Source organism: Chanodichthys erythropterus, chromosome 22 (genome assembly GCF_024489055.1).
Source record: "Chanodichthys erythropterus isolate Z2021 chromosome 22, ASM2448905v1, whole genome shotgun sequence".
Classification (NCBI taxonomy): domain Eukaryota; kingdom Metazoa; phylum Chordata; class Actinopteri; order Cypriniformes; family Xenocyprididae; genus Chanodichthys; species Chanodichthys erythropterus.
In genome coordinates this window covers 11756242-11828330 of record NC_090242.1, presented here as the reverse complement: position 1 = coordinate 11828330, position 72089 = coordinate 11756242, and the positions used below count along the sequence as shown (strand labels likewise).

At 38.9% G+C, this 72089-nt stretch overlaps 1 protein-coding gene and 2 long non-coding RNA genes across 4 annotated transcripts; 2 read left to right on the top strand and 1 right to left on the bottom strand.

The window, feature by feature from the left end:
* The first annotated feature begins 22102 nt into the window (after positions 1–22102).
* LOC137012822 (uncharacterized) lies at positions 22103–50006 on the top strand. The gene is made up of 3 exons (XR_010893616.1): positions 22103–22222; positions 33926–34038; positions 49903–50006. It is a non-coding gene; the product is annotated as an uncharacterized lncRNA (long non-coding RNA).
* Positions 36742–70566, bottom strand: olfm1b (olfactomedin 1b). Of its 2 annotated transcripts, none has more exons than XM_067376287.1 (6): positions 70160–70566; positions 55458–55607; positions 54081–54236; positions 51291–51510; positions 47792–47898; positions 36742–39880 (listed from the first exon to the last, which is right to left on the bottom strand). In XM_067376287.1, the coding sequence occupies exons 1-6, from the start codon at positions 70223–70225 to the stop codon at positions 39206–39208; spliced, it is 1374 nt and encodes a 457-aa protein (XP_067232388.1). In that variant the 5' UTR covers positions 70226–70566; the 3' UTR covers positions 36742–39205. The 2 variants fall into 2 exon arrangements, with proteins under 2 accessions (XP_067232388.1, XP_067232387.1); XM_067376286.1 differs by lacking the exon at positions 70160–70566 and adding an exon at positions 56751–57252.
* LOC137012823 (uncharacterized) lies at positions 57334–60458 on the top strand. Its single transcript, XR_010893617.1, has 3 exons — positions 57334–57414; positions 59224–59343; positions 60379–60458. It is a non-coding gene; the product is annotated as an uncharacterized lncRNA (long non-coding RNA).
* Positions 70567–72089: the final 1523 nt, after the last annotated feature.

The window sequence follows — 72089 nt, the reverse complement described above, 5'->3', positions numbered from 1 at the left end:
ACTTCCGATGGCTGTTTGAGCACATTGAACAAGCGGGATCGTGCAATGCAAGACCTGACCTTGCAAAACAAAGCTTTGAATTAAGAGTGCAGCGCTGATGTACGACCCACATTATCCACCTGCACCGTAGAGCACAGATTATCTACAAATTACTCTGACGAGACTGCAAATTACCTCAGTATCATGCAATGTCAGAACCATCAACAAAGATTTAATATTTCATAAGCAACACAAACACATGGCACTGTGGGACACAACGGTGATCGCTAACAATACCGACTATGCCATTCGAAGTGCTTCATCATGAATGAGCGCGAAAGAAAAATCTGAGGAAGGAGAACAGAGAGGGCTGGGGAGAGTTTGCATCAAATATTGATGCTCTTTTTTATGGTACCATCTGCTGTATGGCATGTGCATTAAATATTAAAGTGTAGCTAGAGAGAAAGCCTGGAAGGAGCAAAAGAGAGGGAGACAAGCAGGCAGACACCTCCTCACTGTCCAAGATGACATCAAACAGGCCTGTCTAAATGAGAACGACCAGACTCTTGGAGGTAGAGGTCTCGATATAGTTCTGAGTGAGAGTTGAAGAGCTCGGGTCAGGAGAGTTTTAGAGGTCTGGTCTTGCTGCTTGAGATTAAACACAGTAACACACTGTTCGACAAATAGACTTGACGCTGTGGGAGAACTAGTTTCGCATCATTATCTCTGACCCCTGTTACGCATGCAGCTGTGTTTTGTCTTCAAGGTAGCTGTATCTGTATATGTGTGTTAGCAATCCATGATTCACCCCAAGGACTTAAAGGGATAGTTCACCTAAAAATTAAAATTACTCCATGATTTACTCACCCTCAAGCCATCCTGGGTGTATATGACATTCTTCTTTCAGACGAACACAATCTGAGTTATATTAAATAATGTCCTGGCTGATCCAAGCTTTATGGCAGTGAATATAGAATTTTGAACCCCAAAAAAGTGCATCCATCCATCATAAAAGATAGCCACTGCTCCAGGGGGTTAATAAGGGCCTTCTGTAGAGAAGCGTTGCATTTGTGTAAGAAAAATATCCATATTTAAAAATCTAAAAACTTAAATAAATAGCTTCTGTCAGACAGCAGTACGCATGTCGACTTACACCAAAAGAGTTATTCTGACACGATGTAGGAGTAGCGTAAGCTTCTCCTGTTCAAACAAATAGGGCTGGGCAACAAGCTCAAGCTCTTATATTCTCTTATATCGAAATTCTCAGACATTTCTCTTTAAAGGGGCTCTATGTAAGATTTTTACTTTAATAAAGCATAAAAATACCCCAATATGTTTACAGATATTTAAGAAACATGCTAAGTTCACCTACTTGTTTCTCAGAAAAACAATGCTACAGCCAGATATTCTACTTTGAAAATGTGCGTTCCGTGTCGGAATGTCTGTTTTTGTTTTGGTCTGTGCAAAATCTCGTGCTGCAGTTTATCCAATAGTATTTCGACATCACAGGTTGCCAGTTGGCGGAAAACACTGTGTATTGCAACCATGGAAACCAGCAAACAAACTGGGTCAGAGAATTAGGCAATAACGTCAGCTGCGCGTTCCCGCTCTCTTCTCTGTCACGGTGAAGCAGGTTGGCACGGGGGGTCAGGACCCCCGCAGTTTTGAAAAGACAGAAATCGACCCCCGCTCTTTTGATAAGGGTTGCTTCAATCAGTCACAATATATCACCTTTTTAGCTTATTTTCTTTCAAATGAGACAATTTTCACGTTTCTGTGAGGTTTTGTTCATAAATAATCAACTGTTTTTTCACAGATGTGAACAGGAAATGCGCTCTTGAACGGAGAAACACGAAACGATCTCCAAGCAATCGATCACAGCGTGCTAATGTTTTAGGACAGGTCGATGGTGTATACAGTAAATCGTGGCCAAACGTAAGCGTTTGTCAATAAAGCCAAACCGTCCATTTAGAAACCGAGAAATTTGACACTTTAAGGTAATCTCTCAGGTTGACTCGCGAGCTGGCTTGTTTTGATTTCGGTAATTACATCTAGAAAGTTAAAATCATTGATGGCATCTATAAAAGAGATATTTTGCTTAATTTCCTGCATTCCGCTCAGTCTCGCGTGCGAGCCTTTCAAATAAACTCCTTTGCCCAGGAGCGCGGAAAGGCGCATTTGGTATGCACACATGCACCGTCCGTGGTCATAACAATAACAATAACACCGCTCATTTTAGACTTCTAATTTGTTTTGCTTTCTCCTCTGTGCTTCCGCATTTGTCTGTATTTTAATGCGTCAGGTCAGAGTTTACTCTTTAGTCGTTAATTCATGCGTACGGCCGTCTGTGGGAAGATGGTTTAGTTTTTAAAGTTGTAAGGGTGGAACTCCTACAGGGGTTCAGGCTGTAGGGTTTGCCGAGCGACTAAAGAAACTTCATCAGTAAGATGTTAGAATACTGTACATTTCTTGTCTATTACCACCCACTGCAACTTATACCAACGACGGAAATAAGCGCAGTTATAATAGCAAAATATGTGGGAGAGCGTTGCTATAGTGTGACAATATTGTATTGCAATAGGGAGCACATTAATGTTACTAAATCACATTATTAGTTAGCACATCATTTGTAATAGAAAGGGTTTAATGACAATATCTGATTATGTTTACACTTAAAATAATTATAAAATAGATGTATGAGATGATAAAATCATATACCATTAATCGTACACAACATGTATGAAAATAGTTACCTGAGAGAGAGAAAGAAAAATAGAGAGAGAGAGGGAGAGAGGGAGGGCAAAAGAGTGCCCGAGATCCAAGGAAGAAGAGCATAGAAAAGAGACCAGAACAACCGTTAAAATCTTTTTTTATCCCTTCCTTGACCATGTGACTGAAACTCAAATGTGAGACATTCAAACTGACCAATCAGAAGATAAAACTTCCCCCCACTGTACTAAAGGTGTGACCATTTGTAGACCCCTGATGTACACACATCTTGGCCTACAGGCGTTGATCACTATCACCTTTGTGCCTCCCAAATGGCCCTCGGCAAGAGAGAGGGGTGTGAAACAGTAAAGCAAATGTCTTTGTTCATTTTAAAATATCTTTGGATATTTTCAATTCTCACAACGTTTTAAATATGGCTATTTTTTTTTTTTTTTACATAAATGCATCGTTTCACTTCAGAAGGCCTTTATTAACCCCCTGGAGCCCTGTGGTTATCTTTTATGATTAATGGATGCACTTTTTTTGGGCCTCAATCTCATTCTTTATTCACTTCAATTATAAAGCTTGAAAGAGCCAGATTATTTAATAATATAACTCTGATTATATTCATCTGAAAGAAGAAAGTCATATACACCTAGGATGGCTTGAGGGTGAGTAAATCATGGGGTAATTTTTTATTTTTGGGTGAACTATCCCTTTAAGGAGGACAGGCGTCCCGTGTGTGTTACAGTACATTCAAGCTCAGAGCAAAGAGGAGGAGGGTGATTTGGTACAACTACTGTACAGAAACTACTACAAACAATTCTTACACTGGGATATGACCTAGATTTCCACCAAATGCTCACATTAAATATAAAATGAAGGTTCTTTTATCACTTTGACAGAGTGTGCCCACACATATAGAGTTTATTCCTTGTCATAAAATGCTTTGAATCAATTTAGTTCAGTGCTGTATTACAGCTCAATTTCAACCTGGCTCTTTCTGTGCTCAAAATGGATTTCATCCCAATAAAGCCTATCATGTTTGGTACACAACATTCTAAGGGGCCATTCACACAGAACACATTTTTCCATTCCACTTCACTACTTTTCTGTTTTTTTTTCTGTGTAAATGCGCTAGACACATGTTTGACTGTTGCTCTCACATCTTGTGTCTTTTGCAGCGTCTCGCTCATGACACTGTGTTCTAAAAACATGACGCTCACGTTAAAATAAATTTAATAAATCTTGAGGCCTTGCGCATTTTCCCCATTGCCCATTTGTGTATTTTCACACTTGTTATTTTTATGTCATAGATCAAACAAATCTTCATCTTTTAAATTTTCATCAGACCTTTTCTTTTCCTTTGTGTCTTTTCTAAGCTGCAGATGTTGATTGGCATGAACACAGGACTTCTGGACCATTGATGGTAAAGTTATCGGGACAAAACACATCTACTCTGGGTCAAATAGGTTAGATGTCATTAACCAAATTCCCCCATGGACCAGCGTGTGGTTAAGTGCTTCATTCAAGGGCACAATAGTAGTGGTCTTGTCGGGCAGGGCAATAATTCTCTAGACCCACATGGGATCAAACCTAAAGCCTTTATGCGATCACTCTGGATCTTTGCTGGTGTGCCAAGTACAGATTTGTGAGGTTTTACATAGCCTGTGAAAGGCTTATAATGGAAAAGGATTGTGATAAGTGGTGTTTAAGTGTGTTAAGCATCACTATTACAGTTGCTCATACTTTTTTTCAAAACCTCTAAGCGTAAGTATTAAATTTAAGTGCTCTACTCATTTTCAGTGGTCCGTCTAGTTCACCCGAAGATTCTGTCACTATTACTCACCCCATGTCGTTCCATCAGGAAAGATTTTTTGAAAAACTGTTTTTGCCTATACAATGAAAGTCAACAACTTGGTTTTCACTGCATGCGTATATGGACAAAAATACAGAGACCTTTTACCTGGTTGATGATAAAATGCTGATAGGATTCCAGAGAAATACATTAAATTATGCCTAGAGACCAGAAAGCCACTTGCACATATGCTGTGTTCACTCCATGTCACAATTACAGTGATTCCAAGATGACAGTACTTGACATTGTACTCACTTTTCACGTCGTCAGGCTTGGAATTATGCTTTGTATGGCAACACTATCAAAGCCTAAGGCCCCATTTATACTAGTGCATTTTTGTTTTAAAATGAAAATGATCCTCCTCTACACTGGCATTTCTACAGCGCTTCAGAAACTATCTCTGTCTACACTACACGGCCGAAAACGCATGTCACATTCATGAATGACCGTTCATGCTCACTGGGCATGTGCATACAAGTGTAATCAGTTGCCTCTTCACATGTAGGCAGCTGCAGTATTAAAAAATGCAGAGTTTAACTGCACAATGGCTGCTAAAAATTACAACAAAGCCAGCAAAGATTGCCAGATTCAATGTTGTGGACACATCTGGGGGCCGGTTCATTTTGTATTTTATTTATATATATATATATATATATATCTGCAAGTTTATGACAAAAATAGTATGTAATTTGGCCTTTACTCATTTAATACATGTCTACATTAAAAATGGAATAAAAAGAGATATTAACCTACATTTCTGACAAAATACCACGGTTACACTTTGTGTTAACACAGTAAATCCATTATTAATGTTGTTGAATTGTTGATAGAAAAATATTCTAACTGGATCGGCTCAATGTTTCTCCTGATTTGCATGTTAGTGTTGTTGATTAAGTCAGCGCTGTTTCAACTAGCTTTAAACTGAATTAAATCACAGAGAGATTTGCAGCTTGTACTGGAGACCTCTATGCCGAACTCGAACACTTCTTGCTGGCCGTTTAGTGGTCATGTGATCGAGACATTCAGCAAGTCGCGCAGTGCGCACAAGCAGCGCTGTTTCGTTTCGCTTTTGACGCGTTAATGTTTCCCTGGCCTGAAATCTAGTAAATCTAGCTACCTTGTGTTGACTTTGTGAAACTGCATGATTTGTAAATTATGCATGGCGGGCCATGTATAATAGATTTTAATAGACAAGCTGCGGGCCGTTTGAAATTCATCCCCGGGCCGCAGTTTGGACACCCCTGGTTTACATGGTTGTCAAGGATACACAGAGCAAATGTGGGCAGCCATGCCATCGTTTTCTAAAGTCTCCGTTTTGGTCCGTTTGTACTGAAACGCAACCCCGGCATTTTCAGACTGAAATGAGGTCTACTGCGTTTTTGAAAGTCTCCATTTTCGAGGTTCGAAAACACTGGCGTAGTGTAAACAACAGGCATAACCGTAGCAAAACTTATGTTTTTAAAGGTGCCCTCGAATGAAAAATTTAATTTATCTTGGCATAGTCAAATAACAAGAGTTCAGTATATGGAAATGACATACAGTGAGTCTCAAACTCCATTGTTTCCGCCTTCTTATATAAATCTCATTTGTTTAAAGACCTCCGAAGAACAGGTGAATCTCAACATAACACCGACTGTTACATAACAGTCGCGGTGTACGCCCCAATATTTGCATATGCCAGCCTATGTTCCCAACATTATGAAAGGCATTAGACAAGGGCAGCCTGTATTAACGTCTGGATCTGTGCAGAGCTGAACCAACAGACTAGGTAAGCAAGCAAGAACAATAGCGAAAAATGGCAGATGGAGCAATAATAACTGACATGATCCATGATATCATGATATTTTTAGTGATATTTGTAAACTGTCTTTCTAAATGTTTCGAGCGCGAGCTCCGTGGGCATGGAGCAGGAGAATTAAAGGGCCAGTAGCCCTGAATCGGCTCATTTATAATAAATAGGCAGTTAAAAAAATTAATTAAAAATAATTTTGAGCTGAAACTTCACAGACACATTCAGGGGACACCTTAGACTTATATTACATCTTTTTTAAAAAAAAGTTCTAGGGCACCTTTAAACGAAAAACGCACTAGTGTATTCTGCAGCAGTCAGATGGAACAATAGTCATGTGATACAAGTAGGAGCTTTCTAAAATTTCCCAGCTTGCAAGTTGTAATTACGAGCTCTTCAAGGACGTAAATGCTTTTTACAAGTTGAAATCTCATAATTTCAATGAACATCAACTAGTTAACCAAAAATTAATCTTACTTACTTTTAAACCTTTTATGTAACTGAATTAAAAAAAGTTATGACCCGTCTTAAAGGGAAAAAACAGAACACTGTTATGCATGGGAAAGCACTTATGAATTTATAAAAAACATTTTTATATATATTTTAAGAAAGAACAGTTTTGGCTGAAGCTTTTGCTATGAACAGTGAAACCAAGATCTCATACTCCATACTTGGCTCATACTCCAAACAATCGAATCTGAATTTCTGAGAAGTTTAACACTGTGAATAGAGTACTAATTAATCCCAACACAACCTCTGGAGGAGGACAGACAAATCAGAATTAATCATGTGAAATTTATCTCCGCTTCATTAATGCAGACGTTCAAGCCCTCTGATCGCGTGCTCGCACTATTCCCCTCAGACGCGGCAGTGGTTCAAAGAGGACAATGAAAACTTCTTCTAAAGCTGGAAGATTTCTCTTCATCTTCCAGCTTCTTTCTCACTCTCTCTCTCTGCCTCCAAGAAAGATCCTCCACTCCATTACACCCACTTTTCCTGCTTCCCGTATCTTCACAATCTCCTCGTGCTCCCCCTCCCGCCTTGCTTCCCTCTGTTCCGTCTCTCTAATGATCAGTGGAGCGGTGTCTCTAAATTATTTAATGATCATGGGAGGAATTTCAGATTCTCTCTCACCTCTCTTTTAGCATAACCTCTCCTCAAGCGCTCGACAAGGGGAGGAAATTCGAGAGTGAATAAACCATTTGCTCCTTTCGCTTCTGTGCATGTGAATAGTTTGTGTTTTCGTTCTGAGAAGGGGCCGACTGCGTGAGCGTTAATGTGTGTCCGTGAGCAAAAGGGGAAGGATAGATGAATCCATCATTCCCCTGTGATCTGGTTTGATCGGATTTGGAGATGCACAGGGATAGAGATTGCTCGATGGAGAGTGTGTGTTTGTGTGTGCGTGCTGGTCTGTTCATATGACTGCGATTTGTTGGAATTCAGTTCTTATCATTTTGTAAGAAAATACAAACAGGCAAATCATGCAAATGTACCAACAGACACACATACACACACTTATTAACCACATAAACAACATGATGTTTCTGAAATTAATCTTTTATTTCTGTCAGAGAATCATTTGAGATGACTTCATTCTCTCATATGCAGCAGAATGAATATAAATGCTGTGTTACGATCTCTGGCCCTGCATCTCTGAGGGCGTTTAACACCAACACAATCTTTCTCCAACGCTCTCTTTCTTTTAGGACAAAATCATCCGCATTGTCAGATATTACATAGATTTTTAAATTATGTAAGTCCTATAAAAACTGTTCAGCCCTTATAAGACTCTTTAAACATTTTATTGTGTTGTAGCATTGACTCATCAAGGATTTGGGTCATACTTTAACTTGCTATAGTGTGGCATATACACCGATCAGGCATAAAATTATGAGCACTGACAGGTGAAGTGAATAACACTGATTATCTCTTCGTCACGACACCTGTTAGTGGGTGGGATATATTAGGCAGCAAGTGAACATTTTGTCCTCAAAAGTTGATGTGTTAGAAGCAGGAAAAATGGGCAAGCAATTTTGAGTGAGTTTGACAGGGGCCAAATTGTGATGGCTAGACGACTGGCTCAGAGCATCTCCAAAACTGCAGCTCTTGTGGGGTGTTCACGGTCTGCAGTGGTCAGTATCTATCAAAAGTGATCCAAGGAAGGAGCAGTGGTGAACTGGCAAGGCTCAATGATGAACGTGGGGAGTGAAGGCTGGCCCGTGTGGTCCGATCCAACAGTCGAGCTACTGAACCTCAAATTGCGCAAGAAGTTACTGCTGGTTCTGATAGAAAGGTGTCAGAATACACAGTGCATCGCAGTTTGTTGTGTATGGGGCTGCACAGCTGCAGATCATTCAGGGTGCCCATGCTGACCCCTGTCCACCACCGAAAGTGCCAACAGTGGGCATGTGAGCATCAGAACTGGAGAATAACGGTATTCTCTGGTGGCTGTGACCTCTTTCAGCAGGATAATGCGTCCTTCCACAAAGCAAAAATTGTTCAGGAATGCTTTTGAGGAGCACAACAAAGAGTTTGAGGTGTTGACGTGGGGATGTGCATCTGTGGGATGTGCTGAACAAACAACATCCATGGAGGCTCCACCTTGCAACTTACAGGACTTACAGGATCTGCTGCTAACATCTTGGTGCAGATTCCACAGCACACCTTCAGGGGTCTAGTGGAGTCCATGCCTCGACGGGTCAGGGCTGTTTTGGCAGCAAAAGTGGGACCAACACAATATTAGGAAGGTAGTCATAATGATTTGCAGGATCGGGGTGTGTGTGTGTGTGTGTGTGTGTGTGTGTTATATATATATATATATATATATATATATATATATAATATATATATATATATATATAAAAAATATGAGCAATATCACACGAGTAGCCGTGCGATATGGCTGTATATCAGCACGCTGTATATACAACAGTTCAACGGCACAAGTGTGTAAATAAATAAGAACAACAACGGAGTGTCTTTAAAACCCTCTTTTGTGCAGCACTACTTCCTTCCGCCACGGATTCAAATCTCAGGTTGTCAGTTGGACCAAGCCTCCGTTACTAATTCTAAAACGTCACTTCAGAAGTAGTAAGGAAGGAACGTTGAGTCGCTTCATTGAAACACATTGAATTTTGTACAGTATTAGAGTAGGCTATTACCTGTGTCTGGTATATTGCATTACATTTATTCTTCAAGTCGATGTCCATAATATTATATCCTTTATACAAGTCCGTTTGAATGTCCGCTGAGGAAAGCGATCTTTCTCTTTTTTACAGCTTTGGAAATTTTCCATAGCATCCATTACACCACAGCGTTAAAACAACTTCCTTTTGCAAAAGTTCCTTTCAATTTAAAAGTCTCTTGTGCTTCACTGACTCATTCTCCTGTAAAGTGTTGCCGCCATCTAATGGCGTATTAATGCAATATTCACTCAATCCATATTACTTAATGGACATATTTATATAAAATAATATTTATTGAACAACAAATAAGCACAATTGTACAGTTCAGTCAAACATAAAGCAATAGTCACCATTTACGCTTGTATGTGGGTTTTACAAATATTTAACGAATGAAAAGGATTTTAAATAGCTTGTGACAAAACCTCCTAACTCCATTGGATCCTCAAACTGTCAATCAAACCTCATTAATCTGCCTCACCTCCTGAATGAAGTGCGCACGCAGTTTGGACATCTCTGTGCAATGCAAAGGTAAATAAAGATCTGATGTTTGAAAAAAAAAAAAGTGTAAAGCATTTTCTTTACTCAAAAAACTATATGTTTATAAAGTTTAATGTTTTATGTATTTAAAGAGCGGAGAAGAGTCTGATATGTCCCGTCTAGTTGTAGCCAATATGCTATATAAGGATGTAATGTAATGTTTATTATTATCAAATTTAATATAGCACAATTCGACTTGCTCTGGAACAAATAATAGATTAATAAGACCAAAGATTGCCCGTTCTATGTACTCAAATTGAATTATGTCTTGTGTTTAACCACTATAAGAGCCAGCGGCAAATCCCCAAGGCACTGGCCGAGATGAAGCTGTTCTCGGCGGTTACAGAAGCACTGAACGGCCGGTGACGCACTCGAGATCGCATCTCCGAAAACGTCAAAACAAATTGTAAAATAGGCGCTATTATTAAATATGAGTCACATATTTCAGGTCTAAACAACTACATTCTCGCCTAAAAAACTATTAAAACTACAGTTCGTGGTACAAGTATTTGTAAAAATTACGGTTGATTTGATCGCCCGCCATGACGGTCACTTCAAGCGGAGTGATACAAACGGTGAAAAGGCAGTAGGAGTGCTGCTATCACTGAAATATCGCATGGCTATCAGCCAATCAGATTCGAGAACCAGACAGAACTGTTGTATGAATTGTATAAAACTGTTGTGTATATATATGTATATATGTATATATATATGTATATGTATATACACGTATGCATGTTTAAAAAAAAAAAAGTGTAATCATTAGAAATATTAGTACATCAGGGACATTGACATCTTGCCATCTGAAAATGAGTATGATCTTCTTTATTCTCAAATTCAAATTCAAATTGCTTTATTGGCATGACATATTTAGGTACATATTGCCAAAGCATTGCATAAAGCAAAACAAAATCAAACAAACATACAATCAAGAACATATATAAAATGCATTCATATATATACAGATATATATATACATATATATCTATACACATATTGATAGTAGTATAATATGGATGTGTTCACTCAGTACCTCTTAGTTTGTGGCAATTATAAATATATTGTGCTATTAAAGTGGAAGAAGGTCCTTCACCAAGTAATATTTTCAGTTTGTCAGTTTCATGGAGTGACTGGAACTCCGGGATGATATGCTGTATTTGACAGTACAGCGACTCTCTTAAGGTTGTGTATTTATCACAGTGGAGGAGGAAGTGTGCCTCTGTCTCAACTGCCCGTGATCTGCATTCATTACAGACTCGATCTTCTTTGGGTAACCATGTCTTCTTGTGTCGCCCTCTTTCTATGGCCAGCTGGTGGTCACTAAGTCTGTACTTGGTTAATAAATTCCTGTGTGTTGTATTTCTGACAGAGGTGAGATATTCGGCCAAACTGTATTCTCTGTTTAAACTGAGATAACACTGGAGACGACTTTGCTCTTTCGTTTGCTCTTTCCAGTGCTGCATGTATGCTCTTTTCTCTTTACTCATAATTTCTTTAATTCTTGCATGATTTTCAGGGACAGTGATTTTGAACGCTTTGTTTGTCATTTCTGACACCATTGCACAAAGATGACTTTTCTGAGCACTCAGTTCTTGTGTTTTTAGTGCTTTAAAATGAAGTGTGTCTTCAGGACTAGATTTTAAGTGTATCCAGAACTTTAAAGCTCTTTTTTTAATCATTAAATTGAGGGGAAGACGGCCTAGTTCCACCCTACAGGCGTTATTAGGTGTGTTTCTGTGGACATGAAGGATGCTTCTACAGAACTCTACATGTAGACCTTCTAAAGGATGTTTGTCCCAATCCTTATGGCTGTAGTTACTCGCTGGACCCCAACCCTCACTTCCATATGAGGCAATGGGCAGTATCACACTATCAAAGATCTTTGTCCAAATTCTGATTGGAATGTTTATTTTGAATAATTTAGTTCGTATGGCATGCATTGCTCTGCGGGCTTTTATAAGTAATGTTTTAATAGCCAAATTGAAATTTCCAGTGGGTGTTAAAACCAAACCAAGATAATTATATTTTAAAGAGTGCTGAAGAGTGGTGTTGTTTACAGTAAATGCATGTTTATGTTCCAGATTTCTGTTTTTTTTTTCTGAAATATCATAATCTTAGTTTTCTGGATGTTGACTTCTAAGGCCCAGTCATGGCAGTATTTAGTTACAATGTCTAGGTGGTTCTGGAGACCTTCCGCCGTTTTAGATAGAATTAGTAAGTCGTCTGCATACAGTAAATATTTGACTTCTGTGTCAAATAGTTGTAGTCCTGGACTCTCTGATTAATATAAATGTTAAATAAAGTTGGGCTGAGGCAGCAGCCTTGTCTGACCCCTCGCTCTTGGGAAAAATATTCTGTTCTCTGTTGACCTATTTTTACTGCACATTTATTTTGGTTATACATGTTTTTAATTAAGTCGTATATTTTGCCCCCAATACCACTTTGAATGATTTTTTGAATTGATCTTTCTTCTCTCTCTCTTTCTTTTCTCACAGACACATTTTACATAAGCTGAATATTATTAGATGTGAAACATCTGCGCTGCATTTGGAAACATGAGCCTTATGAAGCTCTACACACATGCAGACGTCGGGAGAATCATTACTAGAGAAAATGAGTTATGGATTTAACAGGATTATCGCATGGAACGGTCTTTATCAATCCTTCCATTTAAATCCGCCTTTATCTTTTCTAGTCCGGGCACAGAGTCTCGTGTTAACGGATCTGAGAGAATGTAATTACCCGCGGCTAATTTGGAAACTTTTCAGAAAATGAACATACAGTGAGAGAGTGAGATAATGACTTGTGTAAAGCATGCACACATACACACTAATTACACTATCAGCTCATTTCTCACCATCCTTCCCATCAGATTCTCTCATCTGGGCTTTTCTTGCTTATAACAGTAGCATATCCTAAATAAACCACATCCAGAAACATCAAGGATCTTCGAAATGGAAGAAAGAGAGTCAAAATTCTTGTTCCACAGTATAATGAGCTCTTGAACTAGACAGCATGTGAAGACAACATCATAGGATCATTTTAGATATTGTTGGTAATTTAAAGGGGATAAATTAAGAGAGACAACATGTCTGAAATGGTTTGAGCATGTGTTGTCCTTCAAGGTTAGTTAGTTAAAAGGATAGTTCACCCAAAAATGTAAATTCTGTCATCAGTTACTCACCCTCATGACGTTCCAACCCATAAAAATTTTGTTTATCTTTTAAACATTAATGAAGATATTTTTAATGAAATCTGACAGATTTCTGTTCCTCCATTGACGGTCCACACAACTACCACTTTGATGCTTCAAAAACTTCATAAAGAGATCTTAAAAAACTATTCCATATGAATTAACCGGTTTAGTCTAAATTTTCTGAAGAGCACAATTGCTTTATGATGAAAAAATTGCTAAGTAGCATGTTTGAGCTTCCTCAAGAACCAATGAGGTTCATTATCGTGTTACGCAGAACGTTTGAGCTTCCTCAAAAACCAATAAGGTTTATTCTTGTATGTTACACAGCACATTTGAGCTTCCGCAAGAACCAATGAGTTTCATTCTCGTGTTACGCATCACGTTTGAGCTTCCTCAAGAACTAATGAGATTCATTGTTGTGTTACGCATCACATTTGAGCTTCCTCGAGAACCAATGAGGTTCATTCTTGCGTTACACAGCACATTTGAGCTTCCGCAAGAACCAATGAGGTTCATTCTTGTTACGCATCATGTTTGAGCTTCCTCAAGAACCAATGAGGTTCATTCTTGTGTTACACATCACGTTTGAGCTTCAAGAACAAATGAGGTTCATTCTCGTGTTACGCAGAACGTTTGAGCTTCCTTAAGAACCAATGAGGTTCATTCTTGTGTGTTACACAGCACATTTGAGCTTCAGCAAGAACCAGTGAGGTTCATTCTTGTGTTACGCATCACGTTTGAGCTTCCTCAAGAACCAATGAGGTTCATTCTCGTGTTACGCATCACGTTTGAGCTTCCTCAAGAACCAATGAGGTTCATTCTCGTGTTACGCAGCACGTTTGAGCTTCCGCAAGAACCAATGAGGTTCGTTCTCGTGTTACGCAGCGCGTTTGAGCTTCCGCAAGAACCAATGAGGTTCATTCTCGTGTTACGCATCACGTTTGAGCTTCCTCAAGAACCAGTGAGGTTCATTCTCGTGTTATGCATCACGTTTGAGCTTCCTCAAGAACCAATGAGGTTCGATCTTGTTACGCATCACGTTTGAGCTTCTTCAAGAACCAATGAGGTTCATTCTCGTGTTACGCAGAACGTTTGAGCTTCCTTAAGAACCAATGAGGTTCATTCTAGCGTTACACAGCACTTTTGAGCTTCCGCAAGAACCAATGAGGTTCATTCTCGTGTTACGCATCACGTTTGAGCTTCCTCAAGAACTAATGAGGTTCATTCTCGTGTTATGCATCACATTTGAGCTTCCGCAAGAACCAATGAGGTTCATTCTTGTTATGCATCACGTTTGAGCTTCCTCAAGAACCAATGAGGTTCATTCTTGCATTACACAGCACATTTGAGCTTCCGCAAGAACCAATGAGGTTCATTCTTGTGTTACACAGCACATTTGAGCTTCCTCAAGAACCAATGAGGTTCATTCTCGTGTTACACAGCACATTTGAGCTTCCACAAGAACCAATGAGGTTCATTCTCGTGTTACACAGCACATTTGAGTTTCTGCAAGAACCAAGAACAGAGTCATATAAAGATTATATATATTGTTGTATTGTTTTTGAGATCAGTGGAATTTTTTTTAAAGATGGTAGTGTAAATATAGACTTAGCAAATTTAAAATTTAAAATTCATGAAACTGTTTAAATATAATTAAAATCCACATTGTCTGTTTCTCATGTTTTCCAGTACAAATATCGTCTCGGTTACAAAGGTAACCCTCGTTCCCTGAAAGAGGGAACGGAGACGTACGTCGGACAGACCGACGAATAGGAATCTCGCTAGAGAGGCCAATCTACTTCGAGTGTAACTAAAACGAGCCAATGCAAATTGGCATGCAATCATATGCATCAGCTGCTCGCCTCGCAGCGCGGGTATATAATGAGCAGCAGGTGCGTTGCATCTTCAGGTTTTCGCTGAGGAGCCGAACCGGATAGGCGGCAGCATCAGCGGGGTACAGCGACTGTGGCGACGGGACGTACGTCTCCGTTCCCTCCTTCAGGGAACGAGGGTTACCTTTGTAACCGAGACGTTCCCATTCAGTCGGTCACGTTCGACGTACGTCGGACAGACCGACGAATAGGAATCCCTACCAAAGCGCCACAGGAGCTGCCCCCTTCCAGCGCTCTGTTGTAAGCCACCTGAACCCCTTTGCCTGAGGATGGTGGGACAGGGCTAACACAGAGAGAGTCGATCACTGCTGTTCCCCAAAACCCATTCAGTGAGACTATTGGATAACGCTGGGAAAGCGTACCCTTCGCTGGGAAAGGAACGCTGCGGAAGCCACATCCTTCCCCGAAGGAGTTATGTGGAGAAGTACATATGGACTAACCCTGTAGGGCTGTGCTACATATGGAAGAGCTGGGGTGACTCCAACCCGATGAAGGGTAGGTTCTCCCAGAGGGAAAGACACGGGCTTCGTTTAGGAGCAACCGTGGAACCAACCATATGGGATCCCCGTAGGGTCACACATATGGAACCCAGCCTAAACCCGGTTCTCAAGGATACAACGGAGTATAGGCCTGGTGCCAGACGCTCCGCCACGTCGGCTGCTGAAGGGATATCGGAGGACTCGACAGGGTCTGCCTTGTAGGGACTCTCTGGAGAAAAGAAGCGCATGTAGCGCAGCAAGCCGACACTAAGCCGGGGCCTCTCTGTGCCTCTGACCTGTGGCGAGAACATGGGAGGAGACCGGCTCGACACGAAGGCTATAGTATCTAGCGAACGTGTTAGGTGTCGCCCAGCCCGCAGCTCTACAAATGTCTGTCAGCGAGGCGCCACGAGCCAGCGCCCAGGAGGATGCGACACCTCTCGTGGAGTGAGCATGCAACCTGAGCGGGCAGGGCACGCCCTGAGCTTGGTAAGCCAGGGCGATGGCATCCACTATCCAGTGGGCCATCCTCTGCTTGGAGACAGCCTTTCCCTTCTGCTGGCCTCCATAACAGACAAGAGCTGGTCTGAGGTCCTGAGGCTTTAGGTTCTGTCTATGTACAGTCGCAAAGCGCGGACTGGACAGAGTAAAGCCAGGGCTGGGTCTGCCTCCTCCAAGGGGAGGGCTTGCAGGCTCACCACCTGGTCCCTGAAGGGAGTGGTAGGAACCTTGGGCACATAGCCAGGCCGGGGTCTTAGTACCACGTGGCTATCACCCAGCCCGAACTCCAGGCACGATTCGTCGACCGAAAATGACTGCAGGTCCCCTACCCTCTTGATGGAGGCCAATGCCACCAGCAGCAAAGTCTTCATAGACAGAATCTTTAAGTCTGCTGACAGCAAAGGCTCAAAGGGAGCAATCTGAAGTGCTCTCAGCACCAGAGTGAGGTCCCAAGAGGGTATGGAGAGGGCACGAGAAGGATTTAACCGTCTCGCCCCCCTAAGGAACCTGATGACCAGGTCGTGCTGACCAACAGATTTGCCATCTAAGTGGTCGTGGTAAGCTGATATAGCAGCAGTATGGACTTTGAGGGTGGAGGGGGGACAGCCTATGCTCCAACCCTACTGCAAGAAGGAAAGCACGACTCTGATCGAGCATCTTCGGGGGTCTTCCCGGCGAGAAGAGCACCACTCGACGAACAGGTTCCACTTTGAGGCGTAAGCACGTCTCGTAGACAGTGCACGTGCCGAAGTGATGGTGTTAAGTACCTCAGGGGGTAAGTCACCTAGAACCTCCGCATCCCATCCAAGGGACCAGACATGGAGTTTCCAGAGGTCTGGACGCGGGTGCCGGAGAGTGCCCCGTCTCTGAGAAAGAAGGTCTTTCCTCAGAGGGATGGGCCAGGGAGGGGCTGTCGCGAGGAGTGAGAGTTCTGGGAACCAGGTCCGGTTGGGCCAGTAAGGCGCAACTAACAAGACCTGCTCCTCGTCCTCCCTGACTTAGCACAGGGTCTGTGCAAGTAGGCTCACTGGGGGAAACGCATATTTGCGCAGGCCCCGGGGCCAGCTGTGAGCCAGTGCATCTGTCCCGAGTGTCCCCTCGGTCAGAGAGTAAAACAACTGGCAGTGGGAGGTTTCTGGTGAGGCAAACAGGTCTACCTGAGCCTCTCCGAATTCTCTCCAGATCAGCTGAACCACCTGGGGGGTGGAGTCGCCACTCTCCTGGCAGCGCAGCTCGTGATAGCTCGTCGGCCACACGGTTGAGCACACCGGGAACATGAATGGCGCAAAGCGACCTCAGATGCTTCCAACTCCACAGGAGGAGATGGCGGGCGAGTTGCGACATGCGACGGGAGTGTAGACCACCTTGACGGTTGATGTACGCAACGGTCGCAGTGTTGTCCATACGGACCAGTACATGCTTGCCCTGAAGCAGGCCTTTGAGGCGGCTCAGAGCAAGGCGTACTGCCAGCAACTCGAGGCAATTGATGTGCCAATGCAGATGGGATCCCGTCCAAACCCCTGAGACTGCATGCCAGTATTACGTGGCACCCCAGCCGGTGGCAGAAGCATCTGTGAACACCACAGCATGCCGGGACACCTGTTCTAGGTGCACTCCTGCCCGAAGAAACAAGGGGTCCGACCACGGACTGAAGGTTCGGCGGCACTCCTGAGTGATTGGCACCCGGAACGTGCCGCGCTGCCACGCCCATCTCGGGACTCGGCCGTGAAGCCAGTGCTGAAGCGGTCTCATATGAAGCAGACCGAGCGGTGTTACAGCCGCAGCAGCCGCCATATGCCCCAGGAGCCTCTGAAAGAACTTCAGTGAGACCGCTGTCCTGCCATTGAATGTATTCAGGCAGTTCAACACCGACCGAGCACGTTCCTCTGTGAGGCGTGCTATCTGCTCGACCGAATCCAACTCCATACCGAGAAAAGAGATCCTCTGCACCGGGGCGAGTTTGCTCTTTTCCCAGTTGACCTGAAGCCCCAACTGGCTGAGGTGTCTGAGCACCAAATCCCTGTGTTTGCACAACTGATCCCGGGACTGTGCTAGAATGAGCCAGTCGTCGAGATAGTTGAGAATGCGAACACCCTGTTCTCTCATGGGAACAAGGGCTCCCTCCACGACTTTCGTGAAGACGCGGGGAGACAGGGCCAGCCCGAAGGGTAGGACTCTGTACTGATATGCTCGACCTTCGAACGCGAATCTCAGGAATGGCCTGTGTCGCGGAAGAATTGAAACATGGAAGTACGCGTCCTTCAGGTCAATCGCTGCAAACCAATCTCGGGGACGGATGCACTCGAAAATGCGTTTCTGCGTGAGCATTTTGAATGGTAGCTTGTGGAGGCTCCGATTCAAAACTCGCAGGTCCAAGATCGGTCGTAACCCGCCGCTTTTCTTGGGTACAATGAAGTAGGGGCTGTAGAACCCCGACCTCAAATTGGCTGGAGGGACCGGCTCTATCGCGTCCTTCGCCAGTAGGACTGCGATCTCCGCACGCAGGACAGGGGCATCGGCATCTTTCACTGTAGTGAAGAGGACGTCCCTGAACTTGGGGGGGAAGCCGGGCGAACTGAATCGCAAAGCCGACCCTGATGGTCCGAAGGAGCCAGCGAGACGGACTGGGGAGCACTAACCCGGCTCGCAGAGACCGTACAAGCAGGACCAAAGGGACCACCGGTGTACCCGCAGCAGGGCAGCGAGGTGGGACACAGGGACGCGGCTCGGGGGGCTCTCTTTGTGAGGCGGCCCGAAGCGGCGTCACAGTGTGCTAGGCAACACTTACCTGGCTCCACGGATGGACAGAGGGAGCAGTCGAGGCTTTGGCTGCCCGCTGCTCGCTGCTCGCTGCTGTCCGCTGGCGACAGAAGAGGGGGATGAGAGTGGTGAGGTTTTTCTCCTCCCACTGCTCTCCAAACCCTCTTCAGACCTGGAAATGGAGGAACTGCTCTTTAAAATTTGGGTACCGCTGCCTCTTGGGTCAGTGGCGGAACAGAAACAAACCCAATAAAGGATTTACCACCTGGCCCTCCTCCAGGGGTGGAAGAGCAGCCCCACCCATCTCTGGGTTGCCCGTCTCAGGGGTGATTCTCACCAACTAGTTAAACAGCTGCAGAGACGGGAGGCGTCATCTCCACGCAATGGATACAGCAGAGCCTGCTGGGCCGGAGTTTCTTGCAGGGGACGACACCCTTGGCGACGAGCAGACTGAGGGGCGGCCCAAGAGGAACTCAATGGTTTGTCATGGGAAGCTCCCCGATCCGCTACTAACTGAGGAGAACCACTGGGCTCAGTCCTCGACAGTGTCACCGAAAGGCCACCTCGTAAGATGGGAGCATTGAGAAAGCATTTAGCTTGACAACTTCTCACACCTCACAAGGTAAGCCAGGGGGCACTTCTGGACCACGGAGGTGGACATCGTCTGGCTGAGGGCCTGCGCCGTGACTTTGATCACGGTTAGTCAACAAGCGCAGCTCAACCCCAGCACAGAACTACCCTCATGCAAAAAGAGTGCCTTGGCCTCACATGCAGGGTGGGTGTGGTCTGTGTACAGCCACCCCATCCAAGAGGGTAGTGAGAGAGGAAAAACTTATGCAGATTGGCACCTTTGGCATTCCATATTTATGGCACCAATATACCCCCATACTGCCAAGTTTTCCATGCACATCTGGAAGACCCAGGAAAGCATGGCTGTAAACTCTGAATCTGAGTCAGCATAAGCACACACCATTACAGTGGGCAGCGTCACCCTCATTTCCAGAGCATAACAGCACTCTCTCCGATGCTGCAATCGACGTCTGTCCCTCAGCTGGAGCTCTGAATGAAATGCTAGGTTCCCCTATGAAAAGGACCAGCAATCCAATCCAGAAACTGCACAGCTTGCAATGCGCTAGAGAGGGAGGGGCCCTAGGGGGTTGGTTCCCCGAAGGAACCCCTCAACCTCATGTCACCCAAGCCATATCAGCAAAGTAGACCTCTTCTGGTGCACCAGAGAGGGCGCTACAATGGAGATTACGCAAGGGAACCGCGCATCTAGAGCGCCGAGCGAGCGCTGGGTTGCCGTGACAACCCGCGCTGCAGCCCGGCAGCTCGACGGCACACGACACGCAGAGGAGCGAGAGGTTTACTCTCGTTGATCTCCACGGTCTCCCAGAGTGTCGGGCAGACCCGCGGCTGTGCTTTTACACACAAGCGGCAGCTGGCCAACAACAGAGGGGACTCAAGCTTCCCGGAGAAAGAAGAGTCACGACCGGCGTGTCGACGTGATCATGTTCTCATATGAAAACATGAACACCCACGAACATCATTTCAGCACGCGCCCAAACATGCGAAACGGTGATCGTGGCCGTCAGTGAGGACAGGAACGATCGCATCCAGAAACACAAGTAGGATGTCGTCTTTAAAAACTATACTAAACTTTACTCTTTTAGAAGTGCTGAAGCACGCAGGGGAACGGCCACCGCAACACAGACAGGGATTGTGTGCAGCCTGTCATGTGCTTTCTCTCTCTTTGAAGGCACTCACTCTTACCAGCCGTAAAAACGGCTTTTCAGCGCTCAAAAGCGCACCGTACCGGCCGTGAGAACAGCCTTCTGACGCTGTCAAACAGCTATTTGCTCAAAAACGGCAAACGAAACAAAAACAGAAAAAGAGAGGACTTCGACCCCGCTGCTGTGCTGTTCGCCCGCACTCGGAAAAAAAGAGAAGTTCAACCAAAAAGCTTGACTCGTCTTCTAGCAGACACTTGCTTGCAGAGAACAGGAACAAACACCGTTCGGCTCCGAAGCGAAAAGCTGAAGATGCAACGCACCTGCTGCTCATTATATACCCGCGCTGCGAGGCGAGCAGCTGATGCATATGATTGCATGCCAATGTGCATTGGCTCGTTTTAGTTACACTCGAAGTAGATTGGCCTCTCTAGCGAGATTCCTATTCGTCGGTCTGTCCGACGTACGTCGAACGTGACCGACTGAATGGGAACTAAACTTTCTTAAATCAAGATACATTTACTTGAGAACCAAAATGACTTAATATATAAAATCTTGTTTTCTGAAAAATGTGTTTAAATTAAATGACTTTACGTAAAAGAAGAAAAAAAAATTTGCCAATGGGGTCAGAAAAATAAACTAAAGTTCAAAGGAAAAGCAGGATTATTTTTCTGAGCCCACTGACAGAGATATTTGTTCTTGTTTTAAGCATGAAGTTACTTAATTTTGATTGTTTTATTTCAGAAACCAAGACTTAAAATCACTTCTCAAGTAAGTGTATCTTGATTTAAGAATTTGTACAGACACTCGTCTTACCTGATAGACTGTCTTCACCTGCAATTCAGTTCACTGAGATGGAGAATAAGCCAGAGAAAGAGCTAGAATCTGAAAGAGAGAGAAATTTCAAGGTGTATTGGAGCATAACAACCTGAGAGTTGGATGGACCGGAGGTGTTAGCAGAGGAGGACATTTATATTCATTCCATTTGTGTGTGTGTGTGTGTGTGTGAGACAGAGCACGAATGTATGCGTGGGCAGCGTCTTGAACACTCTGAGGGTTGTTCTATGTGGCTTTTGCAAAATTATGAATAATCTGCTTTATTTGCCTGTATGAAAGCCTTGCATTGTTTCAAGATGTTTATGACTGAATATCATAAACAATTACATAAAAGGCAGCTCTGAATGTGAACAGAATGCCCTTCTGTTGACCGCTGCTCTAGCCAGACTGGTTTACCTGGTTAAAAAAAAGAAAAAGAAAAAGTTTTAGGCCTGATTTCACAGACAGGGCTTAGATTAAGCCAGCATTAGGCCTTAATACACACTTAAAATATGTCCTAATTGAACTAAGTGTCCAAATGCTTTTTCGGGCCGTTTACTATGAGCATGACAAAATCTGAAGTGTTCACAGGAGGTGCATTTGAGATGCATTCATTTCTCTTAAGTTCCTCCCTTAGTTTCCTGGATTGTTACTGTGAACTTCCTGTGTGACCTTCAGCAGCCATGTCACACACTTACAGCTCCACGGCTTATTAAAAATCTATCTGAGAGTGAACGAGAAGCTCGGAATTTTATATGTCCTTGTTACAGCTGTGAAAAGACCTCAGGATAGTAAGACTTTCTGCTGACTCACTGTCTGCCTTACTCTTTTGTTCTTCTCCTTCTAGCACTGTTATTACAATCTCACTTGTTCTGTGCAATATGTTTTTATGCTTCAAATACGGAATTGAAATGTTCATCCTTCTACAGTACCTCTCAAAGCAAAATTTTGTGAACTGATTGTAGACTGAGGTGAGAAGTGAGGGTTCTTAAGGGAACCAGCGATGAAAGAAATAAATTAATCAATTGGAGTTTTGAACATAATTTAAAATGTCTCCTGTTGATACAGCAACATGTTCAAACAGGTTCTTTATTTCAGTTTTCTTCTGTGAATTTGGTCAGAGCTGATGTGCATTCAAATAGCAGCAAAGAAGATTTTGAAAAGATAAAGCTTGTTTTTGTCTTTGTCAACCTGCCGCAGTTTACAGAAATGCATGTTGTATAACATTAAATCTGCTTCTACAATAGCAAGAGGGGGTCAGTACAAGAGGATGATGGGTAATGGAACCCAAGGCAAGAGAATATAAGCCTCAGAATAGCATACTACCATAGTCATGTTATTCGTTTTTTGCAGTATACAGTAGCTTTATATACTGTATGTATCTCTGACACACCTTGATTTATTATTATTTTTTAAAAAGTCATTATTTTTCAAGACATTACATTTTTTTTATAAGGACCTATTATGCCCTTTTACAAAGTTTTGATTTAGTTTTTGGGCTCTATTAGAATAGTTTTTCATGCTTGAATGTTTCTTTGTAGTCTGTCAGTAACGCTCTGTTTAGTTCCTCTATGAAGCCCCTCCTTCCGAAAAGCGCAGTGTTCTCTGATTGGTCGGCTGGATCAGTGTGTTGTGATTGGTCAACTGCTTTGAACGTGTTTGGGAAATGTCACGCCCCTAACCACGAGTTTCAACACACTACTAATTAACTTAGGCCCCTTTATTTTACATATGCATATGCCCTGGGCGGGAATTATTTAAATGAGGAATATTGTGACATGTTTGTTCCTGGAAGAAAACTCAAAATGGAGGCATTTCAAGGAGTTCAGAAACAGTGCGCACTGATATACAGAATAACTGTTTGTGTTTTGTAACTATGCAGACCTTTTTCATGCTCAAACAGAAACATTACACTAAAGAAAGTTGAAAATGATAGTGCTTCTTTAAGACATGTTAACTTGAAACTGGATTAAAAATGCAAAATACTTTTTTGAGATGATTAAACAGCATTTGTAGCATTGGCACTGTGCGTCCTTTGAAAGTAATGCTGGAAACATGCACAAATAATGAGGTCATGCAAGTACTACTGTTTGAAATGTTTATTGTTACATAATCTGTTTCACATGCTATTTTTAAAAAAACAGTAGGCAGCATTCAGTGTGCTGTCCAGTTCGAAGTATGCTAATATTTCATTCTGAAACAGCTTAGACTAGCATTACTTCTGTTTCAAAGAATGCACAGAGTAGGAAAATTGGAAGATTATGAAAAATATAGCGTGTGATAATGGAAAAAAACAAATGTGTAAAGAATAATTTAAAAAAGAGAGCAGTTAATTTCACTGAAAAGACTGGAGGATCAAAGGAAAAGTGAAAATAAGACCAAGTGAAATGCCACCAACAGCTACTAAAGAAAATAATAAGAGAAAGTTACTTTTAAAAGTAACTTTCCCTGACACTGATGTACTTGCATGAACTAGATGAATAGGTGTGTTTTTATTTATTTATATATGGCTCATAGTTTTGGATTTCCTGTATCTGGCTCTAGTTTAAGAAACCTGCCCAGACAGCCAGCCAGACCACTGCATGCTAACAAACTGGCAGTGCTGCAGTGCATTATGGGACAGGCCTGACCTCATGCAGAGAGCTCAAGGAAATCAGCAGTTTCCCCGGAACAGTGCAGATAGAAGTCAAAGGTCATGATGGAATAAATAGACATTGCAGGATGGAGATGGAGTGAGGAAGGAAGGATGAGACTGCTGTAAACCAATGAGCTAGAATCCTTATACTGAAACTAATTTTATTTTCTTTACACTTTAGTTAGTGAAAAGGAGTTGTGTTTTATAAAAGATTTTATGTATGGTTATGTATTACTAGTCAAGTCCTCAAGTGTATCTTCAGCTATTTTTTGAGAGTAATGACCATTTCAGTAAATCATGTGAAAGCTGGAATCTCTTTCCACCATAGAAAGACAATGTTTATAAGCATCAAATCATTAGCATAAATCAATATACAAATGGGTGAAAGCACAACTAAATGATACACTCAAGGCTGTTTTTGTGTGCACATATTTAACAATGTGAAGGACACGAGTAAAATTATTTTTTTTTATTATTTAAATTAGAGCAGGATTAGCAAAACACAGTGTAAGCAATATAAGTGAGTTTCTAAAAAGAGAATGTCTGGAAAAGAATAATATCTCTATTCTGAATGATACAAATTTTTGATTTGTTTATTTATTTGGTTGTTTTTATTTAGTTAGCTGTTTATTAATTTACTTAGTTTTTTATTTTAGTTGTTTTCCTTTAGTTAGTTATTTACTTAGTCTGTTAGTTGTAGTTTATTAGTTAGTCGGTTAGTTGTTTTTATTTAGTTAGTTGTTTTATTTAGTTAGGTCATTGATGTTTTATTTAGTTGTTTATTTATTGTTTTAGTTATTCAGTTAGTTGTTTTAGATAGTCAGTTAATTTTTTTAGTTAGTTGTTTATTCATTTTGTGGTTTATTAAGCTTGTTAATCCATTAGTTGTTTTAGTTAGATGTTTATTTAGTCAGTTGTTTTATTTAGTTTGTCAGTCATTTTAGTTAGTCAGTTAGTTGTTTTTATTTAGTTAGTTCAGTTAGTGTTTATTTACTTGTTTTAGTTATTCATTTGTTTTTTTTATTTATTTAATTGTATAATTAGTTAGTCCATTAGTTGTTGTATTCAGTTTATTTATTTAGCTGTTTGTTTAGTTATTCCATTAGTTGTTTTTATTTAATTGGTTGTTTATTTGTTTAATTAGTTATATGTATATTTTAGTTGCATATTTAGTTTGCTAGCTAGTTATTTATATTGGTTGTTTGGTTGGTTAAGCAGAATTATTTCCTCAGTTGTTGAAGTGCAGGGCTTCACATTAACTTTTTTCCTCACCAGTCACTGTGGATTGTGGTTTTCCAAAGTTACTAGCCACTCAGCATTTTCACTGGCCACAATTTTAACATCGATTCAATGCAGAAAAACTGCCATATAGATATTTTTAATATTATCTCATAATTTGGCAGCAGGTATATTAAGATGCTGTCACTTTAAAGGTACTATAAGTAGATCTTGAACTATGCTGTTGGACATGCTCATACTCCAATCCTAACCATCCAGCTCCAAGTCGGTCTTGATCCCCAGCACGTGACGATCAATGACGCTAAGCACTGTATTCTCTTGCGGTCGTCAGTGTGCAGTAGTTTAACTGCAGAACTCTCACTATCTGGCTACTGTTACACATGCAATGCGAGTGGATGTCTGTTTATTACAGCTGATGCACGCAGTTGATAAACAAACGACAAGGAAGCACAGAAAATGAATGCACAGTACACAAAAGTAAATACAAAGCGTTCGTTGTTAGTCGCAAACAGCACAGCAGCTCCAGACCATCAAAACCCAGTGTACTCACATGAGCGTGATCAAATCAGCCTCCGCGTCTGTTTTCAGGCCTTCCCGCTTATAGTTCTCTCCAGCGCTGGAAAGCTTTTCTAATATAAATGCGTGTCCTAAAGCGTTTTGTCCAGATGTAAACCTTCATTCCAGTGATATTCTTTTGAGTTCTTTTGTATTGTGTCCCGTTTCTCGTTCTACAGTTTTTTTATATATTTTTTTTATTTTCAAATCTCCCTCTTGTTAGTTCTCTCTCCACGACCATCATACGCCCCCTAATGCTGATTGGTTACACGTTTGTTGTTGGTATCGGCCTAACTAACTTCTAAACAGTGGATTTGAAATACTACTGAGTCCCTCTTTAAGACATGGTGCACTGATCCATTATACTGTTACACATGTTTTTGTTCACTTAACTGACTGTCTACGTGAATAATGGAATAATGCGCACTTTGGGTGTAAGCACAAAATCTGCGGAAATTATGCTCAATACACGTAATCACATGCTGAAATTCAAGCCCTGTAACACCAACAATATTCATTCGGAGCAAATGAAACAAGTGAGTGAGGGGAGGCGGGTTTGTGTGTCAACTCAGAAATGAGAAATGAGAGAGAGAGAAAGAACAGCTGGTGTCGTGTATCTATTCTGCGATATGTATTGAAAAATCTATATTTTTGACAACAACAGATGCCTTTTTAAAAGACTACAATAAAAAAAAAAGTATATATTATATATAAAATTCAACCTGCCAAAGTGGCTAGAAGGAGTGACTGCTTAACACACCGCTGCTGAAATCATGCGCATTTGGTGGGTCGGCGGGTGTTTATGTCAAGCCCTGGTGAAGTGTATAACTGTGGACAATACTAGATATCCTTGATCTCATGTGAAGTCGGACTGTAGTGCGGATCCTCTGATGTCAAGTTTAGAGAGGGTGGACAGAAGAATCTGGTGATGTCAAAGGCAACGGGCAGGTTATTGAGTTGAGGATGGATGATTTAGAGTTGTTGTCAGATGGTGCATGCTCAGGAATCATAATGAACCATCTGTGTCCAGCAGCTTCAGCTGATGTGTGTTCTGACGTGTCTCTATTGCCACTGTCTGTGATGAATGCTTTTTATTGAACATCACAGGATTGCGTCAGCTCACACACATGGTCTGTGTCAAGGGAAATACTGCAAGTGTTGTAAGTGTAACTGATTTCCATTTGAAACCCATTGGCTATTGCAGCAGCCCCAGGGCACATCGGCATCACACACACACACACACAAACACACACACACACGCTGCGCATGGCTCACCTAACCGAAGGGGTTCATTCATACACAAACAACATCACATGAGATGCTTTGCATATGAAAATAAGGAGTAAATGTTTGCGTCCTTTGTAGATTAATAAGCTCATTTGCAGGAAATGGAAATTTGATTATATTCTCATCAATTAATGTTGTCAGCTTGTCTTTTTGACTAATAGAGTTGCTCTGACAAGGATGTGGCCTGCAGCCTCTCTCTCTCTCTCTCTCTCTCTCTCTCTCTCACACACACACACATCTGTACAGAGAAATGTAGACATTAGGTGTGTGTGAGTTCATTCTCTTCCTCAGGTCTCACATGAACAGATGGAGTTCATTGATTATTCATAGCTGCCGATGGTTGCGTCTGTCACATTAAGGGAGAGAAAGAGACATGCATATGTGTGTGTGTTTAGATGGAGAGCAATCCCTTGGTGAAGTGATGAGATTTTAGATGAAAAACACTATCAATAAGAGAAGAACACATGGGGAATATACAGACACACAGTTAGAAGATTGAGAGATAAAATGTAATTCAATCAAATATACAATTAAACTACTAGTATGGAAGGTTCAAATAATTTTAAAAGCACTAATTAAACACATATCGATTAAAAATTAAAAAATTCATTTTCTATTTGAATATATTTTGAAATGTAATTAATTCCTTTGATCAACCAGAATTTTCAGCCTCACTCCTCCAGTCTTCAGTGTCACATGATCCTTCAGAAATCATTTGCTGCTAAGGAAACATTTATTATTTTTACCAATGTTGAAAAAAGTTGTGCTGCTTAATATTTTTGAGCAGACTGTTATACACAGAAATCTTTTTGTAACATTATAAAACATTGTCATTGACATTTTTGATCAGTTTAATGTATTCTTGCTAAATAAAAGTATTAATTTCCCTTAATACTTTAGCCTTACTGACCACAAATTTTGAACGGTATTGCACACTTCATTATTTATTTATTTAAAACAAGATACAAAAGATCCACTTTTTAAAAATTGAACTTGGCATGTCGTCAACAAATTTTGCACCAATGGCGCGAAAAAAGGTTTATAAACTAAAGCAGCATTTTCCCAGTCTCTGACTTTGGTCACGACTGTCATACAGTAAATTGCACTAGTTAACTTAAACGTGAATGTAAATGGTTAATGTCCGGTGTTGACAGGTGTGTGTGTATGTGTTCAGTGTCGTCTCAGGTCATGGCTTTTATCCAGATGTGGCATAAACATCAGCTCATTTCAGCAGCTCTCATCTGCTCTCTGATTGAAGCCAGAAATCCCGCTCAACAGGTGCATGAGGAGACTCAATCTGGAGGCCGCTTGAATAATGAGGAGAGCAGGTGTTACTCAGGCAACAGTCTGGCAAAAATCATAATGCTGAGATTAATCTGCTTGACATCACACTTGGAAATCTGGCAACCTGTAGGGTGGGGTGGTGGGGATCGCTGAATTGCATATGAGAAGCATGTACAGTGTGGACAATTTTTCAAAGGTGGATGTTTTGAGCATTCAGAGAACATTAAGAAATAACATTTTCATAACTTGACCTGTCACACACCTTGCTAAATCGCACATGCAATTTACTATTTCGTTCCCTCCATTTGCTAAATCGTCCACACGCTTTACTAATTTGTTCCCTCCATTTGCTAAATCGCATGCATGATTTACTAATTTGTTCCCTCCATTTGCTAAATCGCAGACACGATTTACTAATTCGCTCCTATCGCACGCACAATTTACTATTTCGTTCCCTCCATTTGTTAAATCACGTGCATGATTTACTAATTTGTTCCCATCACGTGCACAATTTACTATTTCATTCCCTCCATTTGCTGAATTGAGTGCAAGATTTTTCTATTTCGTTCCCTCCATTTGCTAAATTGTGCACACAATTTACTAATTCATTCCCATCATGTGCACAATTTACTATTTCGTTCCCTCCATTTGCTAAATCACGCGCACGATTTACTATTTCGTTCCCTCCATTTGCTAAATCACACGCACGATTTACTATTTCGTTCCCTCCATTTGCTGAATCCTGCACAAGATTTACTATTTTGTTTCCTCCATTTGCTAAATAGTGTGCACGATTTACTATTTTGTTCCCTCCATTTGCTGAATCCTGCGCAAGATTTACTATTTCGTTCCCTCCATTTGTTGAATCCTGCACAAGATTTACTATTTCGTTCCCTCCATTTGCTGAATCCTGCGCAAGATTTACTATTTCGTTCCCTCCATTTGTTGAATCCTGCGCAAGATTTACTATTTCGTTCCCTCCATTTGTTGAGTCCTGCACAAGATTTACTATTTCGTTCCCTCCATTTGTTGAATCCTGCGCAAGATTTACTATTGTGTTCTCTCCATTTGCTAAATTGTGTGAACGATTTACTATTCCGTTCCCTCCATTTGCTAAATCGCATGCAAGATTTACTAATTCATTCCCTCCATTTGCTAAATTGCGCGCACAATTTACTGTTTTGTTCCCTCCATTTGCTAAATCGTGCACACAATTTACTAATTCGTTCTCTCCATTTGCTAAATTGCGCGCACAATTTATTGTTTTGTTCCCCCCATTTGCTAAATCACACGCACGATTTACTATTTCGTTCCCTCCATTTGCTGAATCCTGCGCAAGATTTACTATTTTGTTCCCTCCATTTGCTAAATCATGCGCAAAATTTACTATTTCGTTCCCTCCATTTTCTGAATCCTGCGCAAATTTACTATTTCGTTCCCTCCATTTGTTGAATCCTGCGCAATATTTACTATTTCGTTCCCTCCATTTGTTGAATCCTGCGCAAGATTTACTATTTTGTTCTCTCCATTTGCTAAATTGTGCGCACAATTTACTATTCCGTTTTCTCCATTTGCTAAATCGCATGCAAGATTTACTAATTAATTCCCTCCATTTGCTAAATTGCGCGCACAATTTACAATTTTTTCTCTCCATTTGCTATATAACGTGCGTACGATTTACTATTTCGTTCCCTCCATTTGCTAAATTGCGCGCACAATTTACTATTTCGTTCCCTCAATTTGCTAAATCGCAAGCACGATTTACTAATTCGTTCCCTCCATTTGCTAAATTGCGTGCACCATTTACTAATTCGTTCCCATCGCACGCACGATTTACTATTTCGTTCCCTCTATTTGCTGAATCCTGCGCAAGATTTACTATTTTGTTCCCTCCATTTGCTAAATCATGCGCACAATTTACTATTTCGTTCCCTCCATTTGCTGAATCCTGCGCAAATTTACTATTTCGTTCCCTCCATTTGTTGAATCCTGCGCAATATTTACTATTTCGTTCCCTCCATTTGTTGAGTCCTGCGCAAGATTTACTATTTTGTTCTCTCCATTTGCTAAATTGTGCGCACAATTTACTATTCCGTTCCCTCCATTTGCTAAATCGCATGCAAGATTTACTAATTAATTCCCTCCATTTGCTAAATTGCGCGCACAATTTACAATTTTTTCTCTCCATTTGCAATATAACGTGCGTACGATTTACTATTTCGTTCCCTCCATTTGCTAAATCGCGCGCACAATTTACTATTTCATTCCCTCAATTTGCTAAATCGCACGCACGATTTACTAATTCGTTCCCTCCATTTGCTAAATTGCGTGCACCATTTACTAATTCGTTCCCATCGCACGCACGATTTACTATTTCGTTCCCTCTATTTGCTAAATCGCGTGCACGATTTACTAATTCGTTCTCTCCATTTGCTAAATCGTGCGCACAATTTACTGTTTTGTTCCCTCCATTTGCTAAATCGCACACACAATTTACTAATTCGTTCTCTCCATTTGCTAAATCGCGCGCACAATTTACTGTTTTGTTCCCTCCATTTGCTAAATCGCGTGCACAATTTACTATTTCGTTCCATCCATCTGCTAAATCGCGCGCACAATTTACTGTTTTGTTCCCTCCATTTGCTAAATCGCGCGCACAATTTACTATTTCATTCCCTCCATTTCCCTAATCGCACGCACGATTTACTATTTTGTTCCCTCCATTTGCTAAATTGCGTGCACCATTTACTACGTTCTCATCGCATGCACGATTTACTAATTCGTTCCCTCCATTTGCTAAATTGCGCACACCATTTACTAATTCGTTCCCATCGCAAGCACGATTTACTATTTCGTTCCCTCCATTTGCTGAATTGTGTGCATGATTTACTAATTCACTCCCTTTATTTATAAATCGTGCACACGATTTACTATTTCGTTCCCTCCATTTGCTGAATTGTGTGCACGATTTACTAATTCAATCCCTCTATTTATAAATCGTGTGCACGATTTAGCCTACTATTTTTTTCGTATAATTTTTCGTATAATTACGCTGTAACACCGACACTTTAAAATATGGCATTCTGTTAAAGTCACCATGAAATCATGGTGTTTTTTGGCGCTTAGTATGAAAATGATAGCCTTACTGCTATCTATAAGTTAGTGTGCTCCAAAACAATGACAAAAAGCGTATTTAGAAGATATAAGCATTCAAACCTCACTGTCTCTCAATTCTGCCAATACAGATCAACGATTTTGATGACATCACACTGCACTTAAACTTCTCATCAGATTTTCTGTCCAATCAAATGTTCTCTAGAATCTAAAGCGTCCTGCCCCCTACATTATAAATAGACCCTGAAGCTGTGGCTGAAATCAGTCACTTGTTGACACATTTACTAGTTTCTACATAGTGAATGGCACATACTGCACTATATGGGGGATAGGGAATGATTCAGACATATGTAAATATGCTTTCTATTGAGACAAAGTCTGGTTTCACGTTAGTGTCACAGAATGCTTTATTGTAAAGCGATATGGAAGAGATTAGGAGGAGAAATTGTTAGAGATTAGAAGGAAACTGAGGTTTTACCGAGCTCAATGGCTCTGGCTGAGCTGCTATATAAACAAAACGCTATTGGCTATTTTAAAATATAGTCTTCCTGTTTTAATGGAAATTATGTCAACACACTGAACAATGTTGCGCGTTCCAAGGCACTTCAGTGGGTCTTTAAAGTTCATGGATGAGAACTAGTTAAACTATGGCCAGAAAGACCTTAAACACAATCTGGATCTGTGCCGCAGTCCGCTAATTGACGACTGCTGAGTTTAGCACACAGAGCACTCTCACGTATTGACGCACTGTATAAAAATGATTGACGGGGAGGATTTGGCCCGCGGGCCACAAGTGAGACATCCGTGGTCTAACAGGCTGGCGGGGAGAGAAAACGGTGAAAGAAAGAGTGATTGATGAAGAGGTGGGAGATGACAGATGTGAAGAGAAGAGCTGAGGTGGAGAGCAGAATTTTTTGCCCTGTTTAGGATGTAGATTGATTCAGTCCAAATGACGGCACATTGTTTCACTCAGAGAGAGTCTGTTATTTCGCTCTGCATTTTGTTCAATCTCTCTCTCTCCGTTTCTCCCAGACCGAGCAGCTCAGAATAGAAACAATCATTTATTCATCGATTGAAACATCAAATGAGAGAGAACGGGAAGGGGGAGAGGATGACAGGACAGACAGCTCGCAGGAGGAGAGAGAGAGAGAGAGAGAGAGAGAGAGAGAGAGAGGAAGGATGAGAGAAGGGGGAAGGGAGGAATTAGCAGTTTATACATTTATCGTTACACTTTACCGAAAGAAAGACTGTAAAAACCCACAAGAGAGAGAGAGAGAAAAAAGCTATCTAAATGGAGAAGGAAAGAGAAAAAGAAAAGAAGAGAGATACAGAAAGAAGCGCTTGACTTTTCCAGGCTGTTTCCAGAGAGATAGAGGGATGATAGTTTCTATTTCTGAATGTCTAATGCTTTTTGCCCAAATCCCATCATATTTTCATCAGGACACAAGGGGTCATTGCCTCAGGTCTCTTATATTCATGTGATGCTGTATCTGCACACTGCATTACTGCCCATTTCAATTCCATTATTAACTTAAAAGGTGAAACTGTTCCTCTAGATTTAAAAAATAAAATCTACATAAAACTGCATTTGCTATTCATTTGACTTCAGTGATGTGAAGTATTTCCTACTTAAGCAGTAACAAATGTTGGACAGGACTTGATTTTATCCATTAACAATTATTTGTATGTTAAAAAAGTGGGTGTTTGACATGAAAACAAACAGAAAATAGCTATAAATCTCAAATTGCAACAAATAGCTATTGATATTTTACATAATGATCGGTGTTGGCATAACATTAGCATCTTAATTTAGGATGGAATAGTGATTTTGTTGTTGAAAAACAAGTTTAAGTCGATGCTGATTCACTGTCTTTTCCAAAATCATTACTGTTTCTATAGAATTAGTATCTGCTTCTACCATTCCACTCCACAAAAACATCAATAATATTATACTGCATACAGTAAACATTCAAAACCATGTTCACTCCTGCCTTTTTAACCTTTTTGAAACTAGCCTAGCCAGTTTAGCATTTTCTAATTTTTTGCTTCCTGTCCTAGTGGGTGGTAGTAATGTGATTTGTGTAGGCTACCATTTACATTTTGGTTTGGAAAGTGTCTGCAAAGTATATAATTTTAATATAATTGGGGCTCTCAACAGGAAAAAACAAAAACTAGCAATGCTCAGCAATGTTTTAGTTGAGCTACTGTAGTCATTGCTAGATTATGCCCCATGTGGGCTCAAACCTTAATATGTTGTGAAAATGTAGTTTTAATGTTGGTTTTGGTATCCTACAAAGCTAAGGAAAGTTAGGGATAAAATGAAAATTTCTGTCATTAATTACTCACCCTCATGTTGTTTCAAACTTTCATTCATTTTCAGAACACAAATGAAGATCTTTTTGATGAAATCCGAGAGCTTTCTGTCCCTCCATTGACAGTCTATACAACTCTACCACTTTCAAGTCCCAGAAAGACATCATTAAAGTAATCCATGTGAGTCCAGTGGTTTAACCTCAATCTTATCAAGCGATGCAAGTTGTTTGCACAAAAAAACATAATTTGTCACTTTATTAACAAAATATTAATCTCAGACAGTCTCAGTACCATGTATCTTTCAAAATGAAATGTTAAATTAAAATATAAAATGGTAATGGTGAAAGAAAATGAGTAACCAAAGTTAAATATGAGGCATCATAAAAATTTGCCATTTCCAATTATGTCAAGGTTATATGATTTAAAGCTATTTGACTTCTGTAAATAGTATAAGGGTCAATGACGTGACATATCATTTGTTTGTCCAAAGGCCTTAATAATAAAGAATAATAATAAAAAAAAAAAAATCCCAAAAAGATAGACATCCAAAGTATGTGAGGCAGTACAACTACAGTAGATCTCTTTTATTGAATCCAAAAGGTTTTAATTATATTTTGGTACATATAAATGTATTTGAAAGATTTTGAAGTGTCAAAAGGTAATTTGGTTTAACCGTCCAAAGGCAAATACAGCTATTTGATTTGTGATTAAAATATCTTCAAATGTAATAAATTAATATATTTTTTATTCTGACATGATTTTAAAACATCATATATCAACATAGTCCAAAATGATATTATCTCTCTTCATGTTTTCACTTGCTCATACGCATGTCCCAAAACATCAGGGGTCTCATTTATAAAGCGTGCGTACGCACAAAACGGGGCTGGAAGCGTGCGTACGCCAGTTCCCGCGCAAAGGTTGTGATCTATAAAAACAAACTTGACGGGAGAATGTGCGCACCTTTAAGCAAACTTTGAGCCGTGCGTACGCACATTCTGGAGACAAAGTGATATGAATTGAGATAGTAGATGTGCTACTTTCGATCACTTTTCCAGTGACACGCTGTTTTATGACAGCGAGGAGCGCTGGGAGCACAATAATTCCTCTTTAAACTAAACTGCAGATGTTATGACAAAATATTTTATCGAGAATGACGATCAGTGATGCACAATTAACTTAGATATTATGGAAGACACTGCTGGATTCGGTGGTCGAACGGTCCGTTGTCCAGTTTGAATAGGTCAAAAGATAATATCTTACTGTACAGCCACAGCTGCATGTCATCTTTAAACAATTACCATTTGAAGGATATATTTTGAGGAAAACGGTAAGATTTGCATGTTTTCTTTTTAAAATACTTTGTCAGTGACGCGCCGAGTCAGACAATTGTATTTACATTGCAATAAATAAGTAGTCCGATCTGTTTGCACTAAAAATAGCCTATAATCTTCCTAAAAGATATGTTCACCTCATTAGCAAAACTGCATAAATTTGATTTGAATTGTTTAAAACTATTAAAATACTATCTGGCCAGTGGAAATGAATGAATCAACTCTATTCTAAAAACTTTATCTGAAGTATTTTATACAATTTTGTTTTTATGGATATTTTGATATATTTATTCTAAAACAAAAAGAGGATATTGGATGATCTTTATCAATATAATGTGTGGCTAAAATGGCATTTATAGTCCATATCTAATATTTTCCAATGTCTTGTACCTTTGACGGTGTTAACCATGGTGTCAAGTGGTTGGGAACGTGTATGGAAATGATATGCAGATGAGGTTATGCATAGTAAAACTAGGCGTCGTAAGCTCCATTTATGGTTATTTCGGGGAGGAGACAGGGTGGAGATGCACGTACGCACAATCTTCCGCTGACTGGGATTTATAAAGGGATTTGTGCGGCGGTTCTGGCGTACGCATGGTTTTATAAATCTGATTTGTTTTATGCGTACGCAGAATCTAGCTTTTACGCGTACGTACACTTTTAGTAGGGATCCTACGCACAGTTTTATAAATGAGACCCCTGGTCATTCGGTACAACCGCTATAAAACATGGAAAATGTTGTAATATTTTAAAAACTTGTACTAAATATAAAATGTTTGATTGTCCTTTTACTGGGTAGCTAGATATCAGCCTGTGGCATTGTTTGAAAATCATCATTCGGTATAACTAAAGGTGTAATTCGGTAAAACTGAAACTTTGGTTAAACCGAATGACTTTTTTGGTGACAAATTTTGTCCATCTTGTAAAAAAAAAAGCAGTGTTAATTGATTATAAAAAACACATCTCATTGTTAACACTTAATAAAACTTAATTAATTATATGTCAATTATGTTTTGTTTTTTTTACACTTTTAAAAACCTTATTCGTCAATGACCCATGAACAACTGTCATATTGTCAGCACTGTAGTTTAGACGTGGTTGCTAGGATGTTTTACTGTGATGTAACTGTAATTGCAACAAAATTTTTTGTGCCTGCTGGGCTTCGACTGTGGTTTGTACTGTATGATAACAGTAATAATCATAACAAATTTTGTCAGACATGGGCTTAAAATAGGAAATAGAAAGCTATAAACTTTGAATCTGGATCTGGATCATGGTAAGAGTGTTTTAGCAGTTTAATCCAGAAATGTGTTCATGAACTTTAATTGACCCTGTCCTCTGCATGTATATTAGCAATACGTGAAGCTTATCAAAAAATATTATATTGCTGATGAAGCTGGTTAGTCAAGATGGTTTTAGCTAGCTAAACAGCTTGATGAACGCAAACCAGCATCCCATAGCTAGTGTTTGTTCCTAATTTCTTTCAACATAAAACTCTGATCCCATGATGAAACAAACTCAGAGATCAATACAGAATGACATCAGGATATAAATCCTCTTTTATTGATAAGAATCATCGTATTGTGGGTACAACACACATCCAGCTAAGCGCATAAAGAAAACTGGAATTAGGTTCAACTAATTCTTTATAAGACCTTGTTCAAATGTTTACATTACATAATAGACTGCTCAATGACGTCATAGTTTCATATTCATATTTTAGATGTCTTCTAAAGTGACATCTTACATTCTGATATCGATCTTTTTTGAGTTTTTGTGACAGAAATGTGGCTTTCTAACACCTTTAAACTAAAACAAAGACACTGAAGCATCACCCAAGCAGACGGTACTATATTACAAAAAACATCAAACTGTAAATCTACAAAAATCAAGAATGGGTGTTAAGAAACAAGCCACTCGAAACAAACCAGATAGAAACAAGCATATTTTTTTTTTTAATTCCCAGGTTTCTAAAGATTATAACCAACCCCAACCCATCATACAGGTAAACATTCCTTTAAGCACATCTGGGCATGTAGAAACTGCTCATGCAAAACTAAAGAAATCATTTTACAAGAATTCACCAGCACAGAGACTAATTTGGAGTAAGATTGTACCTGAACCATCTGCTAGTAAAAACTGCACATCTGTTACATGGAGTTGGTGAATCATAGCAACCATGATGCAGATTTAGCTGACATCCATTTACAAGCACAACAAAGTGTGTATCGGTAGCCTGAATGGTGATGTTCTCACCAGAGGAGGTTTAAAGTCAACATGAAATGATGTTCGCAACCCATTTTACTGATGTGATGTCTTTCTGTGATTTAACAGGATATTCAGTGGGGGAAAAAAATGCAGGACGAGATTTGATTTTTATCCCAAAAAAAATGGACAATTGGGGGGAGGGGTGAAAAATAAGAGCTCTTGGTGATGTCATCCGAAAAGGAAGGTTGTTTTAGAGATTTTTTTTGATAAAAGGTACAACAATTGTGCTTATTTCAGTGACTTTAAAAAGTTTTTTCACTAACCACGCATAAACGTCATTTTCTCAAAAAAAAGAAATTTTTACATACATGCTATTATTGTAGCAGAGTTTGTGCTGAATACAGACTTTAGCCATTAAAATGTTATAAGTAACTGAAATAAGCACAAATGTCAAGGCATGTCAGAATACCTCCAGGGCGCAAAATCCCCCTCAGACTCCAGAGGGTTAAGAAAACGTGATAAGACAGTAAAGAGGGTGAATTTTGAGTTCATGTTGACTTTAATAGCACGCTTTGGTCTGTTCTCAGGTGCTACATACATGTAGGTCTTTATAAAATACCATGATATGGTCCACTTGATCGCAGAGAAGTTCAAGTAAAATCTCACGAGAGTCCTTTGAACGACAACAGAGCTTTCAACAGTCAGCGCCATCAGCCAATCATGTTTTTTTCTGAATTATCTAAAGAAATGAGCTCTGCAAAGCACACAAGTTGGACTTATGATATTGCACAGACTGGTAGCTGACCGAGTTAGTTTGCCGAGTGAAGCACCATCGGTTTTCCTGCACACACTCTGTTTATGAGGAAAGGGTTGAGTAGTCCACATGGGCTACTATTCCATTGATAATCCCAATGTTCTCCATATTTCAGTGTGCAGAAAAGCATGGACAAATGTCTTTTTAGTGCTACTGGAAAACCTCTGACCAGTGTCCTAGAAAGAAAAGTTTTTTTTGTGTGTGTAAAAAAAGAAAGGCGTGGCTTTATTTATTTAATTTTTTTTTTGGCATCTGTTCATGATTTTGTTTTTTATTTTCCATTCACATGTCTATTGTTCTTTAAATGGTTCAGTTTTCATTCAGCATAGCATTTTTTAACTGCAAAAAAATATATTCTTACTTGGTTTTTTTGTCTTGTTTTGTGTTCAAATATCTAAACATTCTTATGTCAAGATACTTTTACTCCAGATGCAAAATGACACAAAAGAAGAAGTCTTGTTTTCTTTACTCAGTATTCTTCTTTTTCTTCTTCTGTATGAATGACATTCATCTTTGTTCAAAAGTAACCATGTTGCTTACTCAACGAGTTCGAAATTGGTTCATAGACTGTATCTCAGGCAAACTTTGAGCAATCGAAACGAAAATTGGCACGCTTCATTGGATCCTTGATCTGAGGGTCCATGCCAAATTTGGGAACAGCGCCCCCTACAGATCTAAAAAAAGGCTATTTTTGCTCATAACTTTTGAAGAGTTTGTCAGAAAATCATGGCGTATATGGATTCCTTGTGTCATGCTGAATATTTAATTTTGAATTCATGTTTTAATTCATGTTGCATTCATTTTGCATCTCCAGTAAATATATTTAGATTTAAGAGTTTTTAGATATTTATACTGGCAAACGAGACAAAAATACTGAGGAAGAGCATCATTTTTTTTGTAGTGTTTTGTAACTTTTGAAGACCATTCCAAAGGATTGTCTTAGGTTCAGTTTTATGTTCCTTTCAGATTCTCCAAACTAAATCCTCCATGGTTACAGCTGCTCCGAGCGGATGACATGGAAAAGAGTAACGTTGTAGAGGACCTGATGTCCGTTATTCCAGGCGTATAGTGCGCGATCTCGTGGGTTATAGTCCAGCATGGATATATGCGAGTACTTATTCTGCAGAACGATATCGATGTACTCGTACGTTGAGGAGTTGGTGTGGTAGGCATAGTAGACTTTCGTCCCTCCCGAGTAGCCGTTGGTCACGTACAGCGTCCCGCAAATCATAAACGACTCCCCGGCACTGCGCCTCGGGTGATTGGTTGTCCAGCTCTGGATGATGTGCAGGGTCAGCGGGTGGAGCTTGCTGATGACGATGTTCCCCGCGTTCTGATTGGTGGCATACACAGCCCAGAGCCCGCCCTCGTCCACCATGAGGTCGATGTCGGAGTGTCCTCCCCAAGCATAATGGTAGGTGTTGCTGTAGCCTGCGTTGTCCAGACGTTGAGACTTACTAATGGTGGAGGTCTTGAAGTCAAACTTGATGATCATGTTACTCTGGAACTTGTTAAAATAGATGGAGCCGTTGTAAACCACCTGACCCGTCCCGGACCAAGGGTGCGGGAGCCGGTGAGACGTGAAGTTATCTGACGTCATGAAGTCCGCCAAAGACTTGTACTCACGTACAAAGCGGTTGTTATGGTAACCGTCCATGTACCACACCTGAACAGAAGTGAGAGAGTAAGTGATTAATACATATAAATGACTAACAATACAAGCAATTGAGTTAATGAGACACTTCCCTGATAGCACAAGTATGCTGACCAGATGTGCATTCATTTTCATTTGGAAGATGTCATTTTTAGTATTTGCTCATGTGGAATATGCAGCAGATGTTTTTTAGCTAGAATATACATGCATCTTTTTTTTTTTTTTTTTTTTTTTTTTTTTTAACAATGTTCCTCAGGGTTGTGAATCATTTTGAATTTAATTTGAAATAAAAATGAGTTCGTAAATTGAAATTCTGATTTGAATGTCTATCAAGAAGACACACTTTGAATATTTGCTTGACAAAGTCTTGTTTGAAAGTGTGATTAGATAGATAGATAGATAGATAGATAGATAGATAGATAGATAGATAGATAGATAGATAGATAGATAGATAGATAGATAGATAGATAGATAGATAGATAGATAGATAGATAGATAGATGATTCTTTGTTAATTAAACTGGTAGACTTTGAAGTTACAGTAGTTGTCTGATATATAGAGAATTCAAGTACAGAAGGTTAAACTACAGACTATTTAATCAAAGTGGGTCAAGTTGTTCTTTATTTTGTCTGTGCTTGCATTAGATTTTTTTTGTTCTGGCATGAATTTGCCAGCACAGCAGGACATGTTCAGCGAGGTCTTAATTAAATTCGAGACTGAAGGTGTCCATCCTTCCCCTGGCTGTGGCAGAACGCAGGCGGTGAAAATTGACAGCCAGGAAGTTGCTGTGTGCCAGGCATTACGAACCCTATGGGGATAATTCCAGATCATTCCGGATAAAAGCCGACTCTCCGTGGAGAATTCCCAGCATGACTGGGGCTTCTGTTTCTCGGTGAGCGAATGGAAAGGGAGCAGTCACGCTTATGGAATATTCTAGAGCCTCGTGGCCCAGCGGGATGTCTGTGTGCTCTCTATAGGAGGCACGATGCAGTAAACAACATCTACTGTATATATCAACTTACACACTCTATTCTGCATGTTGGAACATTCGGCACACCCTTTCTTTTGAAATCCAGCCACAGTTGTTCACTGTATGGCTGAAGCAATAACATTTGATTAGATCTTATTGTGGTTTAACAGCATTTTTCACAATATAAACTGTTCCAAAGCTTTACACCGAACATTGTGTTAATACTCGCGGTGAGCGACTCCTGGGCAGAAGTGGGGATTATAAACCCCTAAGATAGACTTAAGAGTTGGAGGAAGTGCAGAATCAAGCTGAGGATGTTCATCCTTTGGCTAACACCAAAATAACACAAAATAACACCATTAAACTTTATACTATCTGGTAGTTTTTCAGAAACTGCTCTACCAGCTCTGAACTAGAATCAGAGGTCTCTTTTCCGCTCCGAGCCCAACAGAACTTGCAAACAGATGATTTTTGGGGGGTCAGGTTCTGGTTAGTTTTTCATGTAAAATAAAGAATATTATTAGTTATTTCTTCTGTTCATCAATTTGGTCAGCTTTTCTGTATTTATATGTGCTATATAATACATTTTACTTACTTAAAGTCTATATATATACTAGAGAGAGATATGCACCGATCCAATGATTGATCAAATAGAGCTTGCTTTTATCGGCCGATACCGATTATCGGCCGGTTCATTGGTGCATCTCTAAAATATTTATTGTGTATATATACCAAATAACTTAATTTCATGCGAATAAATTGCTTCAGTGACTCAAATGTCCAACATTTAATTCTAATAAAAGCAAACATTTGGTTTTGTAAAACCAAACCAATATGTGATAATAGTGTATTTGTAGAGTAAATGTTAGTATAGCTGAACATGTGATGTCAGGACACTTTTTGTTGATTTGTAAAGCTTCTGGTAGCATTGCTATTTTATTTCTATACACATCAGCTTTTGAGAATCAAGTCACAGAATACCTTTGTGGTCAAAAGTTGGAGATATCAAATAGGAGTATGATCAGAATATGGAATGCAGCATTAAAGGTGCCCTAGAACTTTTTTTCACAAGATGTAATATAAGTCTAGGGTGTCCGTGGAATGTGTCTGTGAAGTTTCAGCTCAAAATACCCCATAGATTTTTTTAAATTAATTTTTTTAACTGCCTATTTTGGGGCATCATTAAATATGCGCCGATTTAGGCTGCAGCCCCTTTAAATCCTCGCGCCCCCTGCCCCTCCGAGCTTGCAACTGCCTTAAACAGCATAAACAAAGTTCACACAGCTAATATAACCCTCAAAATGGATCTTTACAAAGTGTTCGTCATGCATAGTGCATGCATGCATCGGATCATGTGAGTATAGTATTTATTTGGATGTTTACATTTGATTCTGAATGAGTTTGATGGTGCTCCGTGGCTAAAGCTAACATTACACACTGTTGGAGAGATTTATAAAGAATGAAGTTGTGTTTATGCATTATACAGACTGCAAGTGTTTAATGATGAAAATAGCGACGGCTCTTGTCTCCATGAATACAGTAAGAAACAATGGTAACTTTAACCACATTTAACAGTACATTAGCAACATGCTAACGAAACATTTATAAAGACAATTTACAAATATCACTAAAAATATCATGTTATTATGGATCATGTCATTTATTATTGCTCCATCTGCCATTTTTTGCCATTGTCCTTGCTTGCTTACCTAGTCTGATGATTCTGCTGTGCACATCTAGACATTAATACTGGCTTGTGTAATGCCTTGAATGGCTGGCATATGCAAATATTGGGGGCATACATATTAATGATCCCGACTGTTACGTCACAGTCGGTGTTATGTTGAGATTCGCCTGATCTTCGAAGGTCTTTTAAACAAATGAGATTTACATAAGGAGGAAACAATGGTGTTTGAGACTCACTGTATTTCATTGCCAAGGTAAATTCAATTTTAAATTCTATGACACCTTTAAAATTTGACCATACCAGTTGGTCACAAGGTGTTTGTTCAGGCTTTAACTAAATGCTCATGCAGACATTGAATACTGCTCCATCTCTGCTTGGTATCTCTGACAGAAACACACTGCTGTGCCAAAGCTTTTTATCTTTGAAGAGCCAAAAACTGCTCTGAGATATTGCTTATTGTTCACTCCCACACACACACACACACACACTCACACACACATACGTCTCTCTCCACGCTCTGTCTGTCTCACACATACAGCCTACGGTCTCATCAATCTTTGAGAACAAGAGCCTCCAACCCAAAAGTGTGAGAAAAACAGAACAAGAGGGAGGGGGAAAAGCACTAAAACTGGGTCTGTGGGTGTGAATGAAGGTTATATATTCTGTAGCTTGATTTATAATTGCTCTACTGCATTTATGGGTTTCGGAGGAACTAGCTTGTGCGAGACATCACTTTAATGGCATCTTGGGTTTGTTGGGGGGCGTTGCTTGTGTAGTTTTATATTAGACTATTTCTTATTCTTTTATATTTTCCAGTCTGCTGTACCATTATAATACATCGCAAAATGTCAGATGTTTTTTCTTCCACAACTGCCACTGTTAAAGCAATACATTATAAGACCTAAAGTACAATGTGAATACAGTCACAGCTAAAAGATGCCGCATGACACACAAGCTCTTTATATGAAATTGGTTGTCCAGCTTTGCTGTCCCGCATACATACATTATACTCGCTGTGATATCTACTACAGTATATAACAAATCTCAAATGACTGATTGCTTACAAAGCTCTATCTATAACTATACCAGCTCTAATCTGCTAAACTTTAAAACAATATGTATTTTCTGAAAAGCACTATATAGGAAAAAAACAGAAAAGCGTAGCGCTAGATCACAGTCCAAACAAATAGTTACACATACAGCTTCTGGTGGTGCGTAGATACAAAGATCAAAAACTCCAAGAACTCCAAGATCAAAAAAATGAAAGATCCGCACACGAGAATGAAGTCAAAAAAGCTCCAACAAATTTATTATCCAGAGGCACTTTTGTGGCCTCTGGATAATAAATTCGTTGGAGCTTTTTTGACTTCATTCTTGTGTGCGGATCTTTCATATTTTTTTGATCTGAAAAGCACTATACAAATACATTTGACATGACTATATTCATCATACAAGACAGCCTTCGAGAATAAAGTTGAGGACATTAAACTGTTTTTATTAAGCAAATTCCTTTAAGTACAATGCCTTCTGGTACCATATTGGTATCTGTTGATATTATTTTTTATTATTTAGATTTTTTACACTTTATATTAGAGATTTCTTTTAATCATGTGATATTGGATATTTAACTGTGTATGCTCGTTTCCCCTGTTTTTACATTTAGATTAATTTTGTTAATCTTTTAAAAACAATAATAATTTACTAGTGCTGTTATCCCAAACATAATTATGTCAAGCCCCACCCATTAGGTCCACAGAGGTGGAGTTGGACTTGGTCAAGCTCCATCTGTTACATCCAGAGAGGGAGCTGTATGTCATTTAGCTCTGCAGTGAGCACCAATTGAAACAAAATACATGCTTGTATAATTAAGGACCTGTAATGTTGAACTTCTCATCAAGAACTGGTACATCTGCTTGCTGAGATACTTCTTAAATGCACCAGTTAAAGCATATGCAGCTAGGGATGCCAACAGCTAATTGCCAATTTGTCATTAGCCCACACTTTAATCTAAAACTGTTTGCAGGAGTTTTATTACAGGAACAGTCTCTTGCAACTTGAGGTTATGAATCATAAAGCATACTATAACATTTGGCCCAGATCTTTAAGCACAACATGTAACCCGATAGCAAAACAGGTCAAAGGTTATAGCACACTTCCGAAATGCCACTCAGCTTCCCTTTTTCATACAAAGGTTTGCATGAGACCACACAACATCACCAAAAACCTTCTTTACACTCTGGGAAACGGTTAGGCTTAGAATGGGCTTATACACACAGGCCGTCATGAACGTCTCACACTCATTTCCTGCTGGCCTCATTCATCCACCACAGTCTGCTGCCTTAACCTCCACCCGTTATCAGAAGCCCCTCCGCGGCCTCCATTACGAGCCCCACTGGAGCACTTCACGTCCAGACGAGTGGAAAATTATTTGGCCTCGCTTATTTTCCCCTTGTGCCGTTGCGAGTATTCGTGACCTGGCTTTAACTTCACAGACGTCCGACTCCTAAATGAATGCTTGTTACGAACTGGTTGTGTTTTGATTGTTTCGTTCCAGTGCAAAAATCATTATAATGAAACAAAAATATAGTGATAAGCAACAGTATTTTACTAATTAATTATTTATTTCACTTTATACAACAGTGCTTTCTGGTTCTCAAATCTGATTGGCTGAGAGCCGTGCTATATTGTAGTGATTTCTTTGTTGTTTAGACGAGCTCCAGGCTGTCAGCGGGTGTTTAGTGCTCATGTACACGCTGAGAACAGGTTCATCTCAGCCAGTGCTTCGGGGAATTTGCCGCTGGCTCTTACGCTGTATTCACACGGGGCATCGACATCAGCGCTTGATGGAGGGTATGTCTGAAGCTTGGTGCTGACACGACCATCGTAGTAACAACAGCCAATCGCATTAATTTCCAGTGTTGCATAAACGCAATTGGCTAGCGACTGCTCTAGGGTATTTGCATAAGGCGATCTGATTGGCTGACACCTGCATTGGCACTTGAAAAGTTGAGAAATTTACAACTTCTGCTGCGAGCAACACGACGGAACCCACAATTCAATTCAGCAACACATGACATCACCCATTCAAAGTAAATGAGAAGCATTAACGCCAACACCCTGTGTGAATGCAGCGTTATAATCGTTAAACATGAGATTTAATTAATTTTGGGTACATAAAATGGGCAATCTTTGGTCTTATTAATCTATTACTTGCTCCTGATCAAATTGATTTGGGCAATGTTAAATTTAATAATTGAATATTAAGACTATATTTAACTTACATCCTACGTACAATTGTGTTTATTTCCTAATGTCATTTATAATGGCTATTGTTGTTAATTTGAATATTGTTGTTCAATAAATTTTATACGAGTAGCCGTGCAATATGGCTGTATATCAGCACACTGTAATTACCCACGGCCGAATCTCCGTGGCATGCTGATATACGAGACTATCCTCCTCCAAAAAATGACACTATAGGTAGTTTTTTCAAGCACCTTTTTACAACCTATATTTACGTTTTAAAGTCATGCGCCCTCTAGCTGCCATAAAAATAATGACAGTGTCGTGTTACGTCTGTCGTCATGAAATGACGTAGGACCGTCGTTACCGATCAAAATGCGTGTTTAAAATGTGTGGGCTTTTTACACCATTTGTCCTATTTCGCAAAACTTTTTTTTTTTTTTTTTATTAAAAAGACTACACCTAACCCAACCCTAAACCTAGCCTTAGTGATTTATAGTGCATATACACTTTATGAGCATCGAACCCATGATCGCATGATCACATGTTCGCATAATGTTAATGGTCTGCCAATTGAGCTACATGAAACAATGTATCAAAATGAAAGTGTCCTGTTGTCGATAGGGGTGAAACTTCAGTAAACGCTTCTATGGGTCGTATTTCTGGTAAGTGACATATTGTATGGGTGTATTGGTTGGAGGACATGTTGTGATATACAGCCATATCACATGGCAACTCGTGTGATATTGCTCATATATACAGTAAAAGGAAGTGCTTTGAATCCTGGGAATATTTATGAGTCTTAATGAAGCACTGAATTAAATATAATTGGTTCATTGAAGCTGAGTCTGAACTGATTCATCTACTGCACAGTGATCATGAGATATTTACTGATCCTGATGATGGACTAAATATTTAGATGAAGTATTTTCTGCAAATGCATAAGAAAGAATTTCCTTGTGCTGTTTAACTTCACGCTGTGCAAATGACAGTATAGGATGTGAGTTTTTCCTCAAGCGTGTATATTTGTGTATGACTGCACAGCCTTGAGGTTTGTTTTTCTGTTTTTTTTTCTTTATTGGTCTAAAGCAACATGGTTATAAAGCAGTTGCCGGCAGCTATGTGCTCATGGGTTTTTACTGTAGGCATAAATTAAGCAGCTATCCTCCACTATCTGCATGTTAATGAATCTCAGAAATGAATCCTGTTTGTCCTACACAAGGAAGTTACATTTATATTCATTACCAAATGAAATCAGTTCAAACAGTGTTCAACAGTGTTCAAAATTTCACTTAAGATAATATACATAAATATAAAATACATATGAAGACTTCAGATGCAAAAGCCTCTAAGTGCCGTCTGAAATTTTCTTCTAAAATGAGCATTTTTATCAAGCTCGTATGTTTAGGTTCAGTAATTTCACTTTAATGGCAATGAAAAGGACCTATTAATTGCCATTAAAGTGAAATTACTGAACATAAACATACAAGCTTCATAAAAATGCTCATTTTAGAAGAAAATTTCAGATGGCACTTAGAGCCTTTGCATCTGAAGTCTTCATATACATATACTATATTCAGCAAGGATGCATTAAATTGATCAAAATTGACAGTAAAGACATTTATAATGTTACAGAAGGTTTCTATATTCAGCAAAGATTCCTGAAAAAGAGTATCACTGTTTCTACAAAAATATTAAGCAGCACAACTGTTTTCAATTCTGATAATAACAAATGTTTCTTGAGCAGTAAATCAGCATATCTGAATGATTTCTGAAGGATCATGTGACACTGAAGACTGGAGTAATGGTGCTGAAAATTCAGCTTTGCATCACAGGAATAAATTACAATTTAAAATACATTCAAATAGAAAATAGTTGTTTTAAATTGTAATAATATGTAGCAATATTTCTGTTTTTACTGTATTTTTTGATCAAATAAATGCAGCCTTGGTGAGAAAAATCTAACTGACCATATATACACATATTTGTATAAATTCATATATGTATATGCATTTATACTCACCCTAGTGTCTCCCTCAGGAGCGAGGGGGTCCGTCATCCAGGATCCGAACCGAGACCCGGATGTTTTAATAGTGATTGCGTCACTAATGCCGGTCAGCTTACCACAAGCTGCAGGACACACACACAAATTGAATGAGTTTGGTGATTTAATGCTGTAATATTATGATGAGTCTGATTCAGTCATAATTACTGTGGTAATCTTATATCTTGGAATGAAGGTTTTGGTTAAATACTTTAATTGAGTCACACTGAGCTTCATTATGATCTTTCACAACGAAGAGCGAGAAAAAATTAGCTTGTGCTTTTCTACCTCTCTTTCACCTCACAGTTTTATTTCTTGAAGTCACCATGAAATGTGTATATATATATATATATATATGTATGTATGTATGTGTATGTACATATGTGTATGTATGTGTGTATATATATTATATATAATCTATATATATATATATATATATATATATATATATATATATATATATATATATATATATATATATATAATATATATCTGTGTGACAGAGAGAGAGAAAATATGATGTACAGATAAAACAAGATAAATGTCAAAAATTATGATGTTTGACATCCTATGATGTTGATAGTGAGTGTAATAACTGTGATGTATGTGTGTCAGTTTGTGTGTGTGTGTGTGTATTTTCCTGCTCAGTCTCCCCCATTCAACACACACACTTACACATGCTTGAGATTAACACACTGAGTAATCTGTTGTCTGAAGGGACAAACAGGCCTAAATTATTACGCTACTATCTTTAGACTAAAGCCCTGATTCTCTCAAACTGCAGACACACATCTGCAGAAAAATACACAATCTTCTTACACAATGAAATGGAACAATGTGCGTGATTATGGATTTATTTTTTGTCGTACAGAAAAAACATGCATTTCACATGTGGAAAGAGCACATGGGGGAGTGTTAAATTCATGTGTTTTGATAAATCTCATGTGATGGCATCAAAATGGCATTTGAGGATTTATATTTGAACTAGATTTTTACATTTCTGATGAAAATGTAAGTGGTGGTGACATGGCGTAAGTCTGATCACTTAAAGTAATAGTAATGCACCCCTCCTCGACCAAATACAAGTTCATTCGTGTCACGTGTCGGATGTAACTGTACATGGGAATTTGTAAAATTCCTTTAGTTTTCCTGTAAAGGTTTTATATTCATTAGAAGCGTTGCACATGGATGAAGCTCAATTGTGTGTGAAACAGAGAGATAAATCAGAGTTGTTTTAAAGCCATATTGATCGTACAGTGAAATTGGCCCAGATTTCTCCTCTAGAAACACGGCGTGAGGACAAGAGAAAGATGATACACACCAGAGAAAAGATGCCGATGTGTGTGGATGCTGGGAAGTGGAAGCTGTGATAGTGAATGCATAATTTCACTCTTTTATAGCTCAAGAGACTTTAACTTAGTTCTCAGTTGTGCTTCATTTAAGTATCAACTATGTTTCAGATGCTTCTGCTAAAATAAAAACAGACCCATTTGAGAATAGGAGACAAAAATATGTTTTAAGAATGTTTTGCTAATTTTAACATTAAGTTATGAAATGTTATTTCTAAATGTTCTATGAATGTTCCAAATGTCCCGTTTTTTTTAAATGCTTGGTTATACAAAAAATGTTAAGGGAACATTCCATTTTATCATTCTACAAAGATTATGTGGGAACGTTACTTTTGAATGTGTTCTGAACATTCTAAAACAAATAGTAACATTTAACGTCCAACTAAAACATTTCAAAACGAGTGTTGTAAAAATAATGTTTTTATGTAAACATTTTGAGAACATTGTTAAAGACCAGATCTCACTAACAAACAACTATTTTACAAGGTGGTGATTTTGTATGAATTTGTATGATGTGAATCATCGAAAACATGATTTTTAAACCGATTGTATCACCCCGTTTGCGGGGACTGTCATGGCGGTTGAGCGAATCTACCATATTTTTTATAAATACAACTGTTGTTATGCCACGAAATGTAGTTTAAAGTTTTTTAGGCAAGAATGTAGTTATTTCAACCTCAAATATGCAACTCCTATATAAACCTAGCATCTATTTTACTATTTGTTTTGACGCTTTCGCAGATGTGAGCTCCAGGCCGTCAGCGGGCGTTCAGCGCTCATGTACCCACAGAGAACAGCTTCACCTCGGTCAGTCATTTGGGTATTTGCCGCTGGCTCTTCATGCATTCTATGTTTTTTATCAACACTTGAATGTGGGCAAATTTCATTAAAGCAACATTTTGAACAAAAAACTGAGAAATTGATGCGTTTTGTCAGAGACAATGTCCAGATTGCATTCAGAATTATAATAAAATCATATGGAGTAGATTGCTTCCCTCAACACCCTCAAAGCTTGAACAGTCCTATTCGTGGGTCAACATTTGTGACCCTGGACCTCAAATCCAGTCATAAGTAGCATAGGTATATTTGTATCAGTAGCCAACAATACATTGTATGGGTCAAAATTATCGATTTTTCTTTTATGCCAAAAATCATTAAGATATTAAGTAAAGATCATGTTCCATGAAGATATTTAGTACATTACCTACTATAAATATATAAAAAAATAATTTTTGCACCCTCAGAGTCCATATTTTTAAATAGTTGTATCTCTGACAAATTTTGTCCTAACAAACCATACATCAATGGAAAGCTTATTTATTCAGCTTTCAGATGATGTATAAATCTCATTTAAAAAAAAAATAATAATAATAATCCCTTATGACTGGTTTTGTGGTCTAGGGTCACATTTCATTCGGTAATGTTTGGACGCTCTGATTTATATGTTAAATGTTTACTGATCGCATAAGCAATGCTTATATCGCTTGTTTCTGCTGCTTCTTCGCCTGTGTTTTTATCTGGAGCTTCTGTACTCTTTCAGAAGATGTGTAATAGGCCGGAAGAGATGCAAAATCTCGCTATAAAATAACAATAAATTCATTTTATTAATGATAAACCTACCCTTACAATAATGCAAATACAGTAATTTATTGTTGTTCAGGGTGACAAAAACGATGCAAAATTGATGTTCGCATACCCAGTAGGACAATCAGGCTGTAGCTGTATCCCTTCTAGCCCTAACCATGGATTTGACTCAATTTGCCGGAAAACTCCGTCAATGGCAGGAAAATGTGCAATGTGCTTTGATCTGCCTGCATTGACACTATTCTTTAAGAGCTGCTGTGCAGCCAAAATAATGTACCAGTTATCAATGTAAAGCTGCTTTGACACAATCAACATTGTAAAAAGCGCTATACAAATAAAGGTGACTTGACTTGAAAAGAGTTACAGATTGGCTCCATTTACTTCCATTGAAAGTGCTTAGATGTTATGCCACTGTTGTTGTTTAAGCGTAATTTGTACACTCAGAATTCCAGAATGTACAAACAATGTTAATACAGGATCACGTCCTGCTTGCTTAAACCATGTTGAGAAAACATGTATATGTCTATGTTAGCGGTGTGTCTTACCGAGCTTCTGCATGCATGCGCGTAGCCGCTCCTCGAGACTAACCACACGGGAGTGCAGGTCATCGTAGTCGTAGGCTCCCATCTCCTGCTGGAGGAGGCCGAGGCTGGCTGTCAAGTTCTGCACCTCCTCTTTAAACTGCTGAACCAGCCGGGCGTCAGCTTTGTACTCCTCGAGTACGGGGATTAGCGGACGCAGCTCCGCCATTTTTGCCTTTATGGCCTGCAAATACGTAATGTGGGAAAGTTGGAAAGTCTGGCTTACTTGTACATTGTGAAGCCTGTCTGAGCCCTCGTTGTCTACACTGATTTGAACAGTCTAGGTGTTGAATACTGTTGTACGTGAGGTTGTGTGCATCAATTAATGTGTTTGTTTGTCTGGAAACTCCTGGAAAAAGTTTCACTATATATGCCCCAGAGTATGTGGACACCTACACACCACATCAATATGTGTTTTAATTTCAGAACCATTAGCATTTATAATGAGTTAGTCATTCTATAACAGCTTCTACTCCTCTGGGATTTAGATGCTGGGACATGGATGCAGTGATTTGCTCCTGAGCGTCAGTGAGGTACTGATGTTGGGTGAGTGCCAAAGATCGCAAAGATTCTTTGTGCAGGTCAGTCAAGTTTCTTCCATGTCAGACAACTACACTCTAAACAAATGCTGGCTTTCAAACCTTGATATGGTCAAATATAGACAAACCCCATTGTTGTGTCCATATTTGACCCAAACATGGGTTGAGATAAATGATTCTTTATGAACCTTGCTAGAGCAAAAAGAGCCCTGTTTTCCTATAAATGCTTGTGAATATGAAGTGTGCTTTTATTGAATGTGCACTTGTAGCGTACTTCAAATTTTAATCATTAAAAAAAAAAACTACTTGCAGATGTTTTTTTTAACATACTTAAGAACACTTATAAAATTGAACATTGTAATACTGTGAAAAATTATACTTTAAAGTACATTTTAAATTATTTTTATTTTTAGTTTTAATCATTTTTGTTTGAATTATTTTGATGTTACATACTAAAGCACATGCAGAGTACTTGATTATATTTTTAACTGATAGTATGTTATATGATATTACTTTTTTAAAATGTACAAAATTTCAATTTTATCATTACAAATGTGTAATAATTACAAATATATTTAAATACATGATTTACAAGTTTCAATAGAAATGACATTAAAGCCTATTTTAGTTCACCATAAGAGCTTGTCAGTACATTCGGCAGAATACTTCAAGCATATATCAAAGACTATAGAAGTAATTATGAAATTACATATAAAGATGTACTTGAGTGGGTCAAAAACACTCTAAAATTCATCTAACTAGGTGTCCACATACTTTTGGCCATTTTTTTGGTCCCCATGAGGAAAACAGCTTATAAATCATAATAAGTGATGTTTATGTTTTTGTTTTTTTTTTTTTTTTTTTTTTAATGTAAAAATGTAGAACGTTTTCTGTGATGGGTTTAGGGTTAGGGGACAGAATATACAGTTTGTACAATATAAAAATCATTATGTCTATGGAAAGTCCCCATAAAACATGAAAACCCAATATGTGTGTGTGCGTGTGTGCTTGTAGAGCCAGTGAGAGACCAGAGGCCAAACTGCAGTAAAACTACTGAGATTCGTATAAAAATGATAGATCTACAAACATTTATCGACGAAATCAAGCGCTCTGAACACGGTAAACAATTGGGAAAAGACTTTATTAGTTATCGTTTAGAATGCAACAGCAGAAAGGGACACATGCTGAAATTACAACTCACATACAACAATGTGATGTTAAGATTAAATTCTTTACTTCCAAAACGCATATTACTTCAAAAACCAAAGATTCATAGTGACAAATAATAAGAGTAATAATAATAATAATAAAAAAAACTTAAGCACTACTAGCAAAGATGAGAATAATAATGGTAGTAGTAGTAATAATAATAATAATAATAATAGCAATATATCAATGAAACTAAATAATGTAGATCATATAAATAAAACGTAACAATTCTTTAAGGTAGCATGCAGGAGGAGATCTGATTGGTGGTTGGATAAGGGAGGGGGAGGAGTGTTTCTTACAGCTAATGTCGTATAGAATATGAGAATCGTGACATAAACAGCATGATTGACGCCCACTTCAGCCAATCGTGGGTTAGACCTGCCTCTTCTGGCCTCTGGCTCTCCTATCATGTCTTTATAGTTAGCCCTGCAAGCAAGAAACAACACACTCAGCACAGGGAGCTAACTCGCTAACCTATCTAACACATTCACGTGCTCTCACAGTCACACACGCACACGCTCATGTACTCGCACAAGCACGCTTGTGTTAGAGTGCAAACAATATTACATTCCATGCATGTGTCACGTAGCATGCAAAGTGTGTGTGACGGGACGTTTTGATTGTTATGGTACATTATAGGAACTGAAATGTGCAGATCCTTTATTAGTGTTTAATATTTTTAATTTCATTATGTTTTTACTTAATGTTTACTTGTTTAACTTTTTATTCTTTATTATAATTACTCATTTAATAAATTTTTTTAAATGTAAAAAAAACCCCGAATCTTTACAGTTTTGCACAAACAATGCATTTGCATATTACATTTGCACAAAAGTTCACTAAGTATTTGGATCGAGTTCTGCACATTTCACAAAAATCGCACAAGCATTTATAGGTGTGCATGCAGTCTGTAGTGCGCTAGTGTGTGTGCGCGCTGTATCCATATGGGCTGATGTGTGGATTCGTGTGAAGTGTGTGCAGTGCTTGCATATAATTGTGTGTTTACCTTGTATTGCTTGGCAATGTTTTGTTTGTGGTTCTCTTCCACCTGTTTGAATTTGGTCTCCAGGCCTCGGAGTTGATCTTCCATCTTCACCACGTACTGCAGGTCCCTCTGGGTCCGCTGGTCCAATACTTGGATTGATTGCGTCATGTTTTGCACCTACACACACACACACACACACACACACACACACACACACACACAAACAGGTATTAGAGATATAATGCAAAATTCTATTTAATAAAAATGTTGAAATTGTAATTTTGTGTGTGTATATATATATATATATATATATATATATTTTTTTTTTTTTTTAATTTTTTTTTTTATGGCAGAATATTCTTTTTAATCATGGGTAATTTGTCATTAAAAAGAACATTTTCATAAAATTCAATTTGTAAAATTATTTTTATTAATGTTATGTGTATATATAAAAATGTGTTATGTGTAATATTATGTGTAACATTAATAACAATATATATATATAATACCAAATTATGATTTTTTTTCCAAATTTTTTTTAACAAATATTATTTTTTATTTTATGGCAGAATATTATTTTTAATAATTGGTAATTTGTCATCAAAAATAATATTTTCATAAAATTACATTTTGTAAAATTATTGTTACTAATGTTATTTGTACTGTATATGCATATTGTATATATGTATTTATACTGAATACATATTCATTATTGGTATTGAGATAATATATATATTAGTTACTGCTCTATACTGTATATATTTAATATATTTAAAAAAAATCTAAAAGTTGTGTGTGTATATATATATATATATATATATATTATAAGAAATGTCTAAAAATAACTACTCTAAAATCATCTATAAATAATGAATCTCGTGACCTTCAGGAAACTAGCGAGTTCTGTATCTATTCCAAGTCTGCTAATGATTTGATGTGTCCGAGGAGTTGCATCATTGTCTTTCTGAGGAAAGGCTGTTTGCCTCTGCGCCAGTCGTGTTCCAGTGGAACTCATTAACTCTGTGTGTTTGTGAATGATACTGTTGTCTGCGAGATTAGACTCATGCCTCTAGGTCACTTTGATCTCAGGAGGAAAACTCTGGTTGTCATAGATTCGGTGTCTGTGGCAACTTTGCGTTAAAGGTAATGTGATGCCCAAGGGCAAACCAGTAGAGCAGGGATGGACAACTCCGGTCCTGGAGGGCCAGTGTCCAGCAGAGTTTAGCTCCAACCCTAATCAAACACACCTGAACCAGCTAATCAAGGTCTTTAGGATTAGTAGAAAGTTATAGGCGAGTGAGTTTTTATCAGGGATGGAGATAAACTCTGCAGGACACTGGCCCTCCAGGGCCGGAGTTGTCCATCCCTGCAGTAGAGCATTATGGGTTGGGAGGTCACCTTCTCCAGTAGCTGGCGGAGTTGTTTGGTGCGGGCGTCTCTTGAGCACATGGTCTGCTGAGGTGCAACGACCGTACACACACACCTGCCCTCGCTGTCCTGAGCCGAGCTGTACACCTGCCAGGACTCCTCTGGGTTAGCGGGTAAAACCTGTGAGAGAGCAGAGAGAACGAGAAGGGTGATCTTACCACGTATTACAACATCTAAAGTTCATAGTCTCATTTATAATCCCATACTCATTGGCATTACAAACACTTGACACAAGATTACATAAAACCCCATCTGTTCAGACTACGCCCATATCCCCACCCACCAATCAGAATGCAGCAGCATTGCATCTACTACCAGGAAGACAAACATCAGTCTCATTCACACACACACACAGAACTGCTGTTAAGTTACATCCAATCACAGTCGGCCTGGAGTTGGTGAGAGTGATGAACAGATGGAGGATTGACGAACATCCGCTGGTGCAGGACCAGAGAGCCCTAAATCTCCAAACCAATGGTGTACTTATGGAATATTACCACACTGCAAAGACTTTGATTCCAGCTGCTTTGCAGTCTTTTCATGTTATATTTGTTAATATTACAAGTTATTGTCCAATTACAACTGTGAAAGTGAAAATGACAGAACTGTGGAAGAACTGCACAGTTGCGTTACATCTGTTTTTAAATGCTGCTACTTTGTTTCATTCAGTTCTGTTTTGGAACTCAAGAGTGTGTTCACACAAGACACGTTCGCTCGAGACACACGACAATGTCTCAAGTATGACTTTTTAACCGTATCTTAAAACCTATTTAACTCACTGAATGGCATTTTCTAGAATCTCATTCTAGTGAAATCGCAAACATGCTGCTGATATTCACTGACATAGACTATAGCAGCAGTTCTGGTTCTTAAAATAAAATAAAAAAGTTTTATTAGGGCAAATTGGAACGCTCATATTCAAAGCGAAAACATACACATTTTAATATTAATGAGGTAAGCGTATGTCACAAGCAGCATATCTGTGAACGCCACTTTCTGAAACCGAGAAAGAACGCGCAAGAAGGGAAGACGCGTTCCTGCATTCGAAAATTAGAATAAAAGTATAGTAGGCTACATAATGCAAAAGAATAACACCACCGTTTGAACGAACCCTTACAAAAACGCATAGTTGCATCGCGCTGCTATATGCGTGAATTATTATTAATATAATTTTTTTTTTTTTTTTTTTTTTTTTTTACATGTTAAATGCTTAATATCTGAACTTTTCAACTGAATTTTCAGGGAAAATAACCCGACACTTACTCCTATACTCCGGTCCGGATAGCCGCCCTGCGCCGCGGTCAGTTTGGTGGTGTTGAGCCCCACCAGTGATGGCAGAGTCTGGGACATCCAGTTGGTGATCATGGCCATGGTGCTGAGCACCACACCGATCTTCAGCAAAGGCACGGACATCTCTGCGCACTGACCCAAACTCTCATTCTACACAAGCCACCGGGGAACCGTAACGGCGAGCATCGCTGCCCGTGAGCGCCTCGTGCATCACCATCATCCACATCATCTCCTCTAACGGTCCCGGTTCGGACGGTCTCAGGGTGCTCATCTTGATGTATGCCGTTGGTTGAATCCGGTGTGGTTAAAGTGATGAAAACCGAGCAGTGGTGACCCTCGTCTCTGCGCTGGTCCCGTCTGGTGCCTTTTCTGTTATCCAAGCCTCTTTTGTGTGCGTTCACGCCCTTATTGGTCCGCCTTCCCAACGCAAGTGAATTACTCTGGATGGATTACAACTGCACACGCCGACTGCTCTCCGTGGATGAGAAAGGAGGAGGCGCCACGCGCTCCTATATAAGGAGAGCGCGAAGCGCCCCTGTGTGCACGAGACTCGCCACCAGGGATTTGCACTTGACAACGGATAGAGTTAATGGCCCGATATTGTCATAACCAATGTCACGCCCCATTCCAGGTCAACGTGAGTGAGTAATGATCACATTTCTTCCGCGCTCTGCCTCTTACTATTCCCATATTAACTGTCACTGCCAGTGTGCAAATTATACAGACTTTCAGGGGGCGTCATATTTTCTGTCAGTAGCCTAGTTTTCGCGGCACAAGGTTCTTCTCGCACGATTAAACTATTGTTTTAAAGAAAACTTGTAATGTCACTTGTGGCTACTGAAAAGAATTTGAATTTAAACAGACAGCTGAAGGGTTATTTCAAAAATCATAAATCACTCACATCAGTGTTTTTCAGAAATATAACAAAGAACTCACAAGATGTGTCACGAGACATCAGAGGTATATATTAAACGACTGGGAAATAAAGGGAAACATATGGGGCGTATGTGGTTGGAATATCTTTATTGCAGCCTTAAACATATGTAAATATCTGACATGCACATGCGTAGATGGATTGTTGGTGAAAACTGAAATATAGACTGTAAAAAGACAGAGAATCCCGAAAACGAATCCCTACACTTTCAGTGCGCCAAGTGCATTTACTCAGTTTGCATTAGAATGACTCTAGCGCCCCCGTGTCGTGATCGGCGGTACTGTGGTGCAATTACACCGACTACAATCTGGCAGCATGACAGAACGAGTAGTGTGCAGTCTCATGAATCACTTGGTTAACACCTATTATTCACAGACCTAGACATGTTAGTGAGTAGTCTTGACACAGTAAGAGGTGCAAAACGCGTCATAGTTAGATGTGCACGAATCCTGATACCTTAAATAACCAAATTATATAAATAAGCTGGGGGGACCGGGACTGTTTGTCACATTTCTTACTCCAGTGAATATTTCTCAGGGTAGTTTTATTTATTTATTATTACTTCTTACTTTAAAAAAAGTTTTTGTGTGTTTAATGAAATTGTTTCACTGTTTTGCAGGAAAAGAGATACGGTTCAAGTTAATGTTGAACTTTATTCCACGTGCAGTCGGGCATTTAGTCAAACTATAAGGGATTTGTCACAATGGGAACCTGTTGTTTAAAATGGATTTAAGATTTTTTTTTTCTTTGAAATATGAAACAAGTATTGCTGAACAATGTAGAAGATAGCATAAATTGAGTTTATATAGCACGTGATAACCTATAATTTATTTAAAAAATACCATTGTCCTGAGAATACAGTTCAGGATAGTTTTTATTGTGTTCAGTTATAAAATGTATTCATATCTTCTTTGTCTTTTAGTTTTTTAATATACATTCTCAGTTGTTTAATAAATAAACACGATTTTTGGTCTAAAATAAACAGCTTTTTTTTTGTTGATAAAAACATGAATATGTCAAAGGTACTGCACTTTCCACAGACTGACCTTTGAGAGAGAGAGAGACTGAGAGAGATTCAGGGAGTGTCAGGCATCCAGTTGTGTCTCTGTCAGCATATCCAACCTCACTTTAATAAAACATCACACAGAAAACATCTAAAACATTGAATCTAGGGCAGATATTCTTTCCGGGCCTGTCACTGTCTATTACACACACACACACACACACACACACACACACATACACATTTTTGTTTGTTTGTGGATCAACAATGATCTGATCTTTCTGTACTGGCCTTAAAGGACTAGTTCTGCCATTATTTATTCACTCTCACCTGTATGATTTCCGGTCTTCCGTAGAACACAAAAGGAGTTATTTTAAACAGAATGTCCAAGGTGTCCTTTTCCATACAATGAAATTGAATGGTGCCCATTGTTGTCAGGCAAGTTTGAAATTTCAGGCTGAATAGCTGAATGGACTACTTTTATAATGTTTTATCTCATTTATTTTCAGCACTCAACAGTCCAAGTCCCCATCTGCTTTAATTGTACAGAAGTGAGCAGCTCAGATATTCTGCTAAACATCTCCTTTGGTGCTCCATGTTAGAAACCAGAGGTTTGGAGCAACACAAAGGTGAGTAATTGATGACAGTTAAATATCTTCTGGACATGACATCCTTGTAGATACCTTGGTTACCACACTGGTTGCATTTTGTGTGAGAGGAGATGGAAAGAGACATAAAAGAGATGGAGTGAATGAATAACAGAGCCATAGAAACAGAAGGTCACTTCAGCACAAATCACTCTGGGCTTGAATTTGTTTGGCCTTGGGATCTCTGTGTGTGTCTGCCAATGAACAACACAACTTGAATCACATTGGCTTGTTTTTTTATTTCAGATTAATGAGCAACATATCCACCGCACATAGACTATTAGAACACTCTCAATGTTTAACTGACCTTGTGTCATGGCCTTGGACTTATCTACACTTATCTACAAATTAGTGCCTTTGGGAGGTTATTTTTCATATTTGATGTAACATTTGGTCTCATTAGTTCTCTGTAAACTTTGTGAACCTGTCTGTGTTAATTAAATACTTATTTCGAACCTAGCTTTCTTTCTGGCTCTTGATAAAAGCTGACAGCTTTTTAATTACAAAACTGTGCTAAATAAACACTTTTCAATAAAGAAATGTTTTGGCTAATGAATCAAACAATCAAACGTAATGCCAAATGTCTATGTTGATTCGTTTATTTAACATCAGGAATTTAATTGGGTTTATTGGCCATTTCCCTCTGCACATTAAATCTAGAATATAAAAGACAACACGTTTTTTGTATATAGAAATATGAGTGGTTTTATGAAATTAAGACATCAAATTAATTGTGCTTGTGGTATTAAGCAGTGAACTGATCAACAGGATAGTTTTAACATTTAACCCTGACCAATGAGGTTAAAGCTAAACCTTAAGGGGGACTTATAATGCCCCTTTTACAAGTCTCTGGTGTCCCCAGAATGTGTCTGTGAAGTTTCAGCTCAAAATCCCCCACAGATCATTTATTATATCTTGTCAAATTTGCCCCTATTTGGGTGTGAGCAAAAACACGCTGTTTTTTGTGTGTGTCCCTTTAAATGCAAATGAGCTGTTTTTTCCTGGCCCGCTTTCCAGAAGAGGGCGGAGCGCTTCGGTTGCTCAACAACTACAAAGCTGGTGAATCTCAACGGAGACTACACTGATAGAGAGACTCAGGGAGAAGTTACAACTTTTAGAATGAAACTGGACGTTTCTGAATGGTTAGTGGATAAATTTGTCGTTGCTGTGGAGTTGATTCAACTCATCGACTAGCATGTGTCGTCATGTTAATGTTTTGTGCAAATCCAGTGTTGAATTGACTCTCGTTTGTGAAGCAGTCCGGCGTAAAATGACGGCATGGTGACAACACTCTACTACAACAACTCTTCCTCTTCTCTAAAGCAGCCCAACATGGCCTTACCCCCTTTGTTGCGTGTTCTAGGGGGCAGTGTTTATGTAAATTTTACAGTTATTGATGTCACTAACCCGGGAAGCAGCTCATTGTAGTCCCTACCAGCCGTTTGTTGTAGTCCTTTAAGGAACACTCCACTTTTTTTTGAAAATAAGCTCATTTTCCAACTCCCCTAGAGTCAAACAGTTGAGTTTTACCATTTTTGAATCCATTCAGCCGATCTCCGGTACCACTTTTAGCATAGCTTAGCATATTTCATTGAATCTGATTAGACCGTTAGCATCACGCTCAAAAATGACCAAAGAGTTTGATATTTTTCCTATTTAAAACTTGACTCTTCTGTAGTGACATCGTGTACTAAGACTGATGGAAAATGAAAAGTTGCGATTTTCTAGGCCGATATGAAAAATATCGAAACTCTTTGGTCATTTTTGAGCGAGATGCTATTGGTCTCATCAGATTCAATGAACTATGCTAAGCTATTCTAAAAGTGGTACCGCCAGACCCGGAGATTGGCTGAATGGATTCGAAAACGGTGAAACTCAACTGTGTTCCTTTAGATAACGAATTCTTTCAAAGAAAGTATCTCCCTATGCATTGAACTTTGAGCGTCGTAACTTTGCAGATGTTGTTTATGCTCAAACAGCAACATTACACACTAACTAAAATTAAAAAATTGAAATCATAATCAACCACCCCTTTAAAGAGATAGTTCATCCAAAAATTAAAATTATGTAATTATTTATACTCACCCTCATGTTGTTATTTTTTTGTCATATTTGAAACTCAACAGCATCCATTGACATTCAGTTTCATTGGAAATGAGCAGCGTGAACGTTCTGCCAAACATCTGCTTTCTTGTTCAACAAAAGGCTTTGGAACGACATGAAGGTGAGTACATAGTTTTTTTTTTTTTATCTGTGGTATGAAAAGCTTCCTTAATCTGTATGTTCTGTACAAACACATGGATTAGTTTTACAAAAGCACTCATCTGTTTGGGTCAGGTACATATTGCTATTAATTCCGAAACAAGATCTGCAGTAAACGTCCAATATGAATGTTTTATAGCTCCATTCTCTAAGGCAACAGCAATCAATTTTACTTTGAGAGAGAAGCAAAACCGTAATCTCAAATTGGGATTCCCTTTAACACTGTTCTTTTTATCATCTTTAATAATTCATGTGTAGGCTGTGCGATTTCTGCAGCCCCCAGCAAAACTATAATATCCTGTACTGTAGATCAGGAGCGCTAGATGGTGGTTGGTTCAGAGTGTACCAGCAGAAGCCATCTGAGCTGTTGGACAGAAGGAGACTGTGGCAGCAGTAACTCATCTGTAATGGTCTACAGTAAAGCCTTCAGCTTCAGGCTGTGTGTAAAAAAAAAAATAGTCCAACATGATATAAGTGATTTATCCATCGGTCTCTACAAGAGTGCTGGATACCTCCCTAACGGTTCTGCAGTGTGTAGGGAGGAGGAGGAGGAGGAGGAGGAGAAGTCCGTGTTTTCAGAAGTTTTCTTCTGCAGAAACTTCAAATGCTCAGCCTGACTCTGGGCCCTGGTGTCCGTGGTACTGCAGAGGTGTTTGGAACGGAGCCCTGCTGTTTGAACATTTACTCTCCCCTTCCCCTGCGTTTCCACTGCGTTCTCCAAGCAGTCTGTTCTTCCTGCTGTTTTCAGTGGTAGTTTATAGAATATCCGTCTGCAGCTGAAATATTACTGCTTCAAATCATAGGGATTTATTTTGTGATTTAGAAAAAATATATATCTTGGTGCTGTGTGTGAACAGATGGTAGATTTTCTTAAAAGAAAAAAATGAGTGGTGTTTGACTTTGCAAAATTCACAGGCAAGATTCAAGGGTGTTTTGGGTGGTTGCCAGGTGTTGCAATGCCTGATTACATTACTTGCCCACCGCAGCACCACCCCCACTGTTGTTTTGCTTGTTTTTAGAAGTAAAAAACATTTACTTCAGTTGGACAATGGATGCTGCAATTATAAACTGAAAGCAGCACGTGCAGCAGGAGACAAGAGAGGTGACTGACAGGACGATGGCGGAGGATTTAGTGCGCACAGATCACTGACAAATAGGGTAGAGTGGGGGAAAACGCCCCCTTAAGGACTATGTAACGTTTTCTGTGAAGCAAAAGTTAAATGTGTCTAGAATAGATATCCTAGTTTTCAGTGACAATTACATAAATTATAAACCAAGTATGAAAAATGTCCAGAGTTTTCATGTTATTGGATTTTTAACAAAAATTACATTTGTACCTTGGGGGGCCTTTTGCCCCCACTCTGAAAAAGTAGTTTGTTTTTTACATTTACACCAACATCAAAGTATAAGCAGTTTTAGCTTAAATTTAAAAAGACAAGCTAAAACGACAGTAGATAAATAAGAATATTTATTAAAGGTGCCCTAGAACCAGTTTTTACAAGATGTAATATAAGTCTAAGTTGTCCCCTGAATGTGTCTGTGAAGTTTCAGCTTAAAATACCCCATAGATTTTTTAAATTAATTTTTTTAACTGCCTATTTTGGGGCATCATTAACTATGCACCGATTCAGGCTGCGGCCCCTTTAAATCGCGCGCTCCCTGCCCCCCTCGCTCTCGATTATAATACAGTGCATTTACAAAGTTCACACAGCTAATATAACCCTCAAATGGATCTTTACAAGATGTTCATCATGCATACTGCATGTATGTGTCGGATCATGTGAGTATAGTATTTATTTTGGATGTTTACATTTGATTCTGAATGAGTTTAATAGTGCTCCGTGGCTAAAGCTAACATTACACACTGTTGGAGAGATTTATAAAGAATGAAGTTGTGTTTATGAATTATACAGACTGCAAGTGTTTAAAAATGAAAATAGCGATGGCTCTTGTCTTTGTGAATACAGTAAGAAACGATGGTAACTTTAACCACATTTAACAGTACATTAGCAACATGCTAACGAAACATTTATAAAGACAATTTACAAATATCACTAAAAATATCATGTAATCATGGATCATGTCAGTTATTATCGCTCCATCTGCCATTTTTCGCTATTGTTCTTTCTTGCTTACCTAGTCTTCATCTGTGCACAGATCCAGACGTTAATACTGTGTCTGCCCTTGTGTAATGCCTTGAACATGAGCTGGCATATGCAAACATTGGGGGCGTACATATTAATGATCCCGACTGTTACATAACAGTCAGTGTTATGTTGAGATTCGCCTGTTCTTCTGAGGTCTTTTAAACAAATGAGATTTACACAAGAAGGAGGAAGCAATGGTGTTTGAGACTCACTGTATGTCATTTCCATGTACTGAACTCTTGTTATTCAACTATGCCAAGGTAAATTAAATTTTTGATTCTAGGGCACCTTTAATGAGCCATGCTGAAAACCAGCCTATTTGAAAAATATTGTTAGCTGATGCTAACTGGCTAGCTAACTAGATAGCTGGTGTTAACTTGAGGTAATTTTTAAATATAAAGTCCAAATATTTATATTCAACCACTTACTTAAATTATATTTGATGGAAAAACAAAGGATGTGATGTTCAGAACATGGTAACTACAGTAATTAAGATGGGACGTTTTACCCCAATAAATATAATTATATTTTCTTTAAATTACATGTTCTCCCTAACTACAGGCCTTGCTGTTATCACTTCATATATAACTAATGTTCTGCAAAACAACAAGCTTTAAAACACCATTTTTCTTACTGTTAAAAATTATATCACTTAACATAAAATCCGTTTCCTCTCAGGTACGTCGCCAGTGTAAGCTTCACCATGAATACTTCCTCATCACTCTCATCAACCTAGTCCATAGCAACAACAAAAGCATATTTTGACTTTATCTAGTGGTTATTTTGGGAAAAATAGTAGGGGGCATTTTACCCCACTCTACCCTATCTTATCTTGTAAAATGCGTGGTCAGTACCGTCACTCCCTATACACAGATTATACGTGCTCATGAATTAGAAAGCAAAAGTAAAACGCGAGCGTGCATTCAAAAGCAATTTTAATATCCCTGATGCCTGCAAATTATATATAATACCGCAGGGTGTTCTGAATGGATGTTAGTGTATAGTGTGTTGGTATTTGATTGCTATGTTGTTTTGGATGGCTGCCAGAGTTATTGCTTTGCTGCTAAAGTGTACTTAGTGATTTTTAGTGTGTTTCTAGGGTGCTTTGAATGGTTGTTAGTGTATTACTGTTCAGATGCTTGGTTGTTTTGGCTGTTTGCTGATGTATTTCTATGTGGCTGCTAAGATTTTCTGACTCACTATAGTATTCAAGGTGCTTGTGAGGTGGTTTCTTAGTAAACAGCCTATCCATGTGTCTACAAGACTCTCTATATACTCATTCATGGCAAAAATCATATTTCTAATTGCTAAAGCACACCTCTCCAAATCATTCATGTCCACGGAAAAAAAAGGATTCTCAAAGTGCAGTAAATGCATGTTTATATAAAAAAAAAGTAGCGCAGTGGAATAGAAAAACATGTTCTGTGTGAACCAGTCCTTATGCATCTCTTTTTCTAAAACAATGAACACACACTTGCCCTTTCACAGTTCAGATGCTACAGAATTCTATAATGGACAACACAAGTATAAAGATTGAGAGATTGCTGATGATTGATTGTCTGTCTAGTGTTCGATTGGAGATTTCAAGAAGAGTGTGTGTGCGTGTGTGATTTATGGATTGTTAGAGAGAAACAATGAGTGTCAGGGGTGGTGAAATGCCATCATATAAACAACAGCTTGTGTTTCCTTTTAAACGCACACACGCTTTCCTTTTATCTCCCTTTCATACTCAAAACCAGACACAATCGATTAAAGGCAGAACCATTACTAATATGATAATTCTTCTTCTCCACAGGCTAGATGATTCTCTTCAGTGAGACCATAATGATGACCTTTATCTCCATGAAGGTGATAAGACCATAGAAGACACATATCTATACCGTGGTAATCAAGAACTAATCTCATCCATTCTATAGCTGGGGGAGCTAAGCATTTAGAATGTGGATACATTATCTATTTCTCTCTCTCTCTCTCTCTCTCTCTCGTTAATGGAAGTTTGAATGGATTCTACATTTGGACTTGGGCTACATACTGAAATACGATTAGGACATTAACACAAATTGAAAAGACAGCATAAGCGCCACTGGGACCAGAAGCATCAGGCCCACTGAAACTCAGGGAACAAGTGCCATGTCAGTTATGAGCTAAGTGGTTAATGCAAGAAAAAAAAATCCATATATGACATTTGACATACACAATATATAACAAAAATTATATAAGATATAAATTTAAATTAAATAATTAAATAAAAATAAATATTTATTTATTTATTCATAAGTAACCTACAGTTATTGTAGGCTAAAAGAAAGTTGGCATACATCAGTCAGTCATTGCACATCCGTTACTTTAAAAGTTTCTATCACCATCTCATCATGTCACAAGAACATTTTTTGTACTACAAAAAAATTTGATGATCACTGGCTGTCAAGTTTAGTTGCAGTTTTGTCTGGTTTACTAGACACTCTGTGAAAACACCATGACAAGAGTAGTTTGCTTTTCCTGTGTTGATGTATTTCCATTTTAAACAGGACATTTTGGGTGGAACATATCTAACACATAAATGCAGAGCTACTAGTTTATTAGAAATAAGTGCAATTCTTTTGTTGTATGTCTCCTAGGACTTTGAAGCTTGATGCTTCTTCCTGCATTTCCCTGAAAATTCCTGTCAAACAAACTCAATGTCCTTCAATCAGTGGTGATAACACAATGAGGGTAATATGACCTACTCAATGCTTTTATACAGTATGTTTTTAGATATATTAGGCCCTCTAGAAAAACTGCTGGTTGGATCAATTTTAATCCAATCGATGGTTGGCGCATTACTTGGACAGGGGGAAATATGATGTTCCAACTTGCTTTCTGACCTAAATTATGCTACTGTCATTTAAAATGAGATCACTTTAGACCTCATTCTGTCAAACTGTTTCAGTTTGAGAACTAGTTAAGTGGGTGAACTGATAGTGGTGGGAAATCTGTAGTACACTATGAGATCCTTCAGCTGTTCTGTGGGTGGTGTAATGTGCTTTTTTAGTAGTGGTGTTCAGTGAGTGGTGTTTAGTAGGTGTTCAGCATTGTGTTTCCATTAAGTAGATTTTCTGTGGGTGATGTGCAGTGGCATTTTGGGTGGGTGGTGTTTAGTAGGTGTACTTGCGTGGTGTTTAGCTTCAGCAGCTGTTAGTGTTTAAGCACTGCTGCATGTTTAGAGGCATTTTATGAGAGGTATTTACATTTAAGGAGAAGTTATTTCAGTGAGTCGTGTTTTATGAATGGTGCACGTGTTTGTGGGTGTTTAGATGTGTGTTCTGCAAGTGGTGTTAAAGATCTGTTTTGAAGATGGTGTTCTGTAATCAGTGCTAATGGTTAGGATGTGTTCTTATTGCTCTTAAAAATAAAGGTTCTTTAGTTGTTCAACTTTTCTCTCTATAGGTTTTTTGAGTTCTTATTATAGTTTTTTAAAATCAAAAAAGATCTTGAAGTCACTATATTCAGTATAATCGTATTAATGCACGGTCCATTAAAGCACCACTACACAGAAGGTTTTCTAAAGAGATAAGAGGATAAAAAGCTCTTTGAGGAACCCACACAGATTCTCCATTGACATTAGACTCTGTTTTTCTTTCTAATTGGAGCCTTTATTTTTTAAGAGCTTTAGGGTTATGTCCATTAATAAGTGTGTAGGCTGGTACAAAACAGAAAAATAACTCCCATACACATACAAACACTCATAAACAAACTGAAAGTTTCCACAGCACAATTATTAAACCATGACAATTTCCTGAGAGTTTGAAACTAGATCACTGCATTTATAAGACAAGCATAAGTCCCGGCATGCATTTGCTCACACCTGTGCTCCTAAGGTACTTCATGTGTTTAATTTAACACTGACAACAGAGCCAAATTAAATCCCAGTATGAAAAAAATGAACTATGTTTCCTTGTGTAGCTATGGGAAAGAGTTTTGAATATGAAATTATGGTTATACTTTAGTTTAGGGTCCAATTCTCACTATTAACTAGCTGCTTATTAGCATACATAATTAGGATACTGGCTGTTTATTGGTACCATATCAATGCTTTATTCAGCATGACCTTATTCTACATCTCTTAATCCTTAACAATTACCTTACTATTAATACGCAGTAATTAGGAGCTTGATGATGCAAAAGTCATAGTTAATAGTGAGAATTGTGACCAAAACCAAATATTGTCCTATCCTAACTAACCATACATCAATGGAAAGCTTAATTATTCATCTTTCAGATGATGTCTTTGGTCCAGGGTCACAATTGGACTCTAAACTAAAGTGTGACCGAAATTATTTTATATGATGTGTCTTTCAAGACCTGAATAGAGTTACATTCACTGTATTGTTCTTAAAAACACTCATGTGTATGATCTTGTGTATAAGGTCTTCTTCTCTAAACCCGGGTAAAGCTGAGGAAAATGCCAAATTGTCACAGTTTCAATGGGCCGTAAATCTCTGAGATGAGAAGATGACCGAGCCACGCGGCGGTAATTGATGGGTTTGGCAGAGTCAGTTTGAGATTTACTTGCGCGCACATGCCGAGTAAGCATGCTGCCCCGCTGCGAGCCTAATGCAACATTTACACTGGCTGTACGGTTCACATGCTCATCCTTTCTGATCAATATGAAAATACATGCAACAGTGAGACGCTGGTTAAAGTAATAACTGAAGCGTGAAGAGCACTGTTTGCATATGTAGAAGCCAAGAACACTGCGCACTGGGGAATGTTAGTAAGAGCGGCCAAATGCTCTCGAATTCTCTAGTGCAAAGCTTGTTTCTTTTTGTAGGATTTTGCCATATTAGTGTCCATTTTAACAGGGACGTACAGCAGGGAAGATGCCATATTTAATGTGACTTAAATGAAAATAAGGGACACTTACGATAGATTAGGCAGGTTTCATTTTCAGAACACATGTGGTGTGTTTTATTTTAGTGAACAATTAAAATCAAGGAAGAGATGCAGTTTAACCCATTAATCTACTATTACATCTTTTCATTCATGTAAAAATTAAATATAGCATCTAAGTTATATAGAAACCATTATGACAAGTGGTGACATATTTGCCCCAATTTGAAAAATGTATATATCCATTCCCCCTCTTTTTGTGAGATACTCATAATTATGCCCTATGTACACTTTTTCAAATAATTCCTAAACACTTTCATGTAATTATTGTGGTGTTAACACTGGCAATGTGCAATTACACCCCACAAAATAATTACATGAAGTGCATTAACATTACATAGCGCTTCTCAAGTTTTGTTTGTTGTCTCCCAAGGCCTTTAACTCACTGTAAAAAAAAAAAAAAAGTTGGTTGTTGGTTTAACTTAAGTATAATAACAAAGTATATTACCTGGTTGCCTTAAAATGTTGAGTTCAGTTAAATTTAAAAAAATGAGTTAAAACAATGAAGGTGATTGGTTTAATAATCAGAACCTCAAATATTATGTTATGTGAACTACATTAATTATCTAAGTTGATTGGACAAAAGAAAAAATCTTATAACAAATAATGAAAATTATTTTTTACGGTATAGCTCAAAAATATACACTCTAAAAAATGCTCAAAATTGGTTCAAAAATGGACAAACCCAACCGTTGGGTTAAATGTTTAAATGAAATTTAACAACTGGGTTTTCAATATTTAACCCAAATCTGGGTTGAAACAACCCAGCATTTTTTAGAGTGTACTTATATCCGGTTTATTCTTCATGGCTTGTACGAGTTACATGTGTTAACTTGTGATAACACACTAAAACATCCTTTAGTGTCTCAGAGACCCCAGGTATAAATAAGATCCTCTCTAGAGATACATATCTGCTAGATTTATTTTGTGTTTTTCTGCAAAGTGTATTTTCCATGTTCGAACTGAGCCCAAACAGAAGCAACGTGACTGTACTAGATATCATTTTGGTCACATTTCTGAAAAGAGCATGTTTAATTTTTGATATCTGCTGGATACAAGAAGAACATATTAAAAGCTTTCATTATTGTTATTTTTACACATACAGTGCTGTATGTGTGTCCCAAAACAAAGAATACAAAGTCAGTCTCAACAGTACATGAGGATTAAATATACATTGAAACATGAATCCTAATGTATGTGATAACGAATGTTTCCTTTCATGAGGCACAAATATGTAAATCGTGCGCTTTTCTTGCAACTTGGTCGCGTGCAGGTTGTTTCTTATGTTTGCTGTGAGCTGTAATAAGTATAACCGTGGACTCTTCATATCTCTCTGCTTGTAATCCCGTCCATTAATCTCTTTTTCCCAGTATTCTGGCTAATTCACCGCAGCCTGATCTGTGTTCGATGTGTGTGTGTGTGTGTGTGTGTGTGGGAGGTAAAGATGGCGATAGACCTACTTGCGTGAGTTCCGTGCCCATCAGCACCAGCACGATGAGACTCAAGAGCTTGTTCACGCGCTGCATCTCGCGCCTCCGCTCGCTCGCACTCGCTCTCGCATGCAGATCCGGTCCGGTGCCTCGTTAAGACCCGCTCGTTGATGCTCTCTCCTCGCTCCTCTGTCCCCGGTCTCTCGCTTCTCTCTCTTTCTCTCTCTTCTCAGCAACAGAATGACAGAGAAACAGAACTCGGTCTCGCGCAGCCGTCTCTGGGCATCTCGCGCGCGGAGCGTCGTCTCGCGCCTCCCGTTTTCTCCCGTGTGTCTTTCTGCCTCCCGTCGACTCCTGTACCCGTTAGATTAGCGGCTCTGGAGATTTAGCGTCACGCAGGGTGGTCTGGTTAGCCCAAAACTTTGTGTGTATCTCGTTGCGTGAGGCAGAAAGATTGGGGAGTGCGAGCGCGAGCTGTCCGAGGTGCTGAAACCGGATGTGACATGCGGCGCGCGTGGGAAATTCAAGGGGGATGCGCGAGAGGAGGAAGAGCGGGACTGAGCTAATTGGTAGAACCTTGCGCGGCGTCAAAACAGTCTGACTACACTTGTGATAATTTTTTCTCTAAATGGCATTTAAAATGAAGGATACATTCATACAAGCATACGTATTTCAAACAAAGTATGTTTTCTGAAGAAGGTCGTTGCCAGGGCATTGCTGCGGTTGCTAAGATGTCCTTTAAAGTTTTGGTGTGTTTATGAGAGTAAGATCTTTATTATTATTATTATTATTATTATTAATAGTTAGCAAGGATGTCTTAGGTTTAGGTTTTTATTACATCAAAGAATCTTGATTTCCCCCCCACCCCCACCCCGCATTTTCCACAAAAATATTAAGCAGCACGACTGTTTTCAACATTGATAATAATAAGAAATGTTTATTCAGCAGCAAATCAGCATATTAGAATGATTTCTGAAGGATCATGTGACACTGAAGACTGGAGTAATGATGCTGAAAATTCAGCTTTGCCATCTCAGAAATAAATCAAATAAATGCATAAAAAAATTGTATCAACCCCAAACACTTCAAAGTCTAAGTTTTTAAATGCTAAAACATCAAATATACTGTTCCAAACACTAAAGTTAGAAGTCACTGAGCAAAAAATGAAGAAAATTAAAGAGAAAAGATGCCACTTGAATTTATATTTTATCAACTTTCAATTACATTCAGACATTTCAAATGTCCAAATAACTTTGGGGCCTCTCTATGTGTGGGGAGACAGGAGTAAGTTGTGGTCAGTTAAGTTTGGAAGATTTATATTATCAATAGCAGCATTATTCCAGTCCTATGCATTATTGATGGGTGTGTGGAAGCCGTTATAGCAAATTTATATGCCTTTTTTTCCACAGCAGAAACCACGAGTAATGTGTTCAGCCTGTATAAGACATTCAGACTAACAACCGTGTAGATAATATATTGAGGTGATTAAAAATATGATTAAATATTAAAATGATTCATATCAGGAGCACAGTGTTCAATATAATAAAACAAAGGCTGCATCTTATGATTTCAGTATAAGCATTAATGATTCAGTTTGGTTTTGAAATTTGTGTCAGTGCTTGTTAAGACGATCGCTGCTTAACAACAACAGCAGGTGCTTTTCTAATGTCTAAATCAACTCATGTTTTTGTCACCAACAAAGAGATTCGCAGAGCGTAAAATGTGTATTGATCTATTTATGGCATGAGAAAACACATTTACATGTAAATTTATGTATTTTGTATACGCAAATTGTGCAAAGAGATTAATTTTGCCATTAATCTTCAATGGATGATTTCTGTAGCTGCATTTTACAATATTATCACCTCTCTGTGAAAAGGAAGTTTTACTTCCTACAGTATATTATCATCAACAGTGAAAACTGCTGATTGCAAGTTCACACAATGAGTACAATTAGACA

Coding starts and splice junctions, on each gene's coding strand:
- olfm1b (XM_067376286.1), bottom strand. CDS start 56,900: ATGTCCGTGCCTTTGCTGAAGATCGGTGTGGTGCTCAGCACCATGGCC. Junction 47,899..51,290: donor CGCATGCATGCAGAAGCTCG/GTAAGACACACC, acceptor TGTGTCCTGCAG/CTTGTGGTAAGCTGACCGGC. Junction 39,881..47,791: donor CTCCTGAGGGAGACACTAGG/GTGAGTATAAAT, acceptor ACTTCTGTTCAG/GTGTGGTACATGGACGGTTA.